Here is a 72,089-nt window from a genome sequence, read left to right on the forward strand (position 1 = left end):
CATGGACAACAAGTTTGCTTATCTCAATACTATCGGGCCAAGCAGAGCACATGATCTCCAGGACATTACTGCCTTTATCCTTCGTGATATTGACTATGAAAGAAATATGGAGTTCTACATCTTCTCCAAGGCCGCCAGCAGTTTTTGAGGTAGGAATAGATCCATCAAACATGGTGGCTTCAATGTTGATATCTTCATTCTCCCCAAATTTTCTTTTCAATCTAATCCATTGCTCTCCTGGCCGGTCATCAACACTGAAGGGCCCAAATCTATCCACTGGCTGTGGAAAAGGAACTCTTATATTAGACCAGAATCAGAAATAGAGTCATCCTTCCCCACTATCTTCCAACAGAAAGAACATCTATCATTTTATCAGACTAAGTCCAGAGTTTCTTAAGAGTGTCTACAGTTCCAGAAGTGACTTCAGAAAGGGCCAATTATAAATAAATAAATAAATAAATAAAAACCTTGACTTTAGACCAAAATTGCAGAGTAATCTCTTACATATCTCAGGATTATCCTGATAATCGCTGTCACTTGTCAGGAGTTATCTCAAAATTGCCAAAATGTAAGAGATATCATTTAAATTTAGCCAAATCACAACAACGCCACTATTTAATCCTTCGACAAAATGAAATGGTTGTCAAATTGGTTGGCCAATAAAATGTCAGTTTACCAAAGACTAGAGGATGGAACACCAAAGCAATAAGTACATTGGCAACAATACTGAGCACAATATCATAAATTTGGTGCATCTTATAAAATCTCCAGTCATAAATCGAAAACATTAGTGATGCTTCAGGGTATTTGCAACTACAAGCAAGCCTTAACACACACTGGTTCTTGAATCATCTAGCAAACAGATAACCAAGAACAAATATGACAAGGAAGAGGCTCCCTTGTTTTGAGACCAAGCATGAGATACAAAATCTGGCTAACTATTTCCAATCAACCTGAGAACCCAAGATCGAAAATCAAATTATTTAACTATCAATGCAAGTCAGTCTAAGGTACAAATCCTCCCACCTAGGAGGTCAAATTGTAAAAGTTCCATTCACAGGGAAAAAGATGGGAATTTTAATGTTCAACGAGCATGTTGTCCCGCTGTAGATCAGGAAACAGATAAGCTACCAAAGAATCTACATTCAAACCTCGGTTCTCCCATAAAGAAAGAAAAGCATCAGGGCAACTCGAAGATAAGCTTATACTATACAAAAGGCTGAACAAAGTTCATTGCAGCTCCACATGGTTTGCTAACTGCTAAGTAATACACGTGAAACTTTTAGTAAAGGACCACTCTGGTAGATGTCAGTTATGCATATCCAATCCTCTCGCCAGTGAAAAGGGGAAAACGAGACAACCCAATTCCAAAAAACAGATTTTTTTTCAAAATCTCATTTCAAGAAAGCCCAATCTCCATTTTCTTGAAAGGATCTTTCGAAAAACCAGCCAGCATCCTCGCATTAAAGACAAGATGAGCATCGCGCATCAAACCCAAGAACGATTTCGCCATTTACCGCGCAAATGGACCTAATCAAACGCCTACACCAGCAAAGAACGAGATCGAAAACCCAAGGAAAGGGCGGGAACGCACTACCTTGGCGGGGGGCGCGCGTTCGAGCTCGAACTGAATCTCGTTCCGGAGGAGCCGGAGGATGTTGCCCTCGAAGGCGGACTTGCGCATGTCCGAGATGTAGGTCCGAGAGGGCGCTCGAGGGGCGCCTCCGGGAGGCGGCGGTGCCGCCGCGTGCCTCCCCGACGGCGACACGCGAGAGGAGGACGAGTGATGAAGGAACCGATGCTCCTGCTGCCACCGCCGCCGCTGCGTCGGAGGTGCCGGAAGACGCGGCGGCGGGTCTGCTAGGGTTCCGATCAGGCGCCGGAGGGAGCGGGCGGTCGCCATTGGAGGTGGAGATGGCGGTTTCGGAGAGAGCTTCGCAGGCAGGCTTTTGGGTAGGGTTTAAGCGCCGAAACAGCTTTGCGCCCGCCGGTGGAAAATTAGAACAGGTTCATTGCACGTGCACATTTCGCTCGAATCAGAGCGGCAATTTTGTGCGGAATCATTCGAAAGGGAAGCTCAATATCACGTAAAATATTAAATTGATATATCTTTAATAATATTTTTTAAATTTTATTTTTTGATTATTAAAATCTTTAAATTGATAAATTTGTAATAAATTTATTATAAATTATTTTTTTAAAAAATACTAAATTAGTACATTTATGACAAATTTAACCTATATTAATTTCCATTAAATTGAATTAACACAACGAAAAATCATAAATTAGTACACTTATAACAAAAGGAGAGTAAGACCTCAAATCGGTACATTAATCAACTGTCACATGTCATCTAACTCAGAAATTCGACTTTAAATTTTAACGAAAACTAATGAAGAATAAAATCATCACGGATGTACTAATTTTAGGTTTTTGATAATCAAAAAATTAGTTAAGGATAAATTTAACACGAATATACTAGTTTGAAACTTTTTGTAGTCAAAAAATTAGTAAGATAAATACTTTACGGATTTATCAATTTATAGTGTTTTGTGGTATTGATCATTGGAAAAATTAAAAGGAAACTCTAGTAAAAAAACTCGTCAGTGAAATGTGCAATTGAATTTTAAAATAATCAAAAAGTGCAATCAAATCTTAAAATTTGTCAAATTAGAGTAATCAAACAATTTCGTTAGTTTCATCTAACCTAACTAATGGAAAATGCCATGTGTTGTTTTATTATTATTTTTCACTTTCTTACATGGTAATGCGTGATGGGGTGAATGATTCAAGAACAGAGATTTTTTCAGAGGGAATTTTTGTTGTTAAATGTATGGAGTAGTGAGTACGGGAAAAAATTGAAAGGAATAAGAAAAGATAAAACGATCTCCTCCCAAGGTATAAAGGCCACGCCACCAACCGAAGATGAGGATCTACGAAGCTCACCACCAAGGCCTAAAGCTTCCTGTGACATCCAGATTTTCGGGTCCTAATTTCGACTGGATAAATAGGGCCGCTTTAGTTCAGTTGAAGCTAAGGATTGTGGAATTGGGATGCAAGTGGGCTATATTGGTAAGGAAAAATACCAATTGGAATGACGAGGTGTTAAATGAAATTATGGGAGTCGATTTAAATTGAATCAAGAGGATTAAGGTCCAATTGGGAAGAGAACTTGGCAAAATTCGTATGCCACCTCTACCCCAAACTTTGGCCTACCTAAATGCTTCTAGAAGGGGTAGTTTTGGGCTAGAAATGTGGGTGGATGACAGCCATGGTGGCCCACGTATGGCTGACCTAAGAGAGAGAGAGAGAGAGAGTGAGGGAAAGAGAAAGAAAATTTGGTTTTCTCTTCTTCTCTTCTCTCTCCCGTCGACACCCTCTCTCCCTCTTCTTGCTGCTCGTGCCATGGCTGGGCGAAGACCCGAGCAGCTAAAGCAGAAGCAGCGGCTCGCCCGTCGCCGCCTCTCGCCGCCGCCGTCGGACGCCCGCAGCACCGGAGCCGCTCGCGCACCCGAGCCGCCCATGCCGCCGTCTACACATCTCTGCCCCCTCTCCCTCCTTTGGTTCGAACGAAGCAGAAGCAGGGACAGTAGCCATGTTGTTCGAAGCAGGAGCTGCCATCACCGTCACGCCGGAGCTGCCTTCGCCGTCGTGCCGGAACGCTGCTGCCGTCCGTCTCCTGCCCGCCCGCTTGAACGCCGTCCACCCTCTGTCTTCCTCTCCGTTCGCTGCTCGGGGTTCCAGATCTGGGAGGACACCGGAGTTGGGGCAGGAGCCTGGCATTGCTTGGACCAGAGCCGCCGCACCGCCGCCGCCCGCGCGACGCCGTGCGCTCCGCCGTCGCTGCCGCTCGGCTCGATCTCCCTCTCGCCCGGCTCGCATGCTCCGTGAGCCGATGTCCAACCCCTGTTCCGCCTCTGTCCAGCTCGTGCAAGACCCGCCGGAGCTTCCTCCGACCACCTCCGGCCACCGTGAAGACTCGCCTTGGTCTTGTTCAGCTCCTCCGCCCATTCCCGAGCTCAACCAGCCCCGGATCCGCCCACCTTCGCCTCCAACCAGCAGCGATCAGAGGACTGCAGAAATGGGTTTGCAGCAACTGTTTGGCCCGTTTTGGCCGCCTTCCCGAGCCCGGATGCTCGGCCCGCTTTGAGGAAAGTTGATCCTCGCGTCGAGCCCGTCGTTTTGAGTGAGTTTTACTCACTAATGCCTTCTTAGTTTGCTAATTATACTTAAAGGTTGGTTAGTGTTAATTAAGTGTAATTAGGTTGTTAGATTAGAATTGATTAAGTGATTATTACTTTGCATATTAGTTGTGTGATTAGTATAATTAGATAGAGAATTGCCTGTAGTATTTATTGGATGCTTCTTGGGATTTTTCCCGTCCCTTATCGAGTGTTAATTAAGCGATTCGGGCCTAGGTGGTATTTTTAGGAATTAAATATTAATTTTCAAAATTAATTATTTAATTATTTATTTCCCGGAAATTCAACTGGGATGGCCGGTGACCGGGATTTTATGCGATGATCATGGTGCAGTCCGTTTATTTAATTGAGCTTTATATTGTGCTAAATTGAATTTATTGTATTTATTTATTTAATTTTCGAAATTAATTATTTAATTATTTATTTTCCGGAAATTCAACTGGGATGGCCAGTGATCGGAATTTCGTGCTGATTGTCGTGGAGCAGTCCGTTTATTTATTTGAGCTTTAATTCGTGTAGAATTGATTTAATGGTGCATTTTTAATTATGTTATTAAATAATGCAATTTTGGCCTTGTGATTGAGAATTGGTCGGATATCGATTGTTAGTATCAAAAGTGAGTTGGTAAATCACCTTGAGGATGCACGTGGCCCAGTGAATTGGAATATCACTTGGGAAAGACACGTGGCTCGGTGATTTGATATGTCATCTTGGCGAAAATGTAGCCTTAGAGAATGCACGTGGCTCGGAGACTCGGTATATCTTCCTGGAGAATGCACGTGGCTCGGAGACTCGGTATGTCTTCCTGGAGAATGCACGTGGCTCGGTGACATAGTATGGCATCTTGAGAGGATCGGGTGGGACCGTAAAGCCACTAGTTCTCGAGAGGGTCGGGTGGGACCGAAAAGCCACTAGTTCTCGAGAGGGTCGGGTGGGACCGTAAAGCCACTAGTTCTCGAGAGGGTCGGGTGGGACCGTAAAGCCACTAGTTCTCGAGAGGGTCGGGTGGGACCGTAAAGGGACCACTAGTTCTTGAGAGGGTCGGGTGGGACCGTAAAACCACTAAATCTAAGGAATTGCTTGGTGTTGGATGAATGACCTAGAAATGATTCGACTAGATCAATTGATCGATGATTCGATCTGAGAATGTCTTGATGTGATTCATTGCCTTGGTTTGATGTGTTGAATTGAATGATTGAAGGGAGATGATCGTGAGTGGTCTTCCTGATGTGAAATCGACTAAGTCGATTAGATCGATGCTTCGATCTGTGATGTGCTTGCTTGTGTGCCTATTTAATCTGTACTAATATGCAGGTGGAATCTGAGGCTAAGGTAAGTCTTCTAACTCATGTTGTGCATAGGCAGCCCTAAGGTGTATTAGTTTACTAATCGGGTCTTAGGAAGTAGAACTTGCCGAGACGTGGTCTCAGTGGTTATTGAATAACCATTTCGGGACCTAGATGAGGAGCCTAAGGAGCATGAATCGATGAGGAGGTCCCCGATGAGGAACCCGAAGAGGAGTACGTGGAGGAGGACCCCGAGTACGACCCGGATGAGGACTAAGATCCCGTCCGTATTGTCAAACCTTGTTTGCATGTAAAATGTTGTAGTTGTGAATTTTCGTATGAAAATGTATGGCCTGCTTTTCTATTCCATTGCTTTATTGTCTGGGGAATTATAACTGCTTCCGCATGTGCATATATAAATGAAAGGGTCGGCGATACATAGTCCTGGGATATCGTATTTTTAAATCGACCAAAAGTAAGGGATGTGTGCGTGCCTGAGGGTCGGGGCGTGACACTTTCACCAGTCAAGGATAAAGGACTTCGGGATAGGAGAAGCTCACCACCACGACCAAGGATAAAAGACTTCGGGATAGGAGAAGCTCACCACCAAGGCCTAAAGATTCCACCAGTCAAGGATAAAGGGCTTCTTCGCTCACCACTAAGGAGTGATCTACGCTCCAAGGATAAAGAAACCGAAAAGAGTTATCCACTCTCCGAAGGATTCACTTAAGCAAAGGAAATCTCACCATTTTCATTCATAAAATTCGTATATCCCCTACATTGGATAGTTTCCCCTATTTATAGGAGAATTTTAGCCTTAGGAAATATTAAAAAAAAACTTTAATGACCTAGGAACTTAAACGTTCGACTCTTGAGCTACATAAAAATAAAAACACCTAGGAACTTAATAAAAAGCCTTTTAACACGGGACCTAAATGCCTTTAATCTTTGGCCTTCCGCATTCTCGAACCGTTAGCTTTCCGTGTTCTTGAACCTTTGGTTTTCCATATTCTTGAACCGCATTCGTGAACCTTTAGCCTTCCCAAAATTCGAGCTCCTCCCTTGACCAGAAAATAATCCTCCTGAAACTTCATCAATGAGTTATACAAGACATCTAAAATGGCCTCACATTAATAGTTATCGATATACTACAAAGTACCGATAAGTAATTAACATTATCCATTCAAAATGATCTATTGAAGCACATAATGCCCAACTTCTTTATTGGCTTGGATAAGCATCTACGGTTCTGAGTTGGTCAATAGAGCTACGTTGGATGCTCCCGTATCACATGATTAGTACATGACTAAAACAAAGTAGCATTGGTCCAAAATGTAATTCTTTTAACCTAAATCTTAATTTAAATTGATAAAAAAAGGTTAAAATTTTATAAAAACACAAAAAGAAAAAGAAAACCAGCCCCATGAAAGGTCTGTTGAAGCATGGGTCATGGCTGGTGGGGATCGCTAGTCCTCAACAAAAGCCAGGGATCCTCGTCAATCATGAGTGAGAGCTTGGGATCCGGCGATCCGCCCCTGCATTGACCCTCTACAATGGTCAGTCAGTGTCTATGGTGACCTCCATTGCCTCGCTGACCATTCCCGATGGTGGTGGGATGGTGGGACAACCCACGGGAGATGCCCGTCTTGTGTTTTTTTGTTTTTTCCCTTTTCTTTGTTTTTTTTTTAAATGTTTTTACTTTTTAGTTCATTTAAATCTAATTTATCGAAAAGATAGGTAAACAATTAGAATGTGAACCAAAACGACATTGTTTTAATCTTATATTTCTTTGACCAAAAAAAATTATGTATTCCTACTTAGTGCCACATAGGAGAGAGAAAATATAATAAAATAATCATATTAATATTTTTCATTAGCCAAATTAAACAAAATTGCAGAACAATTTGATTGCACAAATTTGATCAATTTTCGAATTTAATTGCATTTTTTGAAAATTTAAGGATTCGATCGTATATTCGTGACAAGTTTTTAAACTTGTGCACTTAAACCATCAAGAGAGAGATTAAAAAAAAAAGGGGGAGAGGAAGAGAGAGAGGGATAAAGTGGAAAGAAGAGGCAAAGTAGCGGCGGCAACACCCCAAGAATAGGTGAGGATTTGGCATCCATGGACAGGAGGTTTTTGCCGTCGCGGCTTTCGCTTCAGATATGATAGACAAGAAACTCGGGTTTCTTTTGCGCAATTTAGAAAACAAGAAACTAGTAGATTCCATTCTCAAAGAACCAAATTAGTTGATTCGCTAACATAGAATCACATTTCTCGCCAAAATAGATCCAAATATCAAGAGGTCCATTTCCTTCCTGCACGCGTCGTAGAGCCCATTATAGCTTCGACAACCACCTTTGGCATGAGGTGCCAAGAGGCATGTAATCCGAGCATGCATTCGTAGCAATTGTAACTTACGTTTCTTTCATCTCTCTCGTATTCGATGAGGCGGCCGCACAAAACAATAGTGCACGCCAAAGCCAATCGAGGCGCACCACATCCTCATCGGTTCTTTGGGTGGTCATCGTTACGGCCGCCACTCCGCCGCCACTCCGCATTCCTTTCTGTTGGAAGTTTGTTTGTAAAAATAAACTAAGTTCATATTTCCTTGTTCAATATAAGAAAAGTGAGAGAAAGTGGGTCAATTAATAAATGAATGGTTTCTTTAGCGTATCTAAAGAAATAATTAGTTGTGGGCTAGACCTTACCATACCCGTGTGCACACGTAAATAATTGCCTGATTATTAGGTGTATTTAGCACTCTGCGCACTCACGGTTTAATTAACACTAACCTTTCTCGAATGATGTTTTTAAGACTATTTTATACATACATGTCAGTTTTTAGAAGAACAATAACAGAGTGTGTGATCATTTTATCATTTTCAAGCCTTCTTTCTGAAAAAACTATAGCTATATTTTCAATTATTTCCTAGAAAGACCTTGGAATAATACTAAAATTGCTATTTAGTATTCTCATTTTGAGACTTTGTTGTATCTTGGAGGAAATTTGCCGGTGACCATTAATAACGTTATGGGGCAAATAAATCCTTAAAGAAAATGACATCATGCCTTAAAATCCGACTTGATTACTTTAAAGATTCAATTTCATTATTCTACTCAATTCGAAGCTATATTTTCCTAACACCTTCCCCTCTCATTCCTCCGTTGTTCGCTGCTAGATGACGTCTTTTAATGATGTGACGGCCGATATCATGTCATTCACGGATGTTACTTTAGACAAGTAGATGGTCATATGGAGACCTTTTAAAGATAATTAAACATGCGTCCGAAGTGCAAGTTAATTAAGAAAAGATATCTAAAATCCATTCTTGAGCATATGACTGAAGTACAAGTTGATCAAAGGTTTTTCTTTTTTTTTTTCAAAGACAAGTGATTAGACATGCATCTTGAATGCACGCCGATCCCATGGGGAATTATTCTGTTTTTTAAAATGATTTGATCGCAAAAGGTGCGCTTTTTTGCCCATCATTGGTTTCCAGAGTTCTAGAGAGGGAGTCATGATTTGAATGACGCATGAGGATCCCCAAATTCATCATTTCAAAACTTTGAATCGAAAGTAAAGGTTAAGACCCCATGCGGTAACTTTATTATTTTTTCTAATGTTTGTTCTTTTGTTTATCGAAATAAAAAAAAAGATCAGAAATTTATTTGATAATATTAATTAATTTTCTTATTTCATGAAATAAAAAAACGGGTGGAAAATAAATTTGAAACAGAAGCAAGAAATAAAAAAATAATTTTTTGTTTTTAGGAAATTGGAATAATTTTTAGAAATAAGTCATTTTTTTCATTTTTTCTTTCCTTCCTCCTTGGCTCTTGTCACCACCCGCACTGTCCGACCATTGCTTGTTGCCGCCAACCGCCAAAGAAAAAAAGGAAAAATTATTTAAAAAATATTTAAAAATTAAAAGAAATTATACATTACAAAAAAAAATTATGGATTGTACCAAACTCATTCATATTATTTTTTCATTCAAAGAATATAAATTTTGTATAATTACCAAATGTATTTTTTTTTACTCAGAAATTGTTCCCTATAATAGAAATAAAAAAAGATTATTTCTGAAAAAAAAAAAAATCATTCCCCAAAACAAAAGCATTATCAAACAAATCCTAAAAGTCCTTCTTCTTTTTTTTTTTCACTAAGGGTCCGTTCGTTTCGCGGAAAATATCATGTTTCCTAAAACATTTTCCCGGAAGTCATTTTCTAGGAAAATGACTCTATTTTCCGATGTTCGATCGAAACCTAAATTTTGAGTGGAAAATATTTTTCACCATTTGTTAGCTAATTTAATTATTTGAGAAAAATATCAAAAATTGAATTTTATTATTTTTAATTAACCAAAAATTAGTTTTATTTTTTATATTTTTAAAAATGAATTTTTAATTATTTGTATTTTAAAAAAATAAAATTCTTTATTCTTTATTCTTTATTCTTTCTTTTTCTTTCTCTTTTTCCCTTTTTCTTTTCCTTCCTCCTTCCTCCTCCTTCTACCTCCTCCTTCCTCCGCCGACTCCTTCCTCTCCGCCGCGATTCTCAATCCACGACGATCGGGCGCTCGCCGCGGCGGCGGCGTTGACGGCGGCGGCGAAGACTTCCTCACACCGATCGGCGGCGGTTGTCGCGTAGGGCGCTTTTCGTTTTCCCCCAATCGCCTTCTCCCTACCTCCCTTTCTTCCTCTGTTCGGCCTCGGGGTTGACTCGGGGATCGGCGATCGGTCCGTCGGCGAGACCGCCACCCGCCGGCGGGGAGTCGGTCGGTTTCACGTAGCGGTGGTTGATCCTCCGTCTTCGCGGCTGCACCTACCCCTCTCTCTCCCTCCCTCCTCTCTGCGTTAGAGCTCACGGTCGGCGGGCTCGCTTGGATCGGGAGCCCTAACTCCACCGCCAGACCCAGCGAGCTCGCGACTCGCCAGAGCCCGGCGAACCTCTGGCGAGCTCGGGTGAGGCCCAAGCCCCGCCCAGCTCGCCGGATTTGGCGAGGCACGGCTCCGCCCCAGCCGGCGAGAGCTCCGCCTCGCCCGGAGCCTCTGGCGAGGCCCGAGCTCGGCCGCCGGATCGGGCTAGGCGGAGCCTCGCCGGCCCGGGGCGAGGCTCAAGCTGACTTGTGGCCGCGGTCGGTCGCTAGCTCGCGGCCGCGGCCGGTCGCCGGCCACCGTCGTGGCTAGCAACCAGCCAAGGCTAAGGAAGAAAGCTAAAAAGGAAAGAAAGAAAAGAAAAGGAAAAAAAGAAAAAAGAAAAAGAAAGCATAAAAATAAAACAAAAATGTGTTAATGAAAAGAAGAAGAAGTTATGGAAAATGTTTTCCACTTTTGAAAAGGAAAACATTTTCCTATCCTTGAAGGTTGTTTTTCTCAATGATGGAAAATATTTTCTTTGAGTAGTTTATTTTCCGTGAAACGAACACCGGAAAATCCGGAAAACAAAGTTTTCCTGAAAGTTGTTTTCCGTGAAACGAACGGACCCTAAAACAAAAGGTAAATGATTCGACAAAAACTTTTTTTAAATAGACGTTGAAACCACTTACAAAAATGAACGAAAAATATTTTCATCATCTAAAAAACTGTTTAGACATAAGTTGTTGTAGATAATAAAATTACTCATAAATATCACTTCACGTCAATGGATCATTATGCCTTATACTTGTCGTGGAGATATTTGATAAAAAAAAACTAAAGTTAAGCACCTTACTATTAGGAATCAATTTATCAACCCAAAGCACAGCGCTATTTTTTTGTATCTGCTAGGAATGTTATCGAGTGGTGATCCCTATGACAATTGTTCATGAGCATGTGAAAGTAAAAGTTTGCTTTGTTTGATGTGATCTAGAAGAATGGGAACTGGAATGGGACCTTGGTGCTTTCTCAGGGGAGGACTTCTTCCACAGCATTTATGATTACAGATGTATCGTGCAACTCTTCTCACGTAGTGCATACCACTTCCACAACTTGTGCTTTTTCATAATTTCCATAGAGGGCATAGATGTCTTACGTTTTAAGAAATATTTTTCAATTTTTTTTTTTTGCGAAATAAATAGAGCTTTGATCTTAGTGGCCCTAATTGTTTAAGTGAAGGCCATATGGATCCGACCCTTTGAGGTCCTAATTGACTTTAATGTCATAATTGTTATTTTTCGAAAAATCATCAAGAGGCAAACGAGGCATCAAAATACATCATTTTCGAATTCATTAAACACTTGTTTGGCTAAGATTCAATTTTAAAAGTTAATTGAAGAGCACTCAAAGCTCTGAAAGATCGTCGAGAATCACATTTATCATCAAAAGTTTGTGTAATTGAGTAGTATTCAAGCTTCGGCAATTTTCGAAACAACTTATGTATGACTCACTAGATGCGACCATTGATTCAATTAAAAAGAAATGAATACGATCACTCCAGAGTAAGTGCACCGAATACCTAATAGTTAAGACGTGAGCTGAATTTAACAGGATAATGGTTAAAAATTTATTTAGGATTTTGATTGTCATGTATGACGGTAATTTTTTATCTCAGGCATGACGACATTACCCGAAGATGCTCACAAGAAGGAATGGTCACTAGGGAGCCACTTTTTGAGTTCAATTGATGACATTAGTCAATGGCGATAGTTCCGTTTGTTTCGAAAATTCAATCTTTCCATCGAAATAATTTTCCATCGTCCTCTTCCCTTTCATTCATGTTTCTTTTTCCCATCTAAGATGACAAAACCTTTGACCAACGATACCTTGACGGCAACGCTAGCAATTGACAACGAAAGAATCTAGGCTCGGCGTTGGCAATCGAATGAGACAAAACAACCAAGAATTTAATGCAAGAAGAGCAGTCCATCGAAGCAAATCATTGTGGTCACTGCCCGCCTTGATAGTACGAAACAATTATGAGGGAATAATTACAATGAAATGATAATAAATTTATTTTATATATATTTATTTAGCCATAAATCTTTTAAATTAATTTATTTAATCATAACTATAATTAAACATGAGTCCCAAGTGCAAGTTAATTAAGAAATTTAAAATCGGTTCTTGGGCATATGACTGAAGTACAAGTTGATCGAAGTTTTTTTTCTTTTTTCTTTAAGACGAGTGACTAGACATGCATTCCCAATGCACGCTGATCCCATGGGGAATTATTGTGTTTTTAAAAATGATTTGATCGCAAAAGGTGCGCTTTTTCCCGTCATTGGTTTCCAGAGTTCTAGAGAGGGAGTCATGATTTGAATGATGCATGAGGATCCCCGAATTCATCATTTCAAAACTTGAATCGAAAATAAAAGCTAAGGATGCCTTTAGTAACGATTATGTTTCAAGAAACAATTTTTTATGAGAAATAATTTTTTTTATTTCTGTTCTCGATAACAATTTATGAGTATAAGAGCACGTTTGGTAACTTCCAAAATTCCTACTCCTAGGATAAAAGTATGTTTGGTAAAATTGTATAATTTTTTTGTTTTTTATTTTTTTTTAATATTTTTCATCTTTTTCTTCTTTCTTTTTCTCTTTTTTTTTTTCCTTCTTCCTCCTTGGTGGTCGGTCTCTGGCCATGGCAATGGCTGGCAATTAGTGGGCGAGGTCCGATGAGCTCGCCGTGGCTCGACGTCTTCGGGGGCCGGCGACGCTTGCTAGTGGCGTCGGCCATGCCAACACCGGCGACCAGCCAAAAGGAAGAAGAAGAAGAAAAGAAAGAAAAGAAGAAAAGAAAATAAAGAAGAGAGATAAAAATCGATTTTATAAATTGTTCCCAAGAATAAAAAGCTATTTTTTTCTATTTCTTATTTTGTTCCAAATCTATTCCCGAGAACAAAAGTTTTACTAAACGCGTTTCTATTCTTTTATCATTCCCCGGAACAAAAAGAACAGAAAAATTTATTCCAATGAACATAAATAGATTTTACGAAACAGCCCTAAGCTCTCATTCGGTAACATTTTTAATTTTTTCAATCTCTATTGTTTTGTTTCTCGAAATTAAAAAAAAAAAAAAAAACAAGAATCTATTTGATAACGTCAATTAATTTTTTTATTCCATGGAATAGGAAAATTATTGGGGAATAGATTTGGAACATAAGTAAGAAATATAATTTTTTTTTTTTTTTCGGGAAATTGAAACATTTTCTATAAATAAGTTATTTTTCTCTATTTTTCTTTTCTTCCTCCTTAGCCCTTGTCGCCACCCCCACTGTCCAGCAATTGTCGGCTACTGTTGACTACCAAATAAAAAAAAAAATTATTAAAAAATTATTAAACAATTAAAAGAAATTCTACATAAAAAAATTGTGGATTGTACCAAACTCATTCATATTCTTTTTCAATTCAAAGAATAAAATTTTTGTATAGTTATCAAACGCGTTATTTTACTCATAAATTGTTCCACGTAATAGAAATAAAAAAAATATTATTTTTGAAAAAATTAGTTTCCCAAAATAGGAGCATTATCAAACATATCCTAAAAGTCATTTTTTCACTAAAGCAAAAAGTAAACGATTCCACAAAAACTTTTTTAAATTAGATGTTTAAACCACTTACAAAAATGAACAAAAAATATTTTCATCATCTAAAAAAATATTTAGACATAAACTGTTGTGGATAATGAAGATTATTCATAAAGATCATTTTAAAAAATATTTTTCAAATTTTATATTTTTTTTCGCGAAATAAATAAAGCTTTGATCTAAGTGGCCCTAATTGTTTAAGTGAAGGCTGTATGGATCTAACCCTTTGAGGTTCTAATTGATTTAATGTCATAATTGTTATTTTTCGAAAAATCATCAAGAGGCAAACGAGGCATCAAAATACATCGTTTACGAATTAAACACTTGTTTGGCTAAGATTCAATTTTAAAAGTTAATTGAAGAGCACACAAAGCTCTGAAAGATTGTCGAGAATCACATTTATCATCGAAAGTCTATGTAATTGAGTAGGTCCCAAGCTTTCGGCAATTTTCGAAACAACTTATGTATGACTCACTAGATGCGACCATTGATTTGATTAAAAAGGAATGGATACGATCACTCGAGAGTAAGTGCACTGAATATCTAACAATTAAGATGTGAGCTGAATTTAACAGAATAATGGTTAAAAATCTATTTAAGATTTTGATTGTCACATGACTCCAACAGTAATTTTTAATCTCGGGCGTGAAGACATTACCCGAAGGTGCTCGCAAGAAGGAAAGGTCGCTAGGGAGCCACTTTTTGAGTTCAATTGATGACATTAGTTGATGGCGATATTTCCGTTTGTTTCGAAGATTCAATGTTTCCATTGAAATAATTTTTCATCGTCCTCTTCCCTTTCATTCATGTTTCTTTTACCCATCCAAGATGACAAACCTTAGACCAACGTTACCTTGACAGCAACGCTAGCAATTGATAACGAAAGAATCTAGACCTGGCGCAGGCAAGCGAATGAGACAAGACAACCAAGAATTTAATGCGAGAAGAGCTGTCCATTGAAGCGAATCATTGTGGTCACTGCCCGCCTTGATCGTACGAAACAATTATGAGGGAATAATTACAATAAAATAATAATAAATTTATTATATATATATTGATTTAGCCATAAATCTTTTAAATTAACTTATTTAATCATAAATATAATTCTTCCAATAAAAGACTTTGGATTTAGTCAATTTTGTCATAAATTTTTTTATAATTTTTAATATAAATTTTCCAGCAAAATTATATTAAAAAAATCGATTTAAAAAAAAGTAAATCGATTTAAAAAAATATATGTTTGGTGAATTATATTTTTATACTCGAGTATGCGTTCACTTATGAGTATAAAATTAACAATTATTTTAAAATTTTCATAAACATGTCTCTCTATGCAATGCAATTTTAAAAAAAAAATCAATTTTTTTTTTTTAATTTTCCTCTATCAATACATGGCCTTAATGCTTGGCAATATGTTTGCTGGCAAAGAGCCACGAGTCTTTGTTGTGGCCAATAGGGCTCGTAACCCTCACAGCCCATAATTAAAACAAAGGAAAATTTTTTAAAATAAAATTATGTCAATGTTGCCAATATCACGTAGAAAAAACTACATTGGCATATCTTTAAAAGAATTGGTACTGAATTGATCATATTAAAAATGTAAGACTAAATTTATATTTATATACTAAATTTTAGATTTTTTTTTTTCCTTGATCATGAGGGACACCAAGAAATGGTTTGATAATGACAAAATTGCCGGACAAGTCCTGTCTAGCACATGCCCCACGGATAATTAGGTGCGACGCCAACATCATTCCCATTTTTCTCTGGGAAAAGATTTGCCGACTTTCCAATTTTGTCCCTAGTTCCATTTCCCATTTAGGGATTGCAAAGTTCGATGATTGCTGCACCTGCAGATGTCCCCGAAACGAAGGCGAAATCTGCTCAGAACCTCTGGCGACTGCCGTAGAAACCGGAAGGGACGAAAACAGCTCCATCCTCATGCAAAACGACGCGCACGGGATGCTCAGAAACACCTAATAATTAAAAGAATTGCGAAAGACCCAATTTGTTTTGTGAGAAAGAGTTTTTCGGAAAATGATAGCTTTTATTATTTGTGAAATGAATGAATTTGAGAAATGTTTAAATATAATCATCGCCTGCGGTGATCTACTAAATGATAAGTGTTCCCATGATTCTTTTGAAATGAGAAGAGTTTGAATCAGTTAGCCAAGACGGATCTTAAGAAACGGCGTCAGGGTGGTGGGTCCTCTGCAAGCGCTGTCGCCCCTGGGTTTTCCCCGTTACCTGCAGGCTTGTCGTGGTCCAGTGTTGGTACGGTGCGCGGGTTTCCTGGGTCATAAAAAAATGTTTAAATATAAATTATTATCGGTGATGAAAACATCCTTCGTTAACTACTTATTTTTTAACTATTGAGATTCACTCTTCCATATGGAAGGGAGATTATTTTTTTGAAAATGGGGTGAGGACGCGTGATAGTTTCGACTCCCACGCCCGGCAAGCGAGTCAGTGTAAAGTATGAATAGAGTAGAGGACCCGACAAAAAAATTATTTATTTCAAATAATATAAGAGATTATTTTTCGAAAAATATTTTTTGAGTCATTCAGTCAAAATATGACAGGTAAATCTTTGCGCATAATTTCAATATAATCCTTATAACTAATAGGCTTATAAATGATTAGGTAATTTTTATTTGATTTGGTGTGTTAATTTGAAGCAATCATTTGTCGCGTGTCTAATCTCAATAGAGTGAAAGGCACGACTTATGTTGGGTTCTTGTTTTCGGGAGTCTTTCGAGCATGTACAAGAGTGATGAGGTTGTTAGTCGATAATGTGGGTAAGAGATTTTATGGAGTCACTGATGACATAATGAATTATCTTGATTTGAGGGTCGATGTGTCTTTGATTTGATTTTGTGTCGAGGATTCAATGTATGTAAGATTTGAGTAGGTTGGATTCACCATATCCTCGTTTCCCCAGTAGGATCGGCACACGTCCTATAGTAGTTTCCCTCTTCTCGTCTTGTAGTGTCTCTCACCTTTCCAATCTTCAAACCATCCTCGACCTGCTCGTTATCGATGATGAGTTCATCAAAGTACGGTGAGGTGTGTGTTGGCGTGTGTGAATAGCACATAGGCTTTCAGATCATTGACAAACATGGCGACTCTTTCTTGGATAGCAGAAAATATTTTTGATTCAATTTCTCCTTCCAAAATTGAGCAAACTTGTTGAAATTTTAAATGGTTTTCTATTTTCATCTCTTACGAATCAATATGAGTTGAGTAGGTTGGACTTAACTCGTTGTTCATGTCTTGAAGCTATGAAGATCTAATTGAATGAATCCAATCATAGTCAATCTGCTCAAAATTTCTTGGATTGTCCTAAGCATTAATTTATTGTTTTTGTCATAATAGGTCATCTTATCTCCTTAATTCTCGAGGTGATTGAATGGCAATCCGAATCCCACGTACTTTGTGAGTTGGAACTTGAACTTCTCAAGTATTTTTGGTAGCGGTATCAATCGCGATAAGGATTTATATCAAAACTATTTGGCCCATCTTCTTCCCCATGCCCATCACCTAGGTTCAAGAGTGTAAGGGTGTCGACGGTTAGGTTTGGCAATGTTTGTGGCGATGTCAAACAAGTGTGATTTTACTGTTGCTAGACAAGTTTGATAGTTTGTGAGTGATGGTAGTAGTGGTAATAGGGAGTGAGCAGTTTCGTGTTTTGTTCAAATTCTTCAAATTCCACTTTGAATTTAGAACTTACTCGTAGGAATAAGTTTCATTGCTTTTAGAACTTAGGACTAATTTTACATACTATCATTAGTTTCAGTATCTACTCAAGTTTCACTTGTACTTTTAATTGAATAATTATAGTGAATCATGACTACTTGCTAGAATTCGCCTATAATAACTTATATTTATACACATGAAAAATATGAAATATTTTAACAAAATAAAAGTCTTTATTATAAATATTGCCGAAAATAAAAGCTCAAACTAATGGCTTTGGATTACATAGTGTCATGACTGTCGCAAGATGGAGTGAAAACACAAAGATTTATATTAAGTTCCTACCTGTTAGATTAGATTTTCTAATTTTTGTAACTTCAAACTTATTTTATAGAAGTCAGACCGTAGCCATCAGTTAAGTTATCAAATACTCGGTTCTTCCTCATAACCACGTTCACCCCTTGCGGCGGCGGCGGCGGTGGCGGCGGCGGCAGTGGCGAACTTACGACACCTGCTGAACGTGATGATCGCGGCGGCGACCGAATTAATCGGCGGCCACTTTCGATTTCGCGGCAGCGACAACAATGGCCCTAAAAACATGAAACGAAGTAAAAAAAAAAAGGACAGCCGGCCGCAAATCCCACCGCACGCGTCGCCGTCGCGCAATCATTCAAACAGCGATTTCAAAAAAGAAACGCCAAAAATCTCTCCCCCCCACCTCCACAGCAACAGCCGTTTTCCGCCAATTCCATTTCCTCGAATTCCTAATCAAAAAGACAAAAAACAAAAAAAACAAAAAACAAAAAAAAAAAAAATCCGTTCTATTATTTTATTTCGGAAAATTCTCTCATCTACTGACTACTGACAGCCTGACACGCTAACCTCCTTTAACAAAAAAAAAGAAAAAACAAAAACAAAAAAAAAAAAAAAAAAAAGAAAAAAGAAAAAAGACCAATTTCTTAAACCTCACTCCACTGTACTTTTGAAACCCATCTTCGCCAACACACTCCCCTCTCTCTCTCTCTCTACACTTTCTCTCTCTACTTTTTCGCTTTCCTGTCTGGTGCGGAAGCTGCGAAGCAGACACTCTCTCTCTATCACTACCCTCCTCTCGCTGCTCTCGAGTTCGCTCGTCGCAGCTTCCGCTAGATCTGACCGGCATTGCTCTCTCCGCCGCGATCTCGGGAGCTCCGGTCGGTGCTCCCGTCGCTCCGGCGACCTCCCCGGTCCCGTCGGTCGGCCCGCATTTCGCCGGGTTCCGTCCGGCGGGCTTCTCCAGCGTCCCCCCTCTGACTGCTCTCCGGCTTGGATCGTGCAGGTCGTCCGGCGGGCCGGTCGAAAGGAGCTGCATTTCCCCGCGGCGCCCCGGATCCGGGGCGGCATGCGTGAGCCGCCGTCGCTGGGGGCTTAGTGCGGCCGGTTTTTGTAAGTTCCCGGAACTCGGTTGTTCGTTTTTTCTTGTCGGTTGGTGCATGTAATCGAGAATGTGGTTTCGGATGAGCTGCTTTTTCGAGTGGTAGCTTTGACAATTGTGGGGTGGGGAAATGTTAAAAATGGTATCTTGCGCGGTAGGACGTCGGAAAATGACCCGTGTGATGTTTAGTTGAGAAGATGGGGTGGGTTGCTTGTTTTGTAAGTTTGCCTTCCTTCTAGATCAAACATTTCTACTTTTGCTGAGTAGGGAAGACATTCACGTTGGTTGTTGGTTTGTCTTGGATTGATTCAGCCCCTTACTTCGTTTAACTGCTTTGTGCTGAGCCGAAATGGATGATCCAGAAGGAGGTTTTAGTGAGCCTGCAGTGGACAACTCCGCAAGCTCGGAGAAACACTTGTCTCTTACTCCGAGCGATACTCCGAAATCGGTTGTGAAAAGTGTGAAAGCTATTTCCGTTGAGACTGCGGGGTTCGCAAGACCCACCTTGTCTAGTAGAAAGAAAATGGACCCGAGAAGCGTGTCGGATTCAGATTCCGGCATAAGCAAATCAGCTGGTACTCCCTCAGGGAAGACTTCGAATTCAGTTCCTGCGACAAGAAGAAACAGCACGGGAGGTTTGGCCCAGAAAACGTCTGCCCTGAAGAGCAATGTGGGAACGGCTGGAGGCAAGAAGGACGCATCTCCTTCAGCTCCAGGAGCAGTGAGGCGATCTCTCCCAGAACTTAGGAGGACCTCATTGCCCTCTGTAGTGACTAAACCCACGGCCAGCAGAGCAAGTGTTTCAAATACCAAGGGTGCAGTCGTGGAATCACCAGTTGGACGGGGTTCAAGAACTACAACAGGAGCTGAGGGAACAAAGCAAGGAACCACGAAACAGTCTGCAGTCAAGGGAGCTGTGCCAGCTTCATCACCTTCCGTAAGGAGAGTTGCTTCAACTTCTGTGGATAGCATGGGTAGTGGTGGGACCAGAAAAACAGTTTCGAGGGTTTCGTCCCCATCTGCCCGAACACCTTCGAGCTCTAGTGGACTTAAAACGGGTTCCTTGTCCTCATCTCTGGATAGGAGTTCTACTTTGTCAGGCCGGCGGAGAATGATGACACCAGATAGTAAGGATTCGAAGTTTATGATGCTTCCTCATGTGGAGCTTAAAGCTAGTGATGATGTGGTAAGCTTTTTGCTTTATGATGTTCATGGAAGGAAAATAGTGCCCCATGATCACTTGAGTTCTTATACTGCGTTAAATATTCATGAACTTATAATTTTGGAGGTCTTGTTGATAATTCTTAGGAGCTTTGAGTAACAAATTTTAGTTCATCAACGTGCTTCCTCGTCTGGCTACATTGCATTTTACATTCTTTTATCTTCCTTTGAATGGTTTAGCCCAAAGAAAAGATTATACATTACATTTCAAGAATATGATTTCATCGTGTATAGGTTACATTCATTTAAAGTTGTTTTGACTGGTGTCATCAATTCATTAGTACTGACTTTTAGTAGCTTTTAACTTTTGCATTTGTCTGGTCATAACATAAATAGCACATTTGGTTGCAGTAATGACTAGCCACCACAGCCCTATTATTTATTAGAGTGTTCATTTGAGGTAATTGTTACTGCACTTCAATCCCTATTACAATCAAAGCAGAGTCCCCGCTATAGGACCCTTGTATAGTAGCTATTATGTGTCCGGTACAGTTTTTACTATGTATAATCTTTTTTAATAATTATTGTTTTTATTTTAGCAGTATAATGTACTGCATTATAATTCATCATAGCTACATAACATACAAATTTATCATAATTCATAATTTCGTAATATGATGGTAAACCTTAACTTAATTACTTAAAACAATAAATATAACCATAATTTTATAATATGATTATGATATACAAGTGAAGTTATTAAATTACTAGAGAGTGAAGGCCTTTTCTTTTGATAGGTAGAAGAAAAGATTGATATACGGCACCAAGGGGGGTGCAAACCCATATGCAAAAAGAGCTCAGAACCAAAAGAGCTCAATTACTAGGCAAATCATCTACAGTATTGATTAAAGCATTTACATCCGGACATAACTTTCCACTGAACCAAAAATTTAATACTTTCAATCAACTAGTGATAATTACAGAAATGGGTGTCTCCTCTTTGATTAAAACTCTTTTATTCTGCTACAAAAAAGCAGCCAAAGAGATTGAAGAAATTCTTGTCTTCTTAACATGATGCAAAAGTAGACCTTGCCAAGCCCATTATTCTTGTTCAATAGATCCTCCAATAACCCAAGATAGTGTGGTGCACGCAGAAGTGGCCACCTCGATCAATCTTGTCCAAGGACAGTGAAAGAGGAGAGTTCTAGCCACCTTAGCCTCTCTTGGCAAAAAGAGCATCTGTTGACAAACACATCCCTCTTTTTTGCAAATTGTCTAAGTGAGAATATGTTCCCAAACAAAAAAATGAAACTGTAGTTGGCACTCTCGCTTTACATATAGCATTCTAAGGAAAAGCCTCCTTGCCACCAACAAGAGAATAAAGGCCTTTCTGATATTTTCTCTATGTGTTTGCTATTACAGGGTCAAATCAACAAAAATATTGATATTCCATTACTTAAACCAATCACATAATAGCTATTGCAGTTCTATTCTATTTTAGCATGATAATAATTTAATTACAAACGAACCATCAGTTTTACAGGATGAACTTTGATATACATTAAACTCACAGCCAGGATGAGAAAAAATAATGATATTATCTTTTTGTCTTCCCAAGCTGCTAGTAGTATGTGGCATTGTCATCTTGGAGCTTGATGTTATTTATCATGATAGCTTCATGTAAATTCACTTTCCTTTCTCTATGTTCTGATTATACTCTCCAATAAAATGCCTCCTTTCAATTTCATGCATCCTGAAAGTCCATTGTCTCTGCTGAAGCTTTTGTGAACTTTGTTATATGCATATGCATGTAGGCAACTTTGATTTGGCTGATGATATGAAAATTGAACTCATTTGATTAATTATTCTTATGTCTTGATTATTTAGGCATGTCTGGATTGACTTTTGTTTTTTACTTTTTGCCAAATCAAGATGTTGTGGCTTACACACTTTGAATTTTTTTAATCTAAAATACTTGACTCTTTCACAACATATGAATGTTGACTTGAAATTAATATATAATCTTGAATGATTTCTCGAGATTTAGATAATTGTTTTAGATTTTGGTGGGTTAGTTAAAAAAATCACTTCTTGCTGTTGATCAGTGGCAAACAAATAGGCCCTTAATAGATTTTAATTGGAACAGATGTAATCAAAACTTTCCCTTCTTAGCATAGACCAGTCTGGTTGCTTAGGTATTTATTCCTTTTCCTACTGAGGAAAACTGATCAAAATGGAAGGTCAGTGAGAACAGCACAACTCTTGACAGACACGGGCACTGAATGGCTTGAAACCAAAGATAGACGCTTGATTATCACATACAGGAGTTACGGAATTTTAAATGCATTGATGTTGTGGGGCAAACCTCCTGAACCCCTCCCTAAGAGTCATCTGTGTGTGGAAATTATCCCTCGTAAGGCCCTTGTTGTGAAAAAAAAGGGGAGAAAAATTTGTGAAGAATGCGTGTCATGTGTGTTTGTCGGGGATGAGTAAGGTTGAAATTCTTGTGTCATCAAAACAAAGAAAGAAAAGTGGGGAAACTAAGTTTCTGCAAGAGAGTTACTATTTGGTTGCTTATCTCAGCCAAAATTAGATCATGTTTGAGTATGTTTTTCCATTTCATTTTATGTTTTGTCATTATTTTATAATGCTAAGCACGCAGTAAATCTGATAAATCAAACCCCTTGCCTTTCTTTGTTCTCCACAACCCCCATCCTTACAGACACACCCAATTCCAAACTGAGAATGACCTAACATTTTCCACTGAATTAACCATGCTGTATTGTTTTTGTCTATTGGTCATCATCTATATGACATCCTCTGTTTTCCTGTTAGAGATTGGACCTAAGGGGTCACAGAGTGCGTACTCTCAGTGCTGGTGGCCTGAACTTGACACCAAATTTAGAGGTAAAAGATTTTCTTTCAATCGAGCTTTTTTGATGCTGTAGTTACCATTTTCTGGTGTTCATTAAAGAATTCGCTATCCCTTTGACTTGGCTTCTTTTAGTGGTGACTCCAGGATGGCTTTGAGCTTCTGGTTGATAAAGTGTTAAGTGACTGCACAATGCTATTGTCAATAATTTTCAGTGGATTGTGGATCGTTTTGAGTGGCCAGAGCTCAGTTGAACTAAAATGTTTTAATCCAGATGCTGTAGTTACCATTTTCTGGTGTTCATTAAGGAATTCGCTATCCCTTTGACTTGGCTTCTTTTAGTGGTGACTCCAGGATGGCTTTGAGCTTCTGGTTGATAAAGTGTTAAGTGACTGCACAATGCTATTGTCAATAATTTTCAGTGGATTGTGGATCGTTTTGAGTGGCCAGAGCTCAGTTGAACTAAAATGTTTTAATCCAGCAAATAGAGAGCTTTGAAGTACGATTTTGGCTGTGGTGGTATAATGACATGCAACATCAGGGGAAGGGAAGGTGGTGGTGTAGAATGACTGCGAAGTGAAACTTATAAGAACTTGAGATTGAGTTGGTGGATGGTAATGTAATAAAAACTTTTCATTTTGGTTTGATTCGTCAAGTTGGTCGTGCCTTTTGGACAACCAACAAGATATCATTTTATTTATAAATAAATCATGGTTCCATTCCCATGATATTCCTGGTTGAACCAAAGGAAGCTTACATCTGCTCCCAAAGTAATTCCATAAAATTTTAGCTTATCCCTGATAAACAAAAGTATGACTATTTAGAAAATCAGCTTCATATACGCATCATTTCATAAACATGAGTCCTTATGGCTGGAGCATATATACCAACTAAACTCAGCTTGTAACAAATGAAATCTACATGAGGATAATTAAGAAATTAGCAAGTTCATGAAGGCTGTGCAATTTCACCAAGAGTCAATTTTTCTCTGATGAAGCGGATTCAAACTTTTTTTTATAGAATGCTGAATTGGGAGTAATGTGTTATGTAGCCTAATAATGATCAGACATTGTTAATATAGACACTGCCAGTTTGAATCCCAACTCCTTAGACATTGTTATATTCACATAGATAGCATGTAGTAGAAGCCACAGCTTTATGTTCTGGTTTTGCACTCCACATCAAATGGTTGATACTATATTATGGTAAATGATCTGTCTTTAAAGCATTAGCCATTAGGTGGAGGAAATAAAATGTAGAGAAGGCCAGAATAAGTTCCCTTAAATAGTCCATGTGAGATAAATTAAAGACCCAACATAATGTGCAACCTTGATGAAGAGCAGGAAATAAGATAAACAAGAAGCACTTGTTAAATTTGTGCTGGGCGGAGGCATGATGGCAATTAATCTTAGATCTTTTGTCACGTTATGCTCATAAACATGGCTCTGATGTCATGCCAAAGTGAGACAATGAAAAGATTTGAGACTGAATCGTTATGCTTTCTGCGCAGCTACTTATTTGGTTGTTGTATAGAATGAATGACTTTACAACACAAATATGCCACTGTACACTAAATATTCACTAAAACTAATCAATAGGTATTTCCCTTCACATTTCAACCACATCTTTCCTTTCTTTGGCATCCAAAGTATTCTTGGAAGTAAATTCTTCTATTAATCAGACAATGTATGATCATGATTTAGCAGTTATGAGCACATTATGTGTTGTTCTCCTATTGTCTGATGAACTTTGGGTAACTAGTTTGGTGCATGGTTGGATCTCATTTCTGTACATGATCTTTTGATGTTCCTTTGAGTTTGAATTCTGGATGGCACATTTCTTGAATGGATGGTGCTATTCCTATTCATCCTTGACTTTTTATATCCTCAACATCGACTTCCTTTTTTTTTTGGAAGGTTCAACAAAATTCTATCAACGTTTGCTTCTTCTTATTGTTTTTTCTTGAGATTTCAATAGCAAGGTATTGATTTGTCGATAAATATATGCTCTAGCATTAGAAAGATGTTTTACTTCTTTTGTTGTACAACTTACAATCCTTTTTTGCAGTTTGTTTACCTCAGAGACAATCTTTTGTCCACGCTTGAAGGGGTTGAGATACTCACCCGTGTCAAGGTCTGTCATCATGCTTCAAGCTACTTGATTCCGTTTGGCAATATTAGTAATCTTTAAAAGTTGGAGCAAATTATCTCCTCATTTTTACTGTGGTTGGTTACATCTTCTCTGTAAATGGGCCTTTAGGTGAGTGGATCAGCAAAAACTAAGCATTTTAAGTTTTTTTTTTCCAGGTTCTTGATTTGAGTTTCAATGATTTTAAAGGGCCTGGCTTTGAACCGCTCGGAAATTGCAAGGCTTTACAGGCACGTTTTTCAGTATTTAAGCTGTTGACTGCTCTGGAGGTTAATGTCCTTTGTCATGATGGTGATGTAATCTGTGCAGCAACTTTATTTGGCTGGAAATCAAATCACTTCTCTAGCAAGTCTTCCTCAGTTCCCTAATTTAGAGGTAATTTAATGAAACATTACTTTATCATTGATCAGTGCTTGCAATTGTTTTTCTTTATTTTGCTGATGTTTGAACTCATGTCTACTTATTTTTGTTTATATCTTCCTTTAGTTTCTATCTGTTGCCCAAAATAAGCTCAAGTCTTTGGCAATGGCAAGTCAACCACGTCTACAGGTAATAGCAAGACTATGTGATTGTATTGCCAATAGCATTACCCTATTCCTTCTTAAGCAGCTCATTCTGGATTGTTTCTTATATACCTTTCATGCAGGTTTTAGCTGCTAGCAAGAACAAAATTTCCACTCTAAAGGGGTTCCCACATTTGCCTGTACTTGAGGTGGATTGGCTCGGCATACTCATATCCTCAGTTTTTTTGTGTTCTATAAGAAGTACAAGTTGATCCATATTTTTACTGTGGGAGCTGTATGTTTCATGGTCTGAATCAAGAAGCCATTATGCACTTATTTAACCATGTAACAGATACATACAAAACTCGCTACCTACTTAAATAACTCCCAGTCCTCAATTGTCTCGTATCCTGTTTTCTTCAAATATTGGTCTTAGCATTTGTACTTTGGTTAAAATGGCCAGGGTCTTTAGCATCCTTTTAAGTTTCCTTTTTCTGTTTTCTCGATTATTTGCGACGCTTTTCAATATTATTGTCTTTGGCAATAGGATTCACAATATGCATGAGAAATGTGCAGGTTTTCGAATGTTAAGTTTCCTTCCCAACTAAACTTAATGGTTGAGCGATATCTATATTAAAAAGACATGTTCTTTCCTTTCTAACTGTACTACTTCTGATTGAGGAACTCTTTAAAGCGAGAAAACGGATATGTGTTGGCCTCAGAGCTTAGGGGAAGGTAACTAGATGTCACGACCTAAATGCTGAACTATTGACTGTTCTTTAAATGGGTGTTTACCCCAAAAAGAGGTGGGTAAGGTTAAGGATGTCTTTAGTATAGTTGATGATAGATTTGATTATAGCTCTCCTTTCTGTTCAGAGGGAGTTGGTGGTCTGTGAAATCTTAAAAATTCGTTGTTTGTGGAATGGAAGACTGGGTAACTTAACTTACGTGGCCCAATCCCAAGGGGGTTGACTAAGATCTCTTCTTCCTACCGGCTGGTTCTAACTAATCCACTGCTGACCAGACCAATAAATGTAATTTCGTTTCAATATTCAGTTATGGACACTGCTTAATGTACTGTATGATGAGGGTGGTGGATCAACTACTAGAAAGCTTCGAGATAATGTCTCTTTATTTTGGCAGAAATATGTCTTGAGTCTGTCTCTTTGAACTCCAACAGTGAGTCCAAGAAACATTAATGATAAATGGGTAGGTTTGCTTTTAATTTTGTTGTATCTGTCTTGTGATGTAGCATCTACGAGTAGAGGAGAATCCCATACTTAAAATGCCTCATCTGGAAGCTGCTTCAATCATACTTGTCGGTCCTACTCTGAAAAAGTTCAATGACAGAGGTAACTGCAGTTTTCCTTGTCTAAGATGAGAAGTTTTATGTCTAGATGACATTAATATAAAGAGCTTCTTTATTTATATTTAAATCAATGCATTTAAGGATCATTTTATGGTCCAGTTAAGTGTAAGAAATAGTGGAGGTACTGGAAGGGAGTTTAGTGGTTGGGCAACAGGCAGCTCCACCTTAGCACTCAATTCAACACGATTTTATATCATTTTAAATAGATATTGGATTAGGGTAGATTCTCTACGTTAAATTTTCATTCAGCTCTGTCAATTTATTATTTGCCTGGATCAACCTAGTCAATGCTTTAGGTACTGAATTTCTTGCTTTTCCTGTTGAACATACAATTTGGCAATAGATCTTTCACGTGAGGAGGTGGCACTTGCAAAACGTTATCCCAAGGTCACAGCTTTGTGCATCAGAGATGGATGGGAGTTCTGTCGCTCAGATCATGCGGCTGGTATGGCTTCTTGATACCATACTTTTTGAAGGTCTTATGCTGAACAATGTCAGTTGAATTCATTATTGTAAACAGATGTTGGCTTTGGATTGAGCTTCTATGTAAAAGTTAATACCTCTCTATTTGTTTGGATTGCTCTCTAGGCATGTTAGATTCCTGAAGATTTATTGAATAGCTAATAAGTTAGTTAAGTGCATGCATGTCGTCACTTACAGGATTTGCCAATAAAATCCATAGATATTCAGTCTTCAGTACCATCCTTTTCTAATCATGGCTCTGGTACTAGCGAACCTGGTGAATGGCTCTGCAAGATGGATGTAATTGTCCATCTAAAGCACTTATTTTCCTTGGATGGAATTTGTATGTTTCTATAGATATTCTTGCTTTGTGTGGATGACATTTTGGTTTGCAACTGAAGATATTCCTAGGTATTAAATACGAGATCAGGCAAATAGGTTCCTTTTCTCTCCTCTCCCTCCCTCCCTCTCTCTCTCTCTCTCTCTCTCTCTCTATATATATATATTTTTTTTTTTTTTGTGTTGTAAGACATTAAGTGAATGTTAACTAGCATGCTGAAATAAGTTTCCATACCTATTAACTATGAGTATTGCATTCTGTTATTGTTATTGCAGACTAAACTATCTGCTGATTAAGCTTGTCAACCATGGATCTATTAGGGATGTTGTTTTATGCAGTCTCTGTCGGTGTTATTCTTGTGCACCTAGTGAGCTTGGTAACAGCAAAATCAATTCAATTTCCTTGTAGGCTCTCCAGTCACTTCCTGCCACACCAAACAAAGAGATATTTATGCAAGATTATGAAAATGTCTTTTCTTTGAGACCCATCATATACTTGTATGCAAATCTGGGATTGCCCTTTTGATTGGCATCCATCAAGTTCCCATTGATGAAATTCCTTATCCATATACCCTCTCCACTTGTATACTGACAGAGACTTGTTGATTCTTTAGCCTTAACAAAGGCTGTTTTTCGACTTTAGTTTCTCTCTCAAATTGTGAATTCCAGATTTTGTTGTATGCTATTTTCCTAGGAAAGAAAGTAGCTTTGTTCTTCTCAATACTAGCTTCCTCTCTCTATTATACCTTATCTTTGGGAATGTTTGTGAAAGAATCCGATTTCTATCCTTCCTATAAGAAAATGAATTATCAGTGCTGATTAACTTTGTATCTAAATTTGCATTCATTGCAATGTCAAGGTGGAATAAGACAAATAAGTTGGTTGTTTATACATTTTTATTGCCAGTGCATATTGTTCAATACACTTTATCTTGGATTTTCTTAGTTTTGTGCAACCTTTAGTTCTTCATGAAGTGTGTTTCCCATGATCAGATTCAACATTTCGGTTTCTGTTGGAGCAATGGAAGGATCAGTTTCCTCCGGGCTACCTGCTCAAAGAAGCCTCTGTTGATCGACCATTTGAAGAAGATGTCTGCCACTGCCACTTCACCTTTGTTCAAGACAGCACTCTGACCATTGACCAGCAGTTAGGATTGAAATATCAGTGGTTTGTTGGAGAGAGAACACCGTCGAATTTTACCATGGTTCCTGATGCTACTGAGGAGGTGTTATATCTATTAAGCTTCTTAATACTAACTGATGGCATTATCATTCTTTCATTCTTAAGCTCTTTCTATAACTGGTCAGGTTTATTGGCCAAAGAAAGAGGACATTGGTAAAATACTGAAAGTGGAATGCACTCCTGTGTTGGGGGAAACTGAGTATCCTCCTATTTTTGCCATATCCTCACCTGTATCACCAGGTAAACTGTTTAACATTTTCTTTGAACCCACAATATTCGGGAAAGTATCTTCACAGAATGGCAACCATGATTAAATTTCACTTAATTGCACTTGCAAGACAAATTTCTTGGTCCCCCTCTCACTGTTTCACACAATTTTTTATTTCGGAAATCAGATGAAATATTGATCATGCACATGGGACCTCTTTTCCTTTTTCCTTTTCCTGCCAGGAACTGAGATATCTTCCAATGGCGTGTTTTTCATCTGTTATGGTGAATATTTGAAGTTAACTGCTTAGCTTTCCCTTAGAATTCATGAATCCTCTTTGGTGAAGTGTTGTTAACATGACTTAACCTCTTTCTATTATTTCATACAGCTTCTTTTGGACATGAATTTTGCCCTGTTAAATCAGGACACACAATTTTCTTCTGATGTCTATAACTGTTCTATTTTCTGTTTTGATTCTGGTTGGAACATTGATGGTCACTTCCATCTATTTTCTCTGTTTTCCTCTTCTCTGAGGAACTGTGTCCCTGTCTTACCTGGGAAATGAAGAATGTTCAGCTACTCAGGAATGACAGATTCATTTACTATATCTAATATTTTAAGGTTCTCCCTTCTCATTGTGTCCTTTCAATAGGATGTAAAATCCCAAAGGTTGTTAACCTTGAAGTGCATGGTGAGTTGGTGGAAGGAAATGTAATTAAAGGCCACGCAAAGGTTGCTTGGTGTGGTGGTATCCCAGGAAAAGGTGTTGCCAGGTGAGTTTGCTTCTTGAATGCATGCAGGATTTGTTGTATGTGCATGTCTGCTTGATAGTGTCTGAAGAAATTAAAAGATGTTTGATCTTTCAGTTGGTTAAGAAGAAAGTGGAACAGCAGTCCAACAGTTATCCCTGGGGCAGAGGAGGAGGAATATCAGTTGACGCTGGATGACATTGATACAAGTCTGGTTTTTATGTACACACCGGTAACGGAGGAAGGTGCCAAAGGAGAGCCTCAGTATAAGTACACTGAATTCATCAAAGCAGGTGGAAATGATAGTAGCTGTTTGTGTAAAACTTATAAGTTCTGGTCTTAGGACTGATCTTGTCATAAGACCTTGCCATTCTTTTTCTGATTTACTTTTTTGACAAGGATGCCTTATTTGAACTGACATTTGATTTTGATTTTTACCCTGAATCTGCATGGTTGTGTGGCATCTTTGAAGTATGAGGATGCTATGTTAAGGAATTTTCTTTGTTAAGTGATTGGGCATTTTGATTGATCAAGTAAACCTATGCGTGAGTTACATTCAATCAATGACATTTCTCCTTTTTACTCGTATTTTGATGTTAAGTGTGGCAAAAGCAGTTACTTCTACAAACAAATAACATATAAATTAAAAGTATTGATCAAAGAGGAAATTCCATTGTCAATCATTTGTAGTGGTATTGCTAGAAAAAAGAGGAAGTGTTGCTTCAATAAGTCTGTCATTTTCCGTCCCAAAAATGGAACATCCTTGAAGATTGGTCTTTTAGCAGTCATGGACCTGATTATACTGTTCTTGTCAATCAGCAGCTATTCCTAATTTTTTACCTGTTTTGAATGTTTATTTTTTTAGATCTTTCTTCCCACAATGAGGAGAAGTAAAAACAATACGTTTAAAGAAAAGGAAAAAGCTCATGCTTTTCGGGAAACCTGGAGCAGTGAAACACTCTCCAACTTGATTAACTTGAAAAATCCTTTTTCGTTTTACAGTTGGGTGAATGTCCTGATAGCTTTTCCATGAAGGATACAGAGTCCCTCTTGTATTCTCATGAATCTGTCGGAGTGGTGCATTTTATTCTCACTTTTTTCCTCCTTTCTTTCCTTAGGCACCAGATAATTTTCACATGACTTACAGTAAGAGCTATTTAGCTTCTCACTAGACACCATTGATTGTTTGTGTTTCTCTTGCTCTTTTATCATGTTTCTGCCTTTGAAGTTCTAAATTTAGTTTTCCATCAGTCACAATATCTCTGCCAGTTATTCTGTTGGTCTTTGTACTTTCATATGAGCGAATAGAAATCTTTATGATATGTGGCAATGATCCCTATACTTGCTTCTAGCAGCTTTTCCATCAGTGAATAATGTTCAAATCATTGGAGAGGTTGTTGAAGGGAATACAATAAAGGGAGTTGGAGACTACTTTGGAGGACGTGAGGGTCCAAGTATGTTTGAGTGGCTTCGTGAGAACATTGACAATGGGTTAGTATAACCATTCCATTTATGCTTGTATTCCCTGGACGCTAGACAAATTTCTGAATTTGCTACACACCCTTATAATCATCTCTTTGTGACATTGTTGGTTAGAATCTGTTACTTATTGTGTTTTTAGCATTTCATTTTCATTTTCTTTTCATCTTCTCCTACATTATGTTTTCTTAGGAGTAGCATTAATGTCCTTGTATGGTTATTAAAATATCAAACATGATTATAAAAATTTGTAATGTAGTCTATTTCCTTAAAAGGTTTAGCCACTGCTTGGCAAGTTTTAAGGTTCATTATTGGAAGTGTGCAAAATATAATGTAAGGAGATACTTATGCTAATACTTCTTTCTCTTTGTTGAAATTAAGCTGGATCACTGACAATATGTTCAATAAATTAAGGTCATAGAAGGAGTTGTGATTTAATATTTTAATGCTATAATGATCCCCTTGATACGCAATTAGGATTTGGCTTGAGACAAAAGTGTAAAAGTCACTACTTTTTTCGGTCAGAATAAAAGTGATTATTGATGGGGAGAGAAAAGAGAGTGTGAGAGAAAAGAGATTTGTAGAGATTCCAACGCCTGAATTTGAGCCATGCCAATTCATCTTAAAGCTTAAGATGGTTGATGGAAGCATGGTTTAGTGGTGCTTTAACACTTCTCCATATAAACCTATAGTCAGGATATTATGGATGGTTTCAGCTTCCCAACACTGTAAAGAGGCACGAGAAAATCACTGCGTAGCCAAACCTAAATGTTATGGCACCAAAATCTATGTTAATAGTTTGAAGTTAGTCTAACTGTGCTGTCATTGTGCATGCTACATGATTCTGGAAATGATTCTGACAGGATCTGTTTCATTTTCATCTTTTTCCCAGAGATTTTGTGATGGTTTCTAGAGGAACATCTGAGTATACATTGACCAAGGAAGATGTTGGGCGAAGACTATCTTTTGTCTATATTCCAATAAATTTTGAGGGTGGGTCCACTTGCCACTGTAGTAAATAATTGTTATGATCTTTACTCATTTTGAAGCTTATAGTTTCTTCTTTTCCTGACGAAGCAGTTGTTCATTTTCAGGACAACAAGGGGAATCGGTTTCTGTTTTGTCTCCTAAAGTAAAACGAGGTAACTTTGATTTAAGTAGAGAAATGTTATTATATGTTCTTTCTCAACAAATGAAAATTTTGTTTTAGTTATACCATCTGTCATGGTACATCTGATAAGGCTGTTGACAGTGTTGTCCCAATGAATCCTTGGCCAGCTGTTGAGACCTAGCTATATCATGATTACATTTATTTGCTTGCAAGAGTCATCAACTATGTGTCCTTGTGACAATGCACCCCCAATCCTGGACTAATCTTTATGAACAGTGCACATATATGATTCTAGTAGCTTAAGGGATGGCTTTGCTTGGTTGGACTTGAACAATGACTATTCCTTCTGGATTATGGAGAAATGAACAGGTCTTGTACCGTGTTGTGGCTCATAGTTATATTAGGACTTATAAATTCAAGAACAACACCTAGTTGTGATTGGCAGGCATGATGAATTTAAAGGTGTGAACATCCATAGATGTATCTACATATATACTGCACTCAATTGGTGCCAATAAATGAAGATTGTGGAAGTCTTACCGTCTTGTGTTGGGCAGCCAACAGCGATTCTTTTTGCATAGGTCAGCAAGTTTTGCCCATTAGGAAGTTTTTCATCGGGAGTTATCGAGCTAATGCCAGTAGTGGTTTTTTGAGGTGCCCGCCTCTTTTATGTGAAGTGTCTGGTACTTATTCCATCTCTAGTCTGATTAGCAAACATGAGCTTCTAAGTATTGTCTATGTAGCTGGTCGATGTCCATGTGTAAATTTTTGAAAGCAACCTTCTTTCTTGATGTCCATGCTAGTATGTTCTCAGTGGAGCTGATGTTGTTCTACACCATTCTGTTGGCTTCCTTCATTTCTAATGCTTTTACCTTGACTAAATTTCAGCTCCCCCCAAAGTGTCACAGTTGAAAATAATTGGCGATTTGAGAGAGAATAGTAAGATTACAGTTACTGGTTGTGTTACTGGCGGAACTGAAGCCTCCAGTAGAGTGCAGTGGTTCAAAGCAAGTTCTCCAACTTTGGATGGAGAAAATGGTCTAGAAGTGTTGAGCGCCTCAAAAATTGCCAAGGTAAGTTGTTATTTGTTTGGAGAGATCATATGTATGATTAAGTTGGATCTATTTATACTTTCGCTTTTCCTGTTTCTAGGCACTACGCATACCTTTGGGGGCTGTTGGATATCACATAGTTGCAAAATACATTCCCATGACTCCAGATGGTGAATCTGGTCAACCAGCTTATGTTGTCTCTGAAAGAGCCGTTGAGAGTAAGTTATATGTCTCTCCATCTTGACTTAGCGTTGTCTCAATGAATACGGAAGATATAATACAAAAATGGTTTTGTTGTCTTATTTCACTTCTGTTTTGTTTGCTTAAAAGATGAATATACTTATTCAGCTTCAGTAGATATCATTCTTCCGGTTGTATTTAATTTGATGGTGCTGCATCTATTGCTGACCGCTTTAATTTTAAATTTGTTTTGGGGGGACGGAAGTGGCTTTATTTGTCTCAACCTATTTTATGGTTCATTATCATCTATTTCATAGCCAGCATGCCATAATTGATAAATGTTTGAGCTAATTGATTGGTCTTTGACAATCTGCATGACTGTATTTGTTTTTGATAGTATTCACCAGGTTTTCTCTGAGATCTTCTGAGTTCTAGCTCCGCAAGAGTGAGAGTGTTCAAATTTTATGTATTCTTTTATGGATTACTAAAAAGAATTAACATGAGGCAACAAGGAGGTTGCTTTATTGAAGAGCTAAAGGCCAACTTTTTATTGATTTACCTTGTTTTATTTTCAAAGGTCAGATGACATTATGTATTCTGTTGCAAAGTTGGATATGTTAGTTATGTAATCTTGTTAGAATTTCCTTTTCAACTCTCTGCAACTTTACTCTACCAGCATGCCTGATTATTGGTATATTTACTACAGATCTTCCTCCTAGCTTGAATTTTCTGTCTATCAGTGGTGATTATATGGAAGGTGGGATACTGACTGCATCATATGGTTATATTGGGGGTCACGAAGGAAAAAGTATCTACAAGTGGTATCTTCATGAGGTAAATCTTGTCTTGCGTGTGGGTGGTAGTCCGCTTCTATGTTTGTGGATGTTCCATATTTGGTAAAGTAAGCCAATTTCTCCCGGCATCTGTGTTCTCTCTGGAATATACATGACCATATTCTCATTATGTTGTGTATCGATCAATTGGGTTTACTAGGGATCCAGATCATGGCTGGCTCAATCACACTAATAGTGAATCATAACATTCGAAAGAAATGTGTAATATCCATTGCAAAAGCCATCTGTGAAGAGAAGTTAAATTATATTATGCATGACAGTCTTTTGACCGGCGTTAAATAGTGAGCGGTCAATGGGAAGCCAATCATCTGTAAACTGGATGATATGGTTGTACCACTTGATTATGCAGTATAACATAAATCCTAGAATGGTTCGATCCTGACTATACTAGACCTATCGTAGTAACAACTAATGATCAGATGGTTGCCTGACTATGAGGTCAAAATTACAAACTGCTAGCTAATAGTCAGCTGACAAGGTTTTTCCATAATGTGCCTCTCAGGTGTGAGCTTTCTCCAAGGCTTGAAATTATGTTGAAAAAATCTGATTCATGCAATGATTAATAAATTGAAGTCCTTCTGTGATTTTTAGGATGATGAAAAGATAGATGGCCAATTCCATTCTGATAGTTTGAGTCACTAATTAGAAATGTTTTCCTGCCATAAATCTGCGGTTATAGAATATTATAATCCGCATATAATGAAGTTGAATCAAGAATTGATAGAGGTTGACAATAACTCACGTATTTGCCATGCATGAGAGGTGCCATTCCATTTGTTATTGATTAAACTATTTGTCTGTAGGAACTTTGTAGTAATTGCATTTATTTTAGAGTGCGCGTGCACACACACCTATATGAACTATAAAAGGAAGTTTCCGCAAGTAAGGTACCATTTAGATACCATTACATGCTCCCTTCTAGTCCATTTCTTGGCCTGAGAGCATAGTCAGACTATTATCCAAATTGGAGAGGGTTTTTCTGTGAACCAAAAGCTCAAAAGTTGTGACTATCTATCTTCACACTAACAAACTACGGCCTTTTTGTTTTACTGTTGACTTTCCCAACAAAATGAAAAAGAATTATTTTAATTTTAAATAATTAGGAACATGTGTATACTTATTTAATTTACAAAAATTTGAGGTTTAAAAAATTGAATAAATTCAGTCATCAATACTAACAAAAATGCATGAGTCATAGTAAAAGCCAAAGTTGCCGTGAATAGACCCTTGGGTTCATGACTCTCAAAATCCCTCAAAATTTTGCCCCTCTAACATGTCAAAAAATATCTGGAGGAGCAGCAGCAAACAAGCAACATTCTTTTGACTTATGTTTACACCACATATAATAGCTGCTTTTTGTCAGCCTGACTCCCATTATGTTACAGACTCTTTGAAGTTCATCCAACTTAAGTAATTGAGCTGTGACAGAAATTCTTTCAGTTAGTGTGTGGAAGTTCCTTTCACTACATTTCTATCAAATTAAAATATGTGATGACAACTACTGTGAAACAGAAAACCATAATTGGTTGATTCATGGTGTTGTGCTTCATTTGTGTGGCTCTCAGTGAAAAGTGGAGATTCGTTCTAAAAGATTTTCTGAACTGCATACTGAATTTTGACACTCATTTGAAATTGGCTGGTTTCTCTCAGATTAGACCTGTATATAGCTGGTCAGTCTTTACAAGCTGAAAGTGTGAATGGATGGGCATGGGGAAAGTATTTTGCATTTGAAAGTCTGACTTGGCCTGCTGGCCTGCCCTACCCTGAAATTAATATGCATATTTTTGCGAGTGGTGGGACTTTGTTAACAAAGCTAGGCTCTATCTTCGACTAATCATGCCCTATTTAGCAAGTCTATGTAGCATTCCTCTAGTAGTTGGTAAACTGCAGTGGTACCTATTGCATATTGGAAAACTGCAATGATGCCCGGTGTTTGTAATAAATAGAGGAAACGACAATCATATCCATTTCAGTAATCAGTGGACCTTGAAAACTAAATATGTAGAGGATGCTTTTAGTCAAGTCTTTTGAAGTATGTGGGCTCTAATTGATGACCTTGTCAAATATTAGCACTTAGTTCTAGTATTAATTGATTATAATCACTTGTATTTTAGTTAGATTGGCCACAATCCATTCACCAATGCATCGAACTTGCCATTGACTCATTATATTTCATATCAACCACTGTAGTCTAGCTAAAACAAAAAAGTCAAATTTAGCATCTTTAAACATTTGGGATCCTGTAGGGTGACAGATTCAATCTTTCGAAAAAGATGAGGGGTGCAGTGGCATTTCCAGAAAATTTGAGGGGTGTCATTGTAGTTTAAACCAAAACAATACCTTTCAAGGCTATTGAGATATGGAGAAAGATTAGGTTTATCGTCATACATATTTTGGCCTTATTGTCATCATGTAGCTTCAGAAAACAAATTCTTTCTTTGAGGCCGTTGGTTTAAAGTTTACTGATTTCTAGTCTATACTGTCATTAGAGAATTTACAGAAATCTCTGACTTTTGTTTTGTGCTATTCATTTTGCTAATTGAGGCTTCATGATAAGGTAGTTGAACCTGAATTTGTAACTTGCTAATATCAGGAAATTTGCCCTTTTTAGAATGGAATCTAGTGAGAGAATGTATCATTTAATTATAGTACATCTTCACCTTTAGAATGTGTATTAACAAATGCTGCTTGGGGCTAACATGTGCCTGGCAATTTGCAGGCAGAGTCTGACTCTGGTGCTTTAGTAGCTGAAGTCTCAGGGCTTCTTCAATATTGCATATCGAAAGATGCAATTGGCAAGTTCATTTCCTTTCAATGTACACCAGTGCGTGATGATGGTGTCATTGGTGAACCAAGAACTTGCATGGGACAGGAACGCATATGTCCGGGTAGGTTGTCATCTCTAATTATGGAAAATCGTCTCAATGTATCATTCTGATCAATAAACCTATTTCATGGACCAAAGGGTACTGGCCCCTTAAACAGAGCAAGTTAGAAATTGTGTAGACAGTCTAATACATAGGTGGTGATTTGACATGAGAAGCTAGTGCAGTACCCCAAATAAAGCACTCTAATCCTGTGTCAATAATGATTGTCTTGTGCCTGGATCCCTTTTCATGTGAAGTTGGTTTTACCTCCACTTCTCCTCAAAGAGAGTGCATAATTCTTTCAGTTGTGCATTCTTAATGTTTCTATCTTCCAAAAGCAATATTTGACCAGCAACACAATCCTTCATCACCCAATATTTGCATACATTATGCAGCATCTTTCTGTTTAATGATAGATAAAGTGAATAGTCCTATCTATTTTGTATCCTTAATGTTCCTTTGTTATCCAAATGCAACATTTGACCAGCAATAGAATCCTTCGTCACCCGATATTTGCACTCCTACTTTTGCTCAAGGATAGATGGAACAAAACTCAATTTCACGTCCTTAAATTTTCATGCTACTTATGACATTATGAGCACTGCCAACTATTCTAAAAGCTTAAGCTATTTGATGAAGGCGTAGCTTATTATTTAAATATTCTAAAACTCCCCCTAATGCATAGGCTGGATTTTGGCCTTAGCTTGAAGTGTGAAAATATGTGATTGGGGAGGCAAATATGGGCTTGAAAGATTCAAACTCATTACCTCCAAGCTCTGATAACCCGTGAGATTATGTGGGACTACTGCCAATTATTCTAAAAACTTAAGCTATTAGATAAAGGTGTAGTTTTTTATCTAAATATTCTACAGCTATCCAGTCTTAATATTTGACCTGGGAGAGAATCCTTCATCATCCAATATTTGCACATTGGATGCAGCACCTGGCCTTTTGTCTAGCCCTTTAAAGGGCAGGAAGAGTTAATTATCCAGCTCTGCTACTTCCTTCCAAAAACCAGCAGCTTAGTCCTTTTTGATCACCTTCAAAAGTCCAGATTCATCCACTAGCATCCTTCTGCTTTAACAAATCAATTTTAAGAGTGTGGAAATTAGCAATTTCTTTTTATGTAGAGCTCTTATCAAGGCTGTTAAACTACTTTAGATCGGCAGAGGATCTACGGTGCATGATATATGAACAGATGTTAAACTTTTGATATAATATCATACTACTTACTTGTTTGATGTATAATGCCAAGATTAGAACAAAACAAAGAAATTGATTTTTGTGTATATTCTAGAGCATTATCTGTTCGCAAAATTTTAAGCGATGTATTAAACTGATTAGTAACTTCACGATAAAATAATTGGAAAACATGTAAAAATTCAGAACGGTCATGAAGCATATAGAGCCACGTTAAATGAGAATAATCATCCACAAAAGTAACAAAGTACTTACAACTATTTCTACAAACAATATGGGAAGGTCTCCAAATGTTCGAATGAACAAGTTTAAGTAAAGTAGATGCACGAGAATCATTACGACAAGGAAAAGAACTATGATGATGTTTCCCAAGTTCACAAGCTTTACACTCAAGAGTAGAAATTGATTTACACTCAGGAATTATTTGTTGTAACTTAAATAAAGATAAATGTCCTAAACGAGATAGGGGTTAACAGAACTAGCAGCTAGACCATTGGCGTCAGCCGTGGAGACACCATTTAGATAGTAGAGTCCATCACGTTCATACCCTCCACCAATCATCTTCTTTAAGGTCCTGAAAAACACAATAAGATGGGTAAAATGTAACTGAACAACTAAGAGCTTTAGTTAATTGATTAACAGATAACAAATTTAAAGAAAGTTGGGGAACATGTAAAACAGAGGAGAAAGATGAGGAAGGTGTAAGTGAAATAGTCCCCGATCCAATCGCTTGAGTCGAGGAACCATTAGCTAAAATGACTTCTGATGAAGGACTAGAGTTATGGTGGGAAAGAAAATATTTTTTGCTTACTCGTCATGACTAGAAACTCCAGAGTCAATGACCCAAGGGGTGCTAGGAGACAAAGTAGAGAAAGATGCCATGTTACCTGTACGTGTAAGAGTGGCGGTGGATGAGAAATTGGAAGCCTCTAGTTGTTGGACACGCTTAATGAGTTGTGCAACCATATCATCTCGAGTCGTAGACTCAGAAGAACTACCCCCAGGTGGGATAGATGGGTTCATGTCGCTGTAAGACACATTTCCAGCACTTCCTTTAGACACAATAGCATTTGCAGTAATTAATCGTTGAGCCCACTCAGGCTTGCCATGCTTGGCCCAACAAGTGTCAACAATATGACCGGATTTGTTGCAGTATGTATCTCGATCAGAACTTTGTCCACTACGTCCACCACCATGACTCCGACCTCCCTCGAGACCACGACCTCTATTGGAAAAACCACTACGACCACGACCACGACCACGACCACCACTACTAGTCACAAATGCTGAATTGTCTTTAGATGACGTAGAAGACGGAGGGACAATGCACTGAATTTGACGAAATGCTTCATTCATAGAAGGAACTCTCTCTTTAGCAAGAAGCTGACTCTTCATAGGCTTTAAGTCGGCATTCAAGCTAGATAAAAGCTTGGCCACTTGTAATTCAGCTTGTTGTGTCTTAAGTCTTTCAAGATCAGTAGTAATGGGCTGATAAAGATTAAGTTCTTCCCACATACCTTTCAAAGCACTATAATACTCTCCAAGAGACTTGTCTTCCTGTTTAAAATTAAAGATCTTCTCATATAGTTCATAAACTCTAGACATATTTTTGTCTTGTGAGTAACTCTCCATAAGATCATCCCACACTCCCTTAGCAGTTGTGTGGAACATGACATTAGCAGCGATGGATGGTTCCATGCTATTCCATAACCACACTAAAAGTGTATCATTCTCTCTCATCTAATTACTATAATTTTAGAATTTTCAGCAGGAGGGTCTGTAGTAATAAATGGAGTTTCCCTTTGGCATTAATGTAGACCTTCATAACTTGGGCCCATAACAAGTAATTGGAAGATCCATTTAATTTAATAGTGGTAATTTGAACATTGACACTATCTGTAGAAGCCTTAGTATCACTCATGATGATAGTCTCAATATAAATTTATCTACCACTTAATCAAGAAGACTAAAACTTTTGTGCAAGAAACAAAACAGCAACACTAATGTATAATCATATGTAATTGGCTCCATTAGTTAACCAAAGGAAACCCAGTAAGATCAGTCAACCATAATCAATGAAGTACTCTGATTCTTGAATCCGCTTATCAATAAATGTTGTAATCCATGTTCACAAATCGAACCTGATGAATCTGATATCTTTTGATCTCATACATATTGAGACTCAAAGAGAAAATCGATAAAAATTGTGGCTTTAGGTGGCTGCGCACCAGAGAAGAAGTAGGGTTACTAGGGGACTCTCAAACCAGCAATAGGATCAAGTAATCAGGTAGTTAGACCTGGCTGTGATATTGTATCACAAAGCTGATCAGAGAACCCGCAGCAAGTAGAAAGAGAGAAAGAAGGAAGAGAGAAGGAATAAAGAGAAGGAGGAGAAGGAGAACGTAAAAGAAACAAAGAGAGGGCTGTAGTTTTCTGTGTAATAGAAACCCTACACCCATTGTGTTTATATTAAATATAAATTGTATATGACCATAATACCCTTATGTAAGTAAAATAGAAATAAAAATTAAAAATAACTCAATTAAAGTAACTTAACAAATCTTTAGGATCTTGTTTGGCTAAACCATTTTTTAAGCGTTTATGAATTTCCCTCCATATTTTTGAACATGAAAAGATATATTTTCAGTTTTAAAAGATCATTATATGCAGATAAGTAGTTAACTCATTATTACTTGCAGGTAAATAATAAGAATGTGTTTTTCTCTTTATGCTCATCCAAATTCAATGCAGAATACATCATTTACCATTTTAATTTAGTGAACTTATATAGTTCAATGTAAGGAGGTGTTATCATTTATGCATTTGTTATTTGTTATTCTAAATGCCGCTTTGCCATGCAGGAAGTCCTAAATTGCTTTCTTTGCAAATAGTTGGAGATGCAGTTGAAGGAAATCTGTTAACTGTTGATAAGAGATATTGGGGTGGTGAAGAAGGAGATTCCATATTTAGATGGTTCCGGGTACTTTTGATAAATAAAATGCTATAAACTTTCTGTTTAGGTCAACAGATTATAATCTCATTTTTTTTTTATGCATGATCCCTGGTATAGAGCTTTTTATTCTTATTATGTAACAGAAGTAAAATTAATGCAGACAAGCCCAGATGGCACACAGTATGAAATTAGAGGTGCAACTTCTGCATCACACATGCCCTCATTTGATGACATTGGTTGCTTCATCTCTGTTTCCTGTGAGCCAGTCAGAGCTGACTGGGCTCGAGGGCCAATTGTTCTTTCTGAACAACTTGGCCCAGTTGCACCGGGTTAGTTGAGTTCTTAAATTCTAAGTTCTTGAATTAGTCTAAGCCTTGTGAGATACCTTTTGCCAGATTGGTGTCTGGGTGATGATTTTTTAATATTTTATGCTGGGTTATCCTTCCAATTTACCCAGGATTTTATTGGAGTTGACAATAATCTTGCGTTAATGTTTTGATACAGGTCCCCCAACTTGTCATTCTCTAGAGTTCATTGGATCATTGATAGAAGGACAACGCTTAAGCGTTGCAGTTTCCTATAGTGGAGGGTATGATACATTAGAATCTGTCAGTAATTTCGTATGACTTGCGAACACTGGTGTTTATTATTTGGAGCTCGTGGAAGATATTAATTTAAGTTTGAGCACAATGGCATAATAGAATCCATTTAGCCACCCATATTTAGTGGGATATGCTTGGTTTCTTATTGTTGTTTTTGTTAGTTTTAGTCCTGAAATAGAATCATTATTTTCTTTTTTTTCAGGGAGAGAGGCCAATGCATATATGAATGGTTCAGGTTGAGAGAGAGTGGTGCTAAGGAGAAATTAGGCACTGAAGGTGAGTAATATTTGTGCAGTGTGCACTATCCATGTTGCCCTTTAAAGTTATGCATTCAGTTAATTTTTTACATTTTACAGATTTCCTTGATTTGACACTGGCGGATGTGGGAACTTGCATTGAACTTGTTTACACTCCTGTACGGATTGATGGAATGAAAGGCAACCCAAGTAGTTTGCTGTCTGATATTGTTGGCCCTGGTGAGCATAACTGTTGGTTTGTTGGTCCAGATAATTTGAGTAATAACTGCCCACTGAGGGAAGCTAGTCAGAGATGTGTGTAACTGATCGAGTCTTTCATTTATTTCTCGTTGGCATTTTGGTGTGACAGCGGATCCTGTTGGGTTGGAGCTTATAATTCCTGATTGCTGTGAGAGTGAAGAAGTAGTCCCGAAAAAATCATATTTTGGCGGCATGCAAGGTCTTGGGGAGTACATCTGGTTCCGGGTCAAGGACAAGTTGCATGAGCCTGAACTATTGGATATCGTTAATATTCATGAAGGTGTTGTTGAATGTGGTAGAGCCTTGTAAGTTCAAAGACTCAGCAATCTGTGATTAATGTTGTGCTTCCAGCATTTTTCATTTTGTAGAGTAGGTATTGATGATAGATCTACTCCTGTACAGAACCTATACTCCATCAATTGCAGATGTAGGTGAGTATTTGGCCCTCTACTGGCTTCCTACTCGCACAGACGGGAAATGTGGAAATCCTCTAATTGCAATTTCCAGCTCTCCAGTTTCCCCTGGTAGGATATCATCCAGTATTATTTTAAAAACACAGTCTTCTATATGTTAAGAGATGCAAAGTGCTGCTCTCAACCCTCTGCAGCATGTTAAATTTATTTTATTATTATTATTATTATTTTTTCACCTCTGCTGTTCTTACAACAACTTTAGACTTAGGATTAAATTGCAAATTCTTTTCTTTTTGTTTGCATTAGCATATGATATGCTATTTTACTTAGCATTATTGGAGTGGTACTGACACTTTTCTGAGTGACAATGTACAATAAAGCTCCCGTCTTGTGTCAGTCTTACCCACAATATGACAATGTTTATTTTGTCAGTTTGATGGACATCCCTTCTAATCATCTTGCAACTTCTTATGCCAGCTTTGCCTGTGGTGTCTAATGTTAGCATAAAGAAACTATCTTCAAGTATCTATTCTGGAGAAGGAGAATATTTTGGTGGACATGAGGGGTTGAGTCTCTATAGTTGGTATAGACAAGATGCAGAGGGAACTATCAACCTCGTAAATGGCGCAAATTCTAAGACATATGAAGTGTCAGATTCTGATTACAATGGCCGTTTATTATTTGGGTAAGTTTCTTGCTGACACTTATTTTGCTAACTTGCATTAATAATGTTAACTATGGTGAGTGTTAGTACTTTTGACCTGAAACTTTGGAAGTAAGCACTTGACGTAAACTATGGTGAGTGGTATACTTTTCACTTGAAACTTTAAACCAAACTTTCTCAATTATTGGTAGCCAAAGATTTTGTTTGAGCCAGAAAAATGGGTTAGCGTAAAATTTGTGGGACTACTTATATTGTTTTGAAAGCTTAAGCTATTAGATGAAAGCGTGGTTTAATATTTAAATATGGTATCGCTTAGCTCCCTTGTAGGCAGGATTTGAATTCGGGGTCTCATGCTTTGATAGCATGTAACATTTTGAGGGACCATTCCCAGTTTAAAAGGTTAAAATATTAAAAGATGTGGTTTAATATTTAATGTGGTGTACATTGCAAGTTTTATACTTTATCGACATTTTCTTAGTCTCCCTTGATTTTATAAGGGAATCTTGTTCACTGAAAGTGGGATGGTTTTTGGTAATTATAAATTGTAGAATTTTCAGCAAAATCCTCTCATTTATAATGTATTTTGCAAGTGTCTTACAAGGATAAAGTATCTGGGTGAATATGTGCATGATAAACTGTGGAAAAAGGTGACCATTACTTGATCTTTCCACAAAATCCATATTCTAGTCTGCCTAAATGTATCAAAGACAGATGCAGACACTGCTGTTCCTGAGTCTCAGAAACTGTGCCTTTTGCTCTTGTCTCTCATATGACCTTGAAGTTATTGGTCTCTCCACATTGATACATTTTAGGCAGCAATATAAACTTGAAAATGTTCATTTGTTAATGATCATTCTTTTGCCTTGCCTGCAACTACGACTGAAATGCCTACATAGTGGAAGTTTTAATGGAAATAGCTTTAATGCAGCCAGTTAAGTCAAATTGTGGCCTTATGACTCCTCTAAAGTTGAGAAACATCTGTGTCACGGTTTAACCATCAGTTAACTCATTTCATTTGGTTCTGCGACACTGCTTATTGCTTGCCACGGGTTAATTTTAGCAAGAACCATCAATTGCTGTGGTTAGACTTGTTTGTTTATCCAGATTTCTTATTGGTTTATGTAAGGAACGATTTTTCTTTTTTTTTTGGTAACAAAAAAATCCAAGCACTATATAGTGCTATGCTTATAAATTTATTGGTTCTTGTCTGTTTCTTGATCTTGAAATTATGTCTAACAGATATATGCCAGTTCGTTCTGATTCTGTTGTTGGGGAACTCAGATTGTCTGAGCCGACAGACATTATCTTCCCAGGTGAGCCATTCCACTTGCATCTAGATTGGCCAATGAGAAGGGCCACTAGTTTTTTTCTTTCAAGAAGAAGAGAAGGACCACTAGTTATGAATTACAGAAGCATTTGCCTGTAAAGTGCTTGTTATTTTGGGTATTCTGTCTGTCAAAAGCAGATTATCTCATTGCAATTCAAAGTTCTACTGACTTGGTAAGGGATGAGCATTCAATATTGGACTGTGAGATCTTGATAGTGAAATCTAAGCAAAGGAGCATGGTTTTTATTAGAATCAGAAGCCGCAATGTAACTAAATACTTGATCATATAAAAGTATGTCGCAGTAATGTCCTTAAGACTGTCTCGTAAAACCTGCAGAGTGGATTATTAATTGTCTGTGGAAGGGTAAAGAAAGCACAGAGTGTACTTTCTCTGAATATAGGATGACATCAGGTAGTTGAATCACTTGAAACACTGAATTTTTGTAAGCATGGCACGGATATGTTATATTATACTACTTTGATGTCATAGACAACTGACTTTTGGAAGTGCTAAATCTTGATCGTATTATGCTAAGGTCTTTGGTGTTGGAATTAGTTGAAACAATGAGAGCTGAATTGCAACTACAACGACAACAATAACTAGGCCTTATCTGGAAACAATGATACTTTAACTAGTTTGTTCACATCTAAATTTGTCAATATTTTATGTCAGAGGATCTGAAAGTAGAGGTGCTTGCTCTCACTGGAAAGGCCATAGAACGCGATGTACTCACTGCTGTTGAAGTGATTCCAGAAAATGAAATCCAACAACATTTATGGAGCAAATACAAGAAGGATGTCAAATATCAATGGTATTTACTCTCCTCTCTCCCAGTGTTACTTATTTAGTGCTATTGATTAATCAATGATTCTCTAGTAGGTTAGAAAATGGTGTGCTGTCCTGTTTATAGAAATGTCTCAACACACGTCTAAGTCCTACAACCAGAACTTTCATAAGAGAGAATGTAATTCCTGCTGAAGAGGAATTCTTCTGAACAAGGTATACTTGGTGGAATTTTGATTCTCTTGTGGCATATGAATACTATAAAGAGCTGTACCAATCCAAACCTGTTGTTGAACGAAACAGGGCACTTGTGAAAAAAGAAATTTTTAGGCTGAAGCTCCAATTAGTAAAGTGAATTCCACTATTCCAGTTTAAAATTTTATCATCGCTTTGCATTATTCCAAGTGGTCATTTCTCATGGATGCAAAGAGTGCTCTCCAAGTTACCAATGTTTGGTACTATTGAGTTGGGGAAATCGAATATTATTTACTTATTCCAGTTTTCTGTAGGTTCTGCTCATCGGCAAGTGATTGCGACTTGTTTGAACCTTTAACTTCACAACGCTCCTGCTCCTACAAGGTTCGATTTGAGGAAATTGGTCGATGCCTCAAATGTGAATGCATAGTAACGGATATCTTCGGAAGATCAACTGAACCAGCATATGCTGTGACTGCTCCTATTCTACCAGGTACCTCATGTTTCCACCGAAGTAACTGGACTGAGCTCGTGGAAATTTTGAATGCATTTGGTCCACACCTTTTTGTCATTGGTCATGCTCCACAGGTCCTGCATCGATACTTTGACAGACTATTGTTGCATACTGCACACATTCCCATTTGGTTTCATCTTATCATATAGTGGTCCAAAACAAGGTTTTGAAAAGTGGAGAGTAGTGGCCTCGAATGGTATCTGTGCGTAAGGATATTGGCGCACACTGGTTTAGGGGTGAAATGAAAAGTCTGATCAGAGACAAATGTTTTGACGGTTCCTTGCACTGCTTTACCAGCCTCCAATAGTTCTCTGCCGATCGAGATTGCTCTAACGGTATCTGCGGGCAAGGATATTGGTGCACACTGATTTAGGGGTGAAATGAAAAGTAAGGATATCCGTGCACACCGATTTAGGGGTGAAATGAAAAGTCTCATCAGAGACAAGGTTTTGACAGCTCCTTGGACTTGTTGCTTGACCTATGTGGATCAAGGCAGGTCATTGCAAATGAAAATCTCAGTCCAGTATTACAATAAGGCCCATTCCATAATCATAGCTCCCACTTGAAAGATTTGGGGTGCCACTTGGTGCCTCTGCAATTTATAAAACCTAGAAAATAAGGGTTAAGGCAACTTAGTGCGAATCATTATCCAGATTTAATTTTTTTGGCTTATTTACGGTTTTTATTGTTGTTGGCTTATCTTGTCAGTACGTTCAAGTCCATTAAGAAGGTCTATTATTGTGCTTTGGCAGTATATGATGTTGGATGAGATTATTTATCTCATTTCCAGCTTTAGGTGACTGCTGGCATATGTGACAAGGATTGTGATAGGTTGGTGTAAGATATGGTCTCAAGTTGTTGGATAAATTAGGATAGGCAGGATTTGGCAGGCTACGGTAGTGCTTAAGGATAGAGAAAGACAGAGAAAGGGAGTTGCTAATCTCAAGTTTCTGGTGCCACCTCGTATCTTGTTGGTGACAACTGTGACAAACTTTCAATCGAGGACATTGTTGAAATATCTGCACTTTTTATAACTGCCGTAAGAATTTACTTCAAAGGGTCTGTTTGTTCACACTTTTTTACATTCTGAACATCTCAATATTTGTAATTTTATGAGATTTTGGGCGTTTTGTGTTTAATGAAAATCAGATTATGAAAGCCACAAGATTAAAGCTAATTCAAAGTACAAGTTACTACTGACAGACCCGAAATAGTAGACAGTAACTGGGTGGTAACAAACCATATTCTTAATCCAAATCCTATGGACTTTGTGCCAGGCTAAAGTTGTCTGAGCTGTGAAACACCGGGTCAACAATACGACCATCATCAGTACTGTGTAGTTATGGATATTTTGTCAGTTTCTCAATGTAAGACTGAGTCTGTGAGAGGCTTATATTATGAGATGTGGGCTGGGAGAATTGTTCTGGTGTTCTTTTGAATTTAATGTAAAAGGATTCTGCACCTTGGCATTGGTGACATGATGTCAATCCTGTTTCAATTTTTGATGGTCTTAGATACTTTGTTAGGATTATGAAGCTGCTTTGCTGATACTTTTCCCTGGTCAATATGGAGAAATAACAAAAAGTACATCCATTTATACATGCCTTGTCTTCTTTTAAAGTGCAGGATTCTTTTCTCTCTATACTTTCTTCTTTCAAGTCGTAGGAAGATCTTTTGATATCTTCAAAGGGGAAATCCCTGTTCCTTTTCTAACTCATATTGTATAATCTGCCATCTATCTTCAGGTTTTCCCAAAATAGATAAACTGGAAATTGAGGGCAGGGGCTTCCACACAAATTTGTATGCTGTTTGTGGAATCTATAGTGGTGGGAAGGAAGGGAAAAGCAAGATTCAGTGGCTTAGGTCTATGGTTGGAAGTCCAGATCTTATCTCCATACAAGGCATGTCATCCCCATGAATAATTCTTTTGGTCTTTGTGTTCATTTCTGAAGTAATCATTAAGTCTGTTGGGCATCGAATGTTATTTGTCCCCTTATGGTTACTCATGAAGAAAATTTGTTTCCTTATCTGTTCTTCATATAAAGTTGCAAGCCTTAGCATTAGAGGATGATGCACATTAAGAGAAAGATACACTATGTAATCTTGATTCAATTGTACATAGCCTGCATTGTATGATATATGGAGTTAAGCCTTTAAGGCTCTGGAAACTGAAGTGCTATGCTTTATTGTAGGCTGGGCAGGTTCATAGATTTTTATCTGAACGAGGGTGTGGACAAGAAATTACTGGCATGTTTAGAAATTGCAAATTGGACATTACAACTAAAAAGTAATGTTACCTTGAGAAAATTATCCATAATCACTTTTCTTTGAATATACTGTCCTATAAGAAAAGATTAGCAGCAGTCCTGTCTTCTGAATTCAATGGATTTAATAGATCCGCTACAATAGTTTGTCTTGATCGAGATCTAGAGCTACCCTCAATGGTTTGTGTGGTCACAAATGGGGCGCTTTGAAAAGCTTAGACTCTAATGGCGCCTGAAAGCCTTGAGGTTGTGGTTTGGGAGGTTCGGAACCCCTCCCCCCTTGTAGAGACTGGTACAATAGAATTCAACATTTTCTTAAGTTTGGGTTTGATGGTGTCGTTTGGGTTTGGAACCCTTCCCCCACTGTAGACTGGTGTGATTCAATTCAACCATTTGTTTGGTTGGGCTTGATTCAATTCCATTGAGAGTTTGATTTTCTCAATTTGTCTTCTATCTATGTGTACATATGTGTATTTCGAATACTTTTGGTCTCTTTCATGATTTCTCACTTTTTGAAAACTAAAACTCCAACAACTATCACTTGGATGTTGTGGACTACTCTGTTTCATGCTTGCGGGTACCTGTGAGGTTCTGTCATTTCCATGAACTGTGCTGCTCGTAGTTGTTCTGCTTTCGCTCAATGGTAGTGCCATCCTTGTTTCTGGTCAAGTGATTAGTTTGTGAGGTCCATGAAATAGCTCCCTAGCCATGACCATGATGGCATAGATGCAGTTTTGAGAGACACTCATAGGCTCATATTTTAACTGCCACAAGTTCTTACTGGATTTTATGACTGCAAGCTTTTTTTGGCCCAAAAAACTGCTAGCTTTTAAGGATTTTGTTTGTCCCTCTTCAGAATGAAGATTCATGAAATTAATAAAAGCATACAAGTCCTTCATTTTCCCATTCATGAACTTGAAAGTTTCATCACTGTCTGGCCATGGACACCTTGAGTTACATGAGTTTGCTCCTTATGTAGAAGAGAATTGCTATGTGTATCTTCAGGTGGATCTTTTTTTTTTTTTTTTTTAAATTATCCCTGTATTGCATCCACTCTTGCCATACATGATTTGGGAGGTCAACCTATGTTGCAGGAGAGACGGGAAGAATGTACGAAGCTAATGTTGATGACGTAGGTTACAGGTTAGTGGTAATTTACACTCCTGTAAGGGACGATGGAGTTGAGGGGCAACCGGTGTCTGCATCTACAGAGCCTATTGCAGTTGGTAAACAAATCAACATCCCCAACTTATTTGTCTGCACCTCTTTTGTCTACCTGAGATGAGTATTACTGAAATTGATCTTTTTGCCCTTTGAGTTTTCTGGATCATCTTGGGCTATTCTTCCTTTTCAAAGTCTACGATTGTATGCATATGTTTTTTGTGATGGTATTACCTTGATTTTTCTTCATTCAGATATCCTAATCGTTAGATTATAGCTGACTGAATTTGTGATATGTGGCATATCAATGTGAAGGTTTGAATGCATGCAGTTCAGTAACTATTAGACTTGAGCTTATGACTAAGAAAGGAAACTAAAATGAGATAAAACATGATAGGCACTCAGAAAAGCTATTTAAGTCATACTAGGGAGATATGAAGATAGACACCATTCCTCACTTTGCTGATGAAATTTTTACTTAAGAAGCAAGAAAGATAATAGAGCGTGGTGTATGAGTTTGTCTATATGAAAACAAAAAACATGGATTTGATTTTATCCTTGCTTCAGGGCATGGAACAAGGCCAAAAATGAAGAAAAAAAAAGAATTTACCCACGGAGGATTTTGGCTAATGCAGGGATGTTGAGTTATGGCAAGTGGTGGCTAAGTTAATGTGTGTCCTTCATTGGTGTTAGTTGTATATGGTTGCATCATCCATCCTTATATTGGTTTCCTTCCTTAAGCAATCTAGCAAAAGTTACTTAATTCTCTTAATTACCTATGTCCTTATAATCACAGTCTGCATCACCTTATAGAACCATTGGATTACCTTGGGACAAATTTTAGATGACATTACTGATTTTCCCCGCATTGAACCAAAGATGAAAGAACATAGTTGAATTTAAGTATTATGGTCCTCGCATATAACGTCTCTACTTGGCCTAGCTAGTGAAGATATAAAGACAAATATGGCATACCATATGCATGCACAATCCTTGTTAAGTAAATTAGAATTGGGTGGCCAAAAACCTCAACTTCTAAAAAGCTTTATTTGAATGCTCAATGATAATGACGCTACTTCGAGACACTACTCACATTCTAAACTATGTGATGTGACAAGCTAAAATGAACCTTTAAACAGGTGACCCATTTTTAACATTCAATAAAATCTGCCACATCACTTATCACATTCATTCATGATTACAGTCTTAGTATGTCTATTATTATTCTTGCACTTTTATAAAGGTAATGTGCCTACAAGATGATGTTTGGGGGGGCCTGGGCCTCCGTGGGCACCTCACATCTGGCCATGTCTCCTTCTGGCTTGTTGCCATTTCTTTTCCGTCTTTAGTGATATCTTCAAAAGTTCTCTATCTGTTTACAATGTAGATACTGAAATTTCCAGACTATTTGTATTGCAGAGCCTGATGTTCTTAAAGAAGTAAAGCAGAAGCTTGATCTTGGATCAGTGAAATTTGAGGTGATGCTTATAGCTTTATGATGATTTATGACTTGTAAACTTACCTCAGTCCTGCTGCAGCAAATGCTCATCGGTCCTTTTGTATTGGAAGATATTATCCAAGTCCTAGATTCTAGTTATCGTTCATTTGGACTACAGGGCATTGATGAGCAACAGTTCTTTCTTAGAACTTAGTTCACTGATGGAATTCAATTAGGAGATTGAGAATAATGTCTAACTCCAAAGCATAACTTTTACTTAAAAGAGTAACTAACTTTGATTTGTTAATGTTCTGCAACATATTTGCCTCAATCTTGTAGTTTGTGGAAGTATATTTTACCATGTACATGTTAAGTCCTGATGGTATGGCTAAAGGTGACAGATCATGATTTGTAACTTGGATGTTACCGAGATTTTTCTTAGTGCCTTTAAATTAGCATATTAAGCACCAAATGTTCTCTTATATTGATCTCTTTCCTCTTAATTCTGATTTCAGTGTGATAAACTTTGGTATTTATTTTTAGTGCTTAATTTTACAACAGCATGCCTATCCAAAGTGAAACAATGAAAAACCCTGATGTTTCTCACTGTTTTCTCTTGATAATTGAACTGTCATTTTGCACTTTATCTTGGTGACATAACACTAAGCTCTCTGCTTGCAGGTCCTCTGCGACAAGGACCGAAACCCGAAAAAGGTTAATCATATTTGCTTTTCTGTGATGTCTCTCATGGGAAAGAGAATTTTCAAGCTGGGTGCTTATTTGATTGTTGGTTACAGGTTTCTGGTGAGGGAAATCTTGAGAGAAGAATACTGGAGATCAATAGAAAAAGAGTCAAAGTTGTTAAGCCAGGTTCAAAGACTTCTTTTCCAACCACAGAAATTCGTGGAAGTTATGCTCCCCCTTTCCATGTAAGTCTCAGTGTGTGAACATTGAGTAACAGCATATATTTGCGTCAGAACAGGCCCATAAATCTCATCACATAATTCCTTCCGGCTACCAGCTTGTGACCTTTCACTCACTGATGAATTGATAATTCTGGTTCGCAATGACCATTTTAATGATTTCTGTTCACCATTTGTCTGAGATGCTTATGATGGACTACTGATATGCCATTTTCTATTGTTGGGGAGGGGTAAGAAATAAGTCATATGCCACTTGAAATTTGCTTGGAAATGTAATAGTGGGATATGTAATCACATGTAGTTCTGAGTCCTCTGACCAGGCTAATCCAGCTATCAAAAAAGTGATAGGTGGTGTCCCGGTGTCGTCTTCGACACAAGTTGTCTTGTGAAACAAGTGAAGTGCACTAGTGTGCTGCGGTTCCTGTCATTCTTTAGGCAGCCATACCAGACTGACCAGTTTCTGAAATCTTGTTCATTTCCATAGAACAAGATAAAAGCCCTGTGCAGACCATGTATTCATCCAAAAGTAGAGACCAACAGAGAATAATCCTAATCATATTACTGTCATGTGATAGATAGATACCATCTCTAGATTCTCTATTACTTTTGATTGAGAAAAAGTTTCGAGTCCATTCAACAAAAACCCTTCACTTTGCTTTCCCTTCTCACACGCATGTAAGATTTCTCAATGCTTTTGCTTGTATAACGAAGGGCATCATCCTCTTTGACAGGTGGAGCTTTTCCGCAGTGACCAACATCGTCTTAGGATCGTAGTCGATAGTGAGAATGAAGTAGATTTGATGGTGCAGTCCAGACACTTGCGTGATATAGTAGTCCTTGTCATCCGGGGTCTTGCGCAGCGGTTCAACAGTACATCTCTCCACTCCCTACTCAAAATAGAAACATGAGTGGAATGGACGACTGTATAGTGTTCATTGCTTTGGTGTGACATCTAGCTGGGCTTTGGAAATTGTCAGGTTACTTGCAAAGTTTCGTCTTGCTTGAGTGAAAATTCTTTTTCTGATGTCCTTCCATTTTCTTGGTGTTGACGTTTGAATCTATATATAGTGTTAGTCGTCTTGCACTGACTAAAGAGTGAGGGTCTCTGGTTGTATATCTGGTGATAGTGATGATATTAAAAGTTATTTGCTGAACGTCAGTGTGTATCTTTCAAACAAGATTCACAGTAATAGTTATTGGCTGATTTCTATTTTTCTCATTGTGTAGACAACTGCTTTTTTTTTGCTTCTTCTGCAATCTGAATCACGAAACACCATTGGAATTTGATATCTTGTGGTGTGAACTTTTTTACTATGGCTTGGCAAAGATAAACCAAATCCTGAGAACTCGTCCGAGACCGCTCAGAAAATGTGTACCAGTGGACTTCAGTTCGAAAAAGATAAAGGCCAATCCCATCTGGCTCCGAAAGTTTCGACTTGGGTTGGGTCAACTAGTTTCTAAATGAGGGCGAAGTGATTTGGTTTGTTTTTTCTGGATTGCAAGTAAAATGATGGAACTACACTATATCTTGTTAGTCAAGACATGATCGTATGAGATGTCTATGGGGAACCGCGTGATTTTTGGCAAGGTATGGTGTTGAATTGTAGAGATAATGAGAATAGTGCAATTGCCGAATATAATAGGCACATCTAGTATCCATTAGATTTTGAAATTAGTTTGCGTGATTTTTGTCCTGGTCAGATGGTTTACGTGATTTAAACATGAATGAATTCATCTTCAAATGATCCACAGATCATAGCAAGAGAGTTTCTTCTTAACCATTAAATTTGAGAGTAAGAAATTTGAGAATTTTGAAGGTTATTATGGAAGTTTATCTACTTACGTTAAACAAGCAGTCGCCAGCCAGTCGGTGGGGTAAAAAGTTTTAATTTTGAAAAAGAAACAAAATGCCACGAAATTAAACTATTTGGGAAAATTGGTTTAGATATTTGTAGGATGCTAAAGATTCACGTCTAATCCAAATCAAATCTAGTATGTGAGAATTTCATGGAGTTGCGTGATGATTATCCGGAGAATTTGAAGTTCCAATTTTGTCCATCGGATGACATCTTGTTATTTTAGGATTCAAAATCATGGACTTCTCACAAAGAGATCATTTCCAATTCAAATCAAATCTAGTATGTGAGAATTTTATGGAGTTACATATCGATTATCCGGAGAATTTGAAGTTCCAAATTTTGTCCATCAGACGACATACTGTTATTCTAGAATTCAAAATCATGGACTTTTACAGAGAGAGAGAGAGAGAGAGAGAGAGAGAGAGAGAGAGAGATGCGCTGCGAGGTTAAAGAACATCAAGCCTTTGGGCCTTTTTGTTTATTATAAATAAGAAAGTCACAACGTACACTTAGAATATCACAAAAAACGCTACTGCACATAACTCTGCCGACATGAACCCTACTGCACATAACCCTGTCGACATGAACCCTTTTTCACTCAAGATGTATATACATCAGCATTTCAGTTCAAGTAGAGAGATGGCTGTATTTTCCGATCTTCCTTCCTGTGTTTCTAATCGGTGTGTTACAATATGGACATCCCCCACTTATAAAAGACAAGTACAAATCAGTGTGAGCACAACAGATGCTTGTGCTCGAATATCGAAGGATTGATTAAAAGTAGCATCATACAATCAAGGATGGAGATGGCTGACATTTTTAGCCATTACTAGACATGTTGGTGAGATAAGAGACTCCTTCATGAGTTTTGACTTAATCTTTTAATGAGATCTAAGGGCTGAACATTATGAAAGGTCACGCGATTGTAATTTAGGATTGTAATTGATGCCGCATGATTGTAATTTCCTTTTTCTGATTCCTCAATTGAATTTTGCTGAGGTCTTGACATTGACTAGGCGCACGTAATGAAAAAGGCATTTTTGAGCGTCAGATGTAACCCATGATGGTGACATGTGAAGAAACAAGTCAATCATAACAAAAGAGAATTCTATTAAAATTGAAATGCAAAGTTAGTTGGAATGCATTTTAAACTAATATTGCGGTTGATTAGTTAGTAACAATATATGTATGCAATACGACAGAGCCACATAATTTTTTTTGGATAAATGAGCTACATTTCATTGTTCAAAAACAAATGTGACCTAAGTGGACTACATCTCAGTACAAGCCCTATACCAGAGAGGGCAAACAGAAGAGCCACATGAACTCATGCGTTTCTGTATTTTATGATCATGTTTTCGTCGTCTGATCGTCAAATCTGTTACCTAGTATTAGGAATTGAACTTGCAGCAACATTCATAAAAATAACTAAAAAGGAAGAAGAAATCGATTGTTCATTGCGCCCGTACACTCAAAAAGTAGTGAGGACAGGCCAAAGTAGGTGTTCTTCAATTTTTAGCATCTTCTTGTAGATTAGTCAAAAAAAAAAAAAAATTCATTGTAATTGAAGAAGAAATGGTAGAAAAGTAGTGAGCGGTCAGTGAAATTTCCCAATGAATGAGAGAGACCAAAAAGCAGATGATAAACAATTGAAATTTGCGACTGTTTTGCAGACAATGCTTCACAAGTTCGAGAGCAGATCACCTCCTCAGTACCTTGGAAAGCGGACGTCGCAACTTAGACGGCCAAAGCGAGGCTTCCCATGCAAAGCGCCGTGCCCGAATGAGCATCCCATTCTTTTGATTCCCCAACAACATTAGGAAAACACCGCCTGTGTCGTCGTAAAATGGAATACTCATTTGAGCAAGACGCCTTCCACAGGAAGAAGGGACAAGAACAGCACCGCCGCGAAAAGGCAAAGGACAAGAACATCATGATGTCGACGATGAGAATGGATATGAAGACGGGGCCTCTCCCGCATTTATAAGCGCGGCTCTCTCATCTGCCATTGGAAAGAAACTAGAAAGTTTGAGAGGTGGTTGCAGCAGCCTACTCTTCCTCTGGTGCAAAATGAGATAGTTGAAAGTATAGTAAGCCAAGCCACTCCGTTTTTTCATTCTATCTAAAAACTAGGTAAAGGAGCGTGCGTGTGGATGCTGGGTTTGGCTGTTAGCTGAGAAGCCTCAAGTCATCCTCAAAAGTCCTCGTCGTCCGTTCTTCGTCGACGTGCATGCGCTTGCGGTACGCTCGCCAGCTACTTCACGTTGCCGTACTTCCCCATGTGTGCCTGTACTATGCTCTCGTGTGCTGAGGGACTCAGCTCTAGCCACCTAGTACTTCTTCATTTGCAGGTTTACGTTAGTTTCAAAGCAAGGGTTCTTTGCATTTGGCTACCTCTCTCCCTCTCTCTTCAATCCATGCATGATCTTCAATCGCCTCGGGGTGCATAGTGCGGCGCCGCTTCCATCAGAGGGACGGGAAGGAAAGCATAAAAATGGTGAAAGTTCGTTCTCATTCTTCGTCCATCTTCTTCTGTTAGCGAGGCGTATCCGAGCGATAACTTCAGCTCAATCTGGTACATTTACCGATAGGTGTTCAGCCCATTTACAATCCATGGATCCCATTAAAATTTCACATGGGGTTTCACTTGATTCCATGAATGGTTCCTTCCTTCCTTCCTTCCTTCCTTCTGCACAAAGCTAAGCGGCTTTCCTCGTTCTTCCGTGGGCCTGGGCGCGGGGAGTCGGCGGCCGATAAAGCAGCCGTGTGTTTTGGAGACCTTTCGTTTGTTTTTTGATTGGTGGCTCCTCTTTTGACTTTGATTGGCCGTTGCTCTACTTTCATATTCTTGTAACTTCTGAGGGTGACATGGGGTGTTGAAATATTATATCCGAGTAAATGTTGGATGTTCTTCTCGAGGCATAGTGGATATTTGCATTATTAAGATAAATTTTGAGATAAGGTGTGGATGCTTTGGTTGGAGAGATGCATTCATGATAATATATATGGGAGAGTTACCAAAAAAGTCCTAAACCTATTGTAATTGTATCAATTCAGTTATAAACTTTTTTTTTGGCCAATTTAGTCATAAATCTTTTATAATTGTGTTAGTTTAGTCCATCCAGCCAAAATTGGCCGGCTGGTACTAACATGGACGCTGGTCGTCTGGCAAAAGCTGACATGATAATTTTTTTAAAATTTTTTTTTGATTTTTTTTTGATTTTTTGAATTTTTGAATTCTTTTTTTCTTTTTTTTTTCCCTCCTTCTCCTTTCTCTGGCTAGCTGGCGCCAGCCAATGGTGAGGCTTGTCCTCGCCGGCCACTGGTGAAGGTGAGCCTCGCCTAGCAACGGCGAGGCTACCGTTGCCAAATCTAGCTAGGCGTCGTCCCTGAGTGAGGAGCCTCACCGGTCATCGGCGAGGCCGCTGTCGCCAGATTTGGTGAGGAGCCTCGTCGGCCACCAGCAACCTCGACCCTCGCCTTGGATCTGGTGAGGCTCGCCCCACCTAGCCATGGCGAGGTTGACCTCGCCGGTGCCGCAAGCTCAACTCTCGCCATGGCTAGGCGAGGCCAAGCCTTGCCAGATCTGGCGGGGCCTCGCCCAGCAATGGCGAGGTTGGCCTTGCTAGATTTGGTGGGGCCTCGCCTAGCGACGGTGAGGCTGGCCAGAGGAAGGAGAATGTGAAAAAAAAAAAAATTCAAAAATTCAAAAAATATTTGAAAATTAAACAAAAAATATTAAAAAATTGCCATGTTAGCTTTTACTAGACGGGCGTTGTCTACGTCAACGCTGGCCGACTAATTTTGGCCGGATGGACTAAACTGGCACAATTGTAAAAGGTTTACGACTAAATTGGCTAAAAAAAGTTTAGCATTGAATTGACATAATTATAATAGGTTTATGACTTTTTTGGTAATTCTCTCTAATATATATTATAGTTGGGTCAGAAGGTAGTAACTCCTTGTGAAGCTTAGCTACGAAATGAATTTGATCTATTTTTTAGAAGGGGAATGTAGATTTAGTTCAAAGTTCTCTTAATGTATGCCCATCAAGCAACTAGTTAAGCATTACTCAACGAGAGATAATGAGCAAATTAAGGCTTTGTCGAGCCCTTTGATCGAACCAAAATCACAGCTCAATCTACTGGTCTATAAAAAGTATGTCTGAGGTGTTGCACGTTGGTTGAGCGTAGCTTGCGCCCTACTACTGTAGTGCCTTGCTTAGGCCCACCCAAAGATGCCTTTGGTAGACCATTGCTCGAATTGAGCCTAGGTGCTATCAAGCTTATGATCAGTCTAACTGTAACCCTATGAAAACTAAAGAATCAAGCTGGTTCTTTTTTGTCAAAATTCACCTCACGGGAGGTCTATGAATTCGTGATCACCTTCATTATATCATGTGGGGTCACTCGGTAGAAAAAAATTGTCTAATTAATCACGTAGTCAAAAAGGCTATGAATCATGCTTTGGTGCCAGAACCCGTAAAAGATGGTTTTCTTGACTTAAGCATATCTCACTTGTTACCAACATCACAATATGAAAGCAATACCAAAACGTGTGGTCCGGATGGTTGACTCCATTATCTCCTCATCCGTCTGCAAAATCTGCCCTTACGAGTGGCATATATCGACTTGAAGACACCCTTCTACCATCACCTCAACCACCAAAAGCTGTCCTATGCTACATCCCCGAGGGTCGCTCCAACCACCCATCTTTATTCTTTAGGAGGATCCCTGTCGGTCCAAATTTTGCTATTGATATCATCACCCTTTTAGTCCTTTGAATGAATTAAATAATAATTAAAGGGAATATCCTTGTATTTGGGATTACCAAAAAAGTCTCAAACCATTTCACTTTTACCAATTTAGTATTAAACTTTTAATTGTTCCAATTGAGTTTTAAACATTTTTACGTATTGTCAGTTAAGTTCATTCAGCCAATTTTAATCGGAAATAGGTGTTGGCCATACTTTTTTTTTTTTTTTTTACTGTGACTGAGGCAACAGTCGGCATGGGTGTTTCAACTCTCACCAAATAGCTGACTAGGGCTTTGCTGCCCTCGCCTAGTGGCTAGTGAGGGCCTGGCGACCCTCATTCATTATAGTAAAAAGAAAAAAAAAGGAAAAGAGAGGAAAAGAAAAGAGGAAAAATAAATTAAAAATATTATAAATTGTCCACGTTAGCGTTGGCTGTGTCACGTAAAACCATTAGTATCCACATTAGCGCTTTATGGTCGAAATTAGCTGGATGAACTCAATTGGCGAAATATAAAAATATTTAAAATTCAATTGGCATAATTAAAATGTTTAAAATTGAATTCACGACAAAAGTACAATAAGTTTATGACTTTTTTTTGATAATTTTCATTTGTATTTGTGCAAATACATTGATTTGCATATCCACTTTGGAAAATCTTCATTGAGTTTTAGCTCAACTTGCATCTCCAACCCATAATCCTCATCCATTTACTTACCAAATCCTCATTCTTCTTTCCCGAGCTACCCTCACCACCCGCCGCTATTAACTCTCTGAAAAAGTGTATTGAAAACTCTAAAACTCTTCCCTGTGGATCCTCTCTCTCTCTCTCACAACCGCCACCAGCCTCAGCCACCATTGTTGGTGCCTTCTTTGCGCAAGGCGTCGTCTTCCACGATTCGTCCTCGTGCAGCTCCCTTCGCTCCCTATCGTGCAAGTTGAAATGTTTGTTAAAATTGAGGATGTTCGCTTTATTAAAAGTTTGTGGTCGCCGTAAGTCTTAGCAAATCAAAAAGTTTGCCCCAGATAAAGTGAAAGGTAACTGGTAACTAGTCATATTTGGAACTCTCGCTTCAACAGATAGGTTGAGTCTTTTTTTTTTCTTAATACTAAATTAGAAAATAGGGAGAAATTTTTTGTCGAAGTATCATAAGCATGTTCATAATTTGTGCTTACAGAAAATGTCATGATTTTCAATATATATATGCCGGTAGTAAAAGTATAATCGCTTTGTGTGCATGTGAAAAATCGATTTAAAAAAAAAATTTCTTGATAAGATTGTTTATAAAATAGAAGAGATTCAAATTTTAACACTGAAATACTTAAAGACAGAATAGAATGATTAATTTAAAAATTTGTCTAATGATATGATATATAAAAAATAGATAATTAATGATATTGGGGGAAGAAATAAAAGATTGAGACGCGTTAAAAATAGAAGATTCCCTTTGCTTTACATAATAATATAGATAAATTAACTTACCATGAAAACCTGTTAATTTGTATTAATATGTGTATATAATAAGTTAAAAGCATTATGGGATGTCATATTCCGCGTTTTTTTCGTAATTCATATTTTGTTTCATATTATGTAAACGAGATGCTTTCAATATTGTCAGCTGAAAAAAAAATAAATACGGTCAGGGTAAAGTACTTTCTGAGTATCATATTCTCGTGCACCTTAACCTATAATAACAAGTTGCTTTTTTTTTAAGCTGTCTTCTTTTTATCTATGTTTTTAAATGCTTTTCCATAATAAATGGCAAGGATCTTTCATTTAGATATCCAAATGAAAAATTGATGAATCTCACTTTTGTAGAATTATATTAATTCTATTTTGAACATATGATACATTACCAAGTTGTTTTGTTTTACTTGTGCAAAACATTATAAATGCAAGTACTAAAAATTTAAAATGGAATACAACACGTGTGTATGAAATTATTCAAAGTGAAACCGTGATATCTGTTTATAATGCATTTTCAATTAGGGATGAGCAAAAAGAACCATTCGCTACCCACACCGGACTGAACCAACCGGTTAGGTCTGCTTCCCAAAGATGCTGGTTTGGTTCTTGATTCCACAAAATTGGAATTGGTGAATGTTGGTCCCGTTGTTGGCTCCACAGATAAGAACCGACTGCCGGACCAAACTAATTATTCATTTTATAAATGTCAATTTTTATTAAAAATATGTGAAGAAAAAATTTATACTAAAATTTTCATGTAATGACAACCCTCTCTTCAAGGCCTCTCTTAGTGCAACATCACATTTGATCGCTGCAAAAATACCAACTCCTCTGCTCCTCGTCCCTTGCTATTTCTTGAAGAGGGGGATTGTCATTACATGAGAATTTTAGTATAAATTATTTCTTCACATATTTTCAATAAAAAATAGAAATTTATAAATTTAATGGTTAGTCCGGTTTGAGCCGTTGGTTCTATCTCTAGAATCTAAAATTAGACCGATATTCATTGGTTCCAATTTTGTGGAACAAAGAACTGGACCGGTGTCTTTGGGAACTGGACCCAATTGGTAGATTTGGTCTGGTTTGGGTGGTTCCCAGTTTGGGTGGCTCTTTTTGCTCATCCCTACTTCTGTTAGTCACAATGGTCAGCGGCCAAGTAACGGTGATCGCATTTTAGTCACATTCTACATGTCCATCTCTGTTGTCGCTGCCTTCTATAATCGGATGGTGTGCTTTTTTGTTGCTGAAATTTTAGAGTTTTGGAAAAAATCCGATGCTTGACAGCGCGGAGGGAGGGAATTTCTGCCTTGTATTTCTGGTAAATTTGGCTTCTGTTTGTAGTACACATTGCTAGTTCCTTGGAGCTTGAGAAGATTGAATTCTTTTTCGAAACTGTTATGAATGGGGAATAGTGTTAAAAAAGTCATAAATCTTTTGTATTTGTGCCAATTTAGTCCTAAACCTCTTTACATAGTGCCGATTCAGTCATTTCTAGCTAATTTTGGCCGGATTTTGCTGACTGGATGCTAGTCGGCTAACGTGACTTGATCGGTGCTGACGTTGACAACTTTTAATAATTTTTTAATAATTTTTAATTTTCTTTTTCTCTTTTCCTTCCCCCCTAGCCGGTCGTTGGACCTCGTGATCGGCTAGAGGCGATGGCTAGCAAGGGTCGAGCCTCGCCTAGCAAGGGTCGAGCCTCGCCCATGGTCGGCTCAACCTCACCTCAAATCGGCAAGGGCGAGCCTTGCCGGCGCCGCCCAGGCCGCAATTCGGCGAGGTTGAGCCCCGTTGGCCATGGGCGAGGCTTGACCCTTGTTAGATTTGGCGAGGGTTGAGCCTCGCCCCTCGCTAGATCTGGCGGGGGCGAGCTTTGCCAGCCCGACGCTAGGTCGCCCTTGTGGCCTGGGTGGCCCTAGCGAGGCTCGACCCTCGCTGCCCAGCGCGAGGCCGCCCTCGCGGCCACTAGCGAGGTGGGCGGTGAGGTCCGGCGAGGTCGACCTCGCCGGCCGTCGCCTTTGGTCGGTCGTCGAGGTCTGGCAACCGGCTGGAGGAGGGGAAGGAAAAAGAAAAAAAAAAAGAAAAAGAAAAAGAAAAAAGAAAATATTAAAATATTATTAAAAATTGTTCACGTCAGCATCGATCGAAGCCATGTCACCGGCTGTCCTATCATTAAAATCCAGCCAAAATTGGTTGAAAGGGACTAAATCGGCACTAAGTAAAAATATTTAGGACTGAATTGGCACAAAAAAAAAGTTTAGGACTAAATTGGCATAAATATAAAATGTTTAGGACTTTTTTAACACTTTTCCTGTTATGAATGCTGTTGTTAGCAAGTAATGACGTTTGCAAGAGAATGGGGTTTGCAATTAGTTCATGATAGCCCATGTAAAATAAAAACTCTGGCCGTTTGTGGGGACCAGTTGAAAATTCAATAAGTATTGGTTGATTTCTTGTAAAGATTTATTTTGTGATTCAACCGTTAGGATGTAAGGACCTCGACATGAATGATTATTGTTAGAATATTTAAATAATAAACCACACTTTTATCTAATAATTTAAACTTTTATAATAGTTGGTAGTGGTCTATACAAAATATCACATAGTATTAAAGTTGGAGATTCTGATTTCAAATCATTTCAAGCCTAATTTGCCTCCTCAATTAATTTTTCACGCTTAGTACTAGGGCCAAAAAAAAGAAGAAGGCTAGACTAAGCAAGAGATAAACGTAAGTCTTTAAAATAGTTGACAGTGATTCCACAAAATCTCATAATCTTCGATCGTGCTTGGCCCTACTTCCATCAGGGGGATGGGATGGAAAGCGTAAGAATGGCAAAAGGAAGTGTGTGGCTCGTTCTCATTCTTCGTCCATCTTTTTCTGTTCCACTAGTGACGGGTATCCAAGCAATAACTTCGGCTTAATCCAGGACACCTATCGATATGTGTTCACAGCATTTAGAATACGTGGATCCCATTAAAATACCACGTGGGAGTCACTTGATTCTTTGAATGGTTCCTTCCTTCCTTTTACACAAAGCTAAGCGGCTTTCCTCGTTCTTCCGTGGGCCTGGGCGCCGAAAGCCGGCGCCAGGCGCTTGAGGACGAATTGCAATTCGTCTGAATCTAAGGCAGCTGTCTCTTTTGGAGACTTTTCGTTAGCTTTTTGATTGGTGGCTCTTCTTGACTTTGATTAGCCGTTGCTCTGCTTTCACATTCTTTAACTATTGACAGTGACATAGGGTGTTGAAATATTATATCCGAGTGAATGTCGGATGTTCTTCCGTTGGCATTGTGTGGATATGTGTACTATAAAAACTTTTTTTTTTTTTTGGTGATAAGGTGAGGATGCTTTGGTTGGAGAGACTATTCATGATAACATATTTTGAAGTTAGCTACGACATGAACATAGATTTAGTTCAAAGTTCTATTAATGAGTGTGAGTTGATCAACCAATGAAGCATTACTAAATGAGAGAGTTAAGGCCTGATCGGATCATTCGATCGAACCAAAATCACAGCTCAATCTGCCTATGAATAAAAAGCATATCTGACAAATTGCGAGCTGGGTCGATCTAGCTCAGGCCCTACTACTATAGTGCCTTGCCTAAGCCCACCCAAAGATGTCTTTGGTCGTTTGTGGCTTGAATTAGCCTAAACAGGAGTCTCGAACCACTAGTTTCAAAATCAAATCTAGCCGTGACTCTCTTGTTCTTTCTGTTGAAATTCACCTTATAGGAGGTTCGTGAATTCGACATTGCCTTTACAATTTCACGTGGGGTCACTGAGCAGAGAAAATTGCCCCATTAATCACTCGGTCAAAAAGCCTATGAAGCAATCATGAATGCTTTAGGCATTGTACCCTCATCTGCACGAAATGGTCAGGTGGCCTTCCTATCCGGTCAAATCTTTGGTGGCAGGTCCCATAAAAGATGGTGTGCTTGACTTCAGCATATCCCACTTGTTAACAACATTGCAATTTGAAAGCAATATTAAAACATGTGGTCCAGACGGTTGACTGCATTATCTCCTCATCCGTCCGCAAAATCTCTCCTTACGAGTAGTGTTATATCGACTAGAAGACACCTTTCTGTCATCACCCCCTCCTCCAAAAGCTGTCCCATACCATATGGCTGAGGGTCGGTCCAACTACCCATCCTTAGGAGGATCCCCCCGAGATCCAAATTTGGCTATTGTAATCATCACCCTTTTATTCCTTTGAATGATTTAAACAATTATCAAAGGGACTATCCTCATATTTGTGCAGATACATCAATCTAAATAATCATTTCTTTTAATATAGTTTTTCTTGGGAGATGAAAGGCGTTCTTGTTAAATTTCCGGCTTTTTAGAAAACCTTACATTTTTATTTTTTGTTTTTTGTTTTTTGTTTTTTTTGGTTTTCTCCGTATTACTTTTCCTTTTCAATTATTTATGTGCTTTGGTCGATCATTGTGTAGTTGGGTTATGTTTGATTGAAAATTGTTACTATTCATGGATTTATTTCTCACTGTAAATGGAAATTTTTTACCGTTCATGAGCTCGTTCCTCGTAAATTAAATTTTCTACTGTAAAATAAGCAACATTTACCGCATAATAGATATTCTCACCAAGCATTCTGTAAGAATAGGTGACCTGATTAGTAGGTAAAGAAATTCACGGTTTCAAATTAATTTTTCGTTTTATCATGGTTAGCTTAGAAGCCTTCTTTGTAACTTTGGGGTACATTTCTATCTGTATTTTCGATCTGTCGATGATGCATATCATTTTACATAGAGTGAGGAAATTCAAAAAACTAAAAAACCCATTAATAACAAACTTTTATCTAGTTTAAAGCCTATGGCCTAATTCCCTTAAAAAAGCCCATGAGTTTAGGTACAATCTCAATTGTGTCCCGTAGGGGTGATCGGTTCGGTTTGGTCCGGTTCCAAGGTGGAACCGGGAACCGGACCGGAAAAACCGGTTCCCAATTTTGGGAACCATGGACCCGACCATCGGTTCCGGTCCGGTCCGGTTTGGTCCAATAGGATCGGCACTTTCTTTTTTCACTAAATAACGACCATTCATTAAAGAACGACTATGCTCCGGACCGATCAATCCAATTCGGTTCCCGGGTGATCTAATAAAACTACTCACATATGTTTTCACGTGCAAAATATTCAAACTTCACTTAAAGCCATGAACAATTTGAGTAAAATCTGTGTTTGTCTTAGGTTTTATAGACAATCTCTCTTCTATATTTTGAATGTTTAGTCGATGTCAAGACTCTTTCAGGCTTGAAGTGCCTTGTCGTTTGCAAGTCAGGGGAGCAAGAGAGAGAGAGTGAGCATGAGGAACTCCTAGAGCCTTATCCCACATCGAGGAGAAGATAAAACTAACAAATAAATTTTCTAAGAGCTTTGGTGGTCTCTTGGCCATATAAGAGATTGTTACCTCAATTGCAATTCCGATTGCAACAAGTTTAATATATAATATTCACATATTATATGTTTATATATTATATGTATATAAATTATATATAAAAAAATTTAGTCCGGTTCGGTCGGTCCGATTGGTCCGGTTCCCACCTTGGAACCGGGAACCGGACCGCCGACCGTGGGAACCGCCCAAAACCGGCCGGTCCGGTCCGGTCCGGTCCCTGTTCGGGCGGTTTCCATTGCACACCCCTAGTACTGTCCCGAACTCTTTAAAATTATTAACATACGAAGGTGATGGTATTGATGAAGAAGTAGGTTTTGATAATGAATCTTCAACTAGTTCGAATCTTGATAATCTTCAAGAAAACATTTGCAGTTTTTGAATGTGTGGGCAAACTTGGGATTAGAGTGAAAGTTAGAGATTTGTTCTAATAAAAAAATTCTAGATAGAATTGGGATTGGACAAAAAGTGCAGGATTTTTAGAAAATCTATACAATAACCTATGCAACACTACTGATGAACTTATAATCATATATTAAAAATAAAAGACAAAATCAAAGTTTTTAAAAGATAAATGAGTTAATACCATGAAAAACTTTAAATTAGTACACTCATAATAAATTCACCAAAAACTAATTTTTTGACAAAAAATAATTTCAAATTAGTACATTTGCGACAAATTTATCCTTCATCAATATTTGTTAAAATTTTACAGTCAAATTGCTGAGTTGAATGACACGAGCAGTTGCCGAGTGTACCGGTTTGAGGCTTTACCATCTTTTTCACAAATGTATCTGTTTGTGATTTTTTGTGGTGTTAATTTAATTTAGTGGAAATTAACAAAGGATAAATCTATCGCAAATATACTAATTTATGGTTTTTAGTGGTCAAAAAATTAGTTTGGGTAAATTTATCACGGGCCAAGTAGCATCGATATGGACATGAGATACGTGATACACCTCGACACGATACACCAACTTGTCATTTCTCAAAAACATAGTCTTTCGACATGTGAAGATACGTTGTATATTGAATGTAAATATATATATATATATATATATATATATATACATATATATTTTTATTATGATTTCAATGAAATTAGTTTGATTCAAATTCACAAATAATTAAATAATAAAAAAAGCCAAGAATGAATTTACACTAAAAATATTAATTCACTATTTATTAAAATCATTCATTGTTTCAATTTGACAAATTCAACTCGATTCTAATAATTCATAAAACTTGGAGGAAAAAAAAAACAAGCAATTGACATTATAGACTCGCGTGTTAGATGTGTTGGAAGAAAAAAGAAAAAAATTGGGGTGAATTATATCATTGAAAGTGAGAGTCCGTACGTAAGAGAAACTAGGTATTATTATTTTTTTTTCACATATATATATATTATGACCCATCATTTATTGAAAATTTTTAAAATTGACATTGTGTTTCGAAATCATGTGTCGGAAACTCACATGTTGGAATTCTGACTCAAGAGTCGGGCAAGTTGACTAGGTATCGGATTTTTCGACATATGTTGATCGAGTGTTAGAGAGTATCGGATACGTGTTGGAGTGTCTGACATGACACAAAGACTCTCGGAGAGTGTTGGTACTTTCTAGATATCGGGTGGATCAATTTGAGATTTTTAATGAAAAATAATTTTGGATAAATTTAGATATTTTTCGTGATATTAACCCAACTTAAAAATCTAACTTAATATTGCAATAATTATAAATTTTTTATTTCATTTTTTTTTCACGCAAACCCATAAAAGCACCAATTCTCATCTTTGTTCAATTATTGTTACAATAATCTAGTTTGTGATTTTCCGTGGTATTAACACAACATAAAAATCTAACTTGATATTGCAATAATCATAACTTTTTTACCTCACTGTTTTTTTTCCATGCAAACCCCTAAAGCGCCAATCCTCATCTTCTGTTCAATTATTGTTACAATAATCTAGTCTTCCTCTTCTTTACCCATTTTCTTTTTTCATTCCACAAGGTGGTCCAAACCCTCGAATATCTTCTTTTTGTTCACACTAATAAAAACATTTTTTTCTTCTTGTCCAATCTCTTCTAGGGTTTAGAAAGGCAAAGCCAATTTGATTAAAAGAAGAAAACCAACCAAAACCCAAAAGAAAGAAGTAACCGTGCACCACAATTGTATTGAAGGCAACAAAATAATGAACACCTTGCACTTTCCTGATTTTTTCTTTTTTTAGTCGGAAGGAAAATTTTCATTTCACAAAAAAAGAAAAAAAGATACATAATTTCAAAATAAAGATGATCCCACAAAATAAGTAAATTTAAAAGATAAATTAACTTAGTATAGCTTGCAAAAAATCATTCGTTCCATAAAGATAAATCTATCATAGCATCAAACCGTGTCCCGATTCACTATGAATAAAATTCCAACTTTCTCACGAATATAGAAAGAAAGAAAGAAAGATATTTCCGAGGAAATGTCCTCTTTGCCCACAAGTTATGAGTATTCCATCCATGTAATATGGAATTATATAAAATTATTACCATATAAAATATCATTCTCTTGAAAGATCCTCTTTAGCAAGGATAAGTATCTTCTTGCATGACAAAAATGCTGTGCTTGGATCTCTCGTCTACGTATGGCAACACAGCTCAGATACTCTTATTGAAGTGTCTATAATAATATATTCATAAAAATCAGAAACTAAGACACCGCTTTTTTGGTGGTAAATAAATAATCAGACAATATTTTATTAGAAATGATTATATTTTTTTTTTTTTTGCTTGAAATAATTGATTAATGAAAAATATTTTCGTTTTTATTAAAAAAAATTGTTTAAATATTTTTCTCAAATGATGGAAATACTTTTTGTTCATTTACTTTGTAAGCTGTATGAGCGACATTTAGGAAGTTATTTTGCAAATCATTCATTTTTTTTTTTTCGTGAAAACAAGAAAAACCTGAGCTAAAAAGCAAATGTTAGTGCTATTTGCGTTTATAAATTCACCAATCAGAAATTCTGATTGGAAATTTTTTTCTTTCCGATTCAATTAGGGACGGAGGAAAACACAACCCCTCAATTACTAGAGTGCATAAAAGCTTTTCTAGCCAAAAAAAATAAATAATAAAAGCTAGGCCGCACAGTTTTACCAAATACTAATGAATTAACTAATAATAGAGGGAATGATCATTTTTAGGAAACCAAAGATCCCCCTCCCCCAAAAAAAAAAAAAAAACCCCAAAATTGCGGAAAGCACAGGTGCGAAACCTGCCTAAAATCGGCCTGATTTATTATTTTTATAAAATAGAAGAGATTCAAATTTTAACACTGAAATACTTAAAGATAGAATAGAATGATTAATTTAAATTTTTTTCCAATGATATGATATTTAAAAAATAGCTAATTAATGATATTGTGGGGGAAGAAATAAAAGATTGAGACGCGTTAAAAATAGAAGATTCTCTTTGCTTTACATAATAATATAGATAAATTAAGCTACCATGAAAACCTGTTAATTTGTATTAATTTGTGTTGTATAATAAGTTAAAAGCATTATGGGATGTCATATTCCGCGTTTTTTTCGTAATTCATATTTTGTTCCATATTATGTAAACGAGATGTTTTCAATATTGTCGGCCGAAAAAAAGAAAAAATCCGGTCAGGGTAAAGTACTTTCTGTGTATCATATTCTCGTGCACCTTAACCTATAATAACAAGTTGCCTTTTTTTTAAGCTGTCTTCTTTTTTATATCTATGTTTTTAAATGCTTTTCCATAATAAATGGCAAGGATCTTTCATTTAGATATCCAAATGAAAAATTGATGAATCTCACTTTTGTAGAATTATATTAATTCTATTTTGAACATATGGTACATAATGTACCAAGTTGTTTTGTTTTACTTTTGCAAAAAATTATAAATGCAAGTACTAAAAATTTAAAAGGAAATACAACATGTGTGTATGAAATTATTCAAAGTGAAACCGTGACATCTATTTATAATGCATTGCGAACTACGGATAAGCAAAAAGAATTGTTCAAATTGGAAACAGCCCCAATCGGACTAAACCAACCGGTTGGATTTGCTTCCCAAAGACACCGGTCTGGTTCTTGATTCCACAAAATTGGAACTGGTGAATGTTGGTCTGGTCGTCGGCTCCATAGATAGAATTGACTGCCGGACCAAACTAACTATTCATTTTATAAATGTCAATTTTTATTAAAAATATGTGAAGAAAAAATTTATACTAAGATTTTCGTGTAATGACAATCCCTCTCTTCAAGGCTTCTCTCAGTGCAACATCACATTTGATCGCTGCCAAAATACCTACTCCTCTACTCCTCTGCTCCTTGTCCCTTGATTATTGTTAGAATATTTAAATAATAAGCCACACTTTTATTTGATAATTTAAGCTTTTATAATAGTTGATAGTGATCTTACAAAATCTCACATAATATTAGAGCTAGAGATCTTGATTTCAAATCATTTCATGCTTAATCTACCTCCTCAATTGATTTTTTACGCTTAATACTAGGTCCAAAAATAAAGGCCAGACTAAGCAAGAGATAAACGTAAGTTTTTAGAAACAGTGGTTCCACAAAATCTCATAATCTTCAATCGTCTTACGGTGTATTGCCTGGCCTTGGCCCTATCCATCAGGGGGACGGGATGGAAAGTGTAAGAATGGCAAAAGGAAGTGTGTGGCTCGTTCTTATTCTTCATCCATCTTTTTCTGTTCCACTGGCGTCGGGTATCCAAGCAATAACTTCAGATTAATCTAGTACATCTATCGATATGTGTTCACAGCATTAAGAATACGTAGATCCCATTAAAATCTCACGTAGGAGTCACTCGATACTGTGAATGGTTCCTTCCTTCCTTTTACACAAAGCTAGGTGGCTTTCCTCGTTCTTCCGTGGGCCTGGGCGCCAGAAGCCGGCGCCAGGTGCTTGAGGACGAATTGCAATTTCGTCTGAATCTAAGGCAGCTGTCTCTTTTGGAGACTTTTCGTTAGCTTTTTGATTGGTGGCTCTTCTTGACTTTGATTAGCCGTTGCTCTGCTTTCACATTCTTTAACTATTGATAGTGACATAGGGCTGTTGAAATATTATATCCAAGTGAATGTCGGATGTTCTTCCGTTGGCACTATAAAAACCTTTTATTTTTTATTTTTTTGGTGATAAGGTGAGGATGCTTTGGTTGGAGAGACTATTCATGATAACATATTTTGAAGTTGGGTCACAAGAGCCAATCTTAGCTACGACATGAACATAGATTTAGTTCAAAGTTCTATTAATGAGTGTGAGTTGATCAACTGATGAAGCATTACTAAATGAGAGAGTTAAGGTCTGATCAGGTCATTCGATCGAACCAAAATCACAGCTCAATCTGTCTATCAATAAAAAGCATATATGACAAATTGTGAGCTAGGTCGGTGTAGCTCAAGCCCTACTACTGTAGTGCCTTGCCCAAGCCCACCCGAAGATGCCTTTGGTTGCTTGTGGCTCGAGTTAGCCTAAACAGGAGTCTCGAACCACTAGTTTCAAAATCAGGTCTAGCCATGACCCTCCTATTCTTTTCTGTCGAAATCACCTTAAGGGGGAGGTTCGTGAATTCGACTTTGCCTTCACAATTTCACGTGGGATCACTGAGCAGAGAAAATTGCCCCATTAATCACTCGGTCAAAAAGCCTATGAAGCAATCATGTATGCTTTAGGCATTGTACCCTCATCTGCACGAAATGGTCAGGTGGCCTTTCTGTCCAGTCAAATCTTTGGTGGCAGGTCCCGTAAAAGATGGCGTTCTTGACTTCAGCATATCCCACTGGTTAACAACATTGCAATTTGAAAGCAATATCTCCTCATCCGTCCGCAAAATCTCTCCTTACGAGTAGTGTTATGTCGACTAGAAGACACCTTTCTGTCATCACCCCCTCCTCCAAAAGCTGTCCCATATCATATGGCTGAGGGTCGGTCCAACAACCCATCCTTAGGAGGAACCCCACTCGATCCAAATTTGGC

The 72,089-nt window shown here is 37.8% G+C and overlaps 2 protein-coding genes across 4 annotated transcripts in view; one reads left to right on the forward strand and one right to left on the reverse strand.

The window, feature by feature from the left end:
* The window catches only part of LOC104444893 (uncharacterized protein At2g39795, mitochondrial), a 3,060-nt gene extending 1,085 nt beyond the window's left edge, over positions 1 to 1,975 (reverse strand). The window contains exons 1-2 of the mRNA XM_010058672.3: positions 1,598 to 1,975; positions 1 to 280 (exon numbers count right to left, since the gene is read on the reverse strand). The exon at positions 1 to 280 is cut by the window's left edge and continues 46 nt beyond it. Coding sequence (XP_010056974.3) covers positions 1 to 280; positions 1,598 to 1,903 — 586 coding nt within the window. The 5' untranslated portion in view covers positions 1,904 to 1,975. The remainder of the gene's footprint in view (positions 281 to 1,597) is intronic.
* A 16,726-nt stretch (positions 1,976 to 18,701) lies between these two features.
* Positions 18,702 to 53,799, forward strand: LOC104444887 (187-kDa microtubule-associated protein AIR9). Of its 3 annotated transcripts, none has more exons than XM_010058665.3 (39): positions 18,702 to 18,888; positions 19,014 to 19,120; positions 19,422 to 20,295; positions 23,106 to 23,177; positions 25,210 to 25,275; positions 25,449 to 25,520; positions 25,600 to 25,665; positions 25,777 to 25,839; positions 25,937 to 26,002; positions 27,046 to 27,145; positions 27,506 to 27,607; positions 28,956 to 29,188; positions 29,271 to 29,385; positions 30,006 to 30,126; positions 30,220 to 30,395; positions 31,458 to 31,593; positions 32,474 to 32,574; positions 32,676 to 32,723; positions 33,581 to 33,765; positions 33,845 to 33,962; positions 34,631 to 34,758; positions 37,498 to 37,666; positions 41,707 to 41,825; positions 41,959 to 42,127; positions 42,303 to 42,387; positions 42,603 to 42,676; positions 42,757 to 42,876; positions 43,007 to 43,202; positions 43,300 to 43,421; positions 43,788 to 43,995; positions 45,214 to 45,287; positions 45,975 to 46,113; positions 46,595 to 46,773; positions 48,540 to 48,695; positions 50,153 to 50,284; positions 51,639 to 51,697; positions 52,339 to 52,371; positions 52,455 to 52,586; positions 53,312 to 53,799. In XM_010058665.3, the coding sequence occupies exons 3-39, from the start codon at positions 19,459 to 19,461 to the stop codon at positions 53,486 to 53,488; spliced, it is 5,148 nt and encodes a 1,715-aa protein (XP_010056967.2). In that variant the 5' UTR covers positions 18,702 to 18,888; positions 19,014 to 19,120; positions 19,422 to 19,458; the 3' UTR covers positions 53,489 to 53,799. The 3 variants fall into 3 exon arrangements, with proteins under 3 accessions (XP_010056967.2, XP_039168979.1, XP_010056968.2); XM_039313045.1 differs by having other exon boundaries at positions 18,703 to 18,888; positions 19,472 to 20,295; XM_010058666.3 differs by having other exon boundaries at positions 18,703 to 19,120; positions 19,472 to 20,295.
* The last annotated feature ends 18,290 nt before the right edge of the window (positions 53,800 to 72,089 follow it).

This window comes from Eucalyptus grandis, chromosome 5 (assembly GCF_016545825.1).
Source record: "Eucalyptus grandis isolate ANBG69807.140 chromosome 5, ASM1654582v1, whole genome shotgun sequence".
In the NCBI taxonomy this organism is placed as follows: domain Eukaryota; kingdom Viridiplantae; phylum Streptophyta; class Magnoliopsida; order Myrtales; family Myrtaceae; genus Eucalyptus; species Eucalyptus grandis.

Excerpts from the sequence above, each read along its gene's own strand:
- LOC104444887 (XM_010058665.3), top strand. The coding sequence starts at position 19,459 with ATGGATGATCCAGAAGGAGGTTTTAGTGAGCCTGCAGTGGACAACTCC. Across the intron at positions 33,766-33,844 it reads GCGCCTCAAAAATTGCCAAG|GCACTACGCATACCTTTGGG; the intron begins GTAAGTTGTTAT and ends TCCTGTTTCTAG. Across the intron at positions 46,774-48,539 it reads GACTGCTCCTATTCTACCAG|GTTTTCCCAAAATAGATAAA; the intron begins GTACCTCATGTT and ends ATCTATCTTCAG.